At 33.1% G+C, this 72,089-nt stretch overlaps 1 protein-coding gene and 1 long non-coding RNA gene across 2 annotated transcripts in view; one reads left to right on the top strand and one right to left on the bottom strand.

Annotated features, from left to right (window-relative positions):
* LOC107847864 (REF/SRPP-like protein At1g67360) overlaps window positions 1-150 on the top strand; it is a 3,556-nt gene extending 3,406 nt beyond the window's left edge. Inside the window, exon 3 of the mRNA XM_016692422.2 lies at window positions 1-150. This exon is cut by the window's left edge and continues 529 nt beyond it. The gene's annotated coding sequence lies outside the window, so the exon portion shown is untranslated.
* A 32,594-nt stretch (window positions 151-32,744) lies between these two features.
* On the bottom strand, window positions 32,745-40,253 carry LOC107848618. The gene is made up of 2 exons (XR_001668121.2): window positions 39,678-40,253; window positions 32,745-33,069 (listed from the first exon to the last, which is right to left on the bottom strand). It is a non-coding gene; the product is annotated as an uncharacterized LOC107848618 (long non-coding RNA).
* Window positions 40,254-72,089: the final 31,836 nt, after the last annotated feature.

Raw genomic sequence — 72,089 nt, forward strand, 5'->3', positions numbered from 1 at the left:
TGGAAGTTTGGGGGTACCCGTTGTACAAAGTTAGAGAATACCCTTCTGTAGCATCTCATGTGTGAACGATTATGTGCTTTATGTTTTTGTTTCGTTGATGCTGTAATGGTACGTGTCTATGCAATATCCCTCCATGCATAATGGACGAAACACCCTGGCCCTGTATTGAATTGTTGTGAGTTTCTACGAGGTTCCCAGTTCCATTGCGAAGTCACTATATTAGTGACTGCTTGCGGAAACGCTCTCCCATGATTTTGATAGTTGATGCATTGCTAACCGCATGTATGACAATGGAATTACGTTTGTGGGTCTATTCAAAATTTTGCCTATGGACTGATCTTTTGGATTTCAGTGTCTCGTTACATTCAATATAAGGGACACAATTTAAATCACGCCAGACGCTGGATATGACATGAAACCCGGAGAACAGTTAGTTAATTGATTGAAAAGTTGATAGGTTGGTAATGAATGTTGATTGCACATACTTGCAATAGGAAATTATTTAGAGGGAATGTATTGGTGATTAAGATTACTTTTGGAATTGCTATCAAATAACTGCTTATTTCAGAAATTCTTTTATTAAATAGTTTTTAAAGAAAGTGTTTCTTTAAAAAAATAATTTAAATGTATTTGAAAATATGTTTGATAAACAAATTGTGTTGTATATTCATTTGAATAGTGTTTGTGTATAATAGATTGTGTATGAATAGTTCTCTTAAGAAATGATTTTGAGAGCTAAATGATGAAAAAGAACATATATCAATAAACTTTTATTATTAAATCATTTTATAGAAAAAAATTATTTTAAATATTTATTATAATATTTTTAATTAAAATTTTAATTTTTATTTAATTAAAATGTACGTATTATAAATTTTTTAATCAATATATATAGAAAGAGACATTAAAAAATATTAAATACTGATATAACATTCGATTTTGCAACAATATTTTTAATTAAAATTTTTATTTTTATTTAATTAAAATAAACGTATTATAAATTTTTTTAATCAATATATATATATGGTTGTAGTTCGGTCGGTTATGTTATATGGAGTGGAGTGTTGGTCGGTTAAAAATTTTCATATCTAAAAGTTGAAGGTGACGGAAATGGGGATATTGCGCTAGATGTGTGGTTTTACAAGGGCTGACAGGGTTAGGAATGAGAGTATTCAAGAGAAGGTGAGAGTGGTGTCGGTGGAGGATAAATTACGGGAAGTTAGATTGAGATGGTTTAGCAATGCGATCAGGAGAGACACAGATGCCCTGATTCGTAGGTGTGAGAGCTTGGTCTTGGATGGTTTCAAGCAGGGTAGGGTAGATCAAAGAAATACTGAAGGGAAGTGATTAAACGTGACATAGAGCAGTTACAACTGACTGAGGGCATAACCCAAGATATGAAGGTATGGAGGAAAAACATTAGGATAGAGGGTTAAGGGGTGTGGTTGAGTCGTAGGCAATAGGTAGGAGGGCTTTGGTGTCTTTGTTTGACAGTGTTCAATTTTTTAGTGGATGTCATACCTATGTTATTTTATCATGTTCTATGCATTTTTTTTTGCTATATATACTGTCCATTATTTTGAGCTGGAGGTTTATCGGAAAGATAGGAATATTTTTTAATTAAAAAAAATAATTTTCTGCTTCTACTTCTCTGTTTTTTTTTAAGCATAAATTTATTGCTTCTTCCCATATAGAAATTGTTTCTACTTTTTTTTTTTAAAAAAAAACGTTTTGGTAAGTTTATCAAATAACCATTTTTTTTTTAAAAAAAGTGTTTTTTTTTCAAAAAAAAATATTTTTTTACAAAAAAAATTATTTTTTTAAAAAAAGAAATCTCAAACAAGCTCTATGACACTACCTGAACCAGGACCTAGTCATGTCGGGCATCTCAAGTCCGATCAGGATCGGAGACCGCCCATAATACCCAATTATAACTGCCTTATACCTTAGGTCGGATGAATTTCAAACATATAACAAGATAAAGCAATAGTAATTTAATAAAGTCCATAACAATAATTAATCAAATATCCGACCAAATGTCCAATCAGTGTCAACCCTAATGCAAATATCAATACCAAGGCTGACACCAATATCAGCACCGTCCATGCTCATAGTTATCTAATAAAGCCTCTATTCAGAATCAGTAACATCCGATCGGGTCATGCCCCGACCATAGCTAAAATCAAACTAAAGAAATAACACAAAAAAATTCATAGCATAAAATGAAGCCTTCATGTGTATGGAAGCTCACCACTTCAGTCTGACTCAAAGTTGTCTCTCAATTCAAGTCATTGAACAGGAGGAATGATAGTATGGCCGGTTACTGCATCCGTGGAATTACAACATCCGAAGACGGTTAACAGAGTGAACACTAGCATGTACTCAGGGATAAGATAAAATAATGTCAGTAATTCAAAATCAAAGTAAATAACCATATGCTATCATATACATACATATTTATCGTGCCGGGAAAGAGAATCGATTTTAGAGTGCATTTAAAATCTTTACCTGGGTTGTGTAGCTTTGCCTTTATAATCCACTCACGGGCTATATGGGTCCAGTGTTACCCCCATGAACGGCCCCCAGTATGTGTAGCCGCACGAACTGGAGATATTATAGGGGCCGGGGATTCCTATGTACCCTTCGCCCTCCATGATACACACATACAAGTATAAACTTGGGGAATTTTCATGTACCCCACAAGCATATGATCACAAGACCAACCCTCATATCGGCAAACATGAGTTTTCAGTATTCGTGCATCGGACTCACACCTTCACAGTTAACTATCACAACCCGTCATTATTGCCTAATTAAAACATTTAGCACATAACCAAATCACCAATTCAAGGAGTTCATTATGAAGGCATTATGAAATGGTATCGTTATACCGACTATAACTTGCAAGCAATGTCACTAGCCAACACTTAAAGGATTCACATGTACCCCACAATATTTTCAATTAAATCAAAACCATGACCATCAAAGCCTTTCCAAGCCATTTAAAATCAACCATACCAATTTAGGTTTCATTACCATTTATGTAATGCAAAGGTGCCAACATTAGTCAAACTATGTGACAAAATCATTTTCATTGGCATTTTAACAAACATATTGAGGGCATAAAGTTTTCAAAAACAAAACCAAGTATGAATTGACCATTTCCATGCAACCACATGTTTAAATCATAAGTATAACAAGAAAAAACATAAGTAAAGCATAGGAAAACATTATCCAACCATGAACAACCAAAACCCCCAACACCCATTTCAAAACCAAAATAAATCCACATTAATACCATGAAAATCATACATTAAAATATAATTTTAGTTGAACTAACAATGGGGGCGGAGTAACATGTCTTAGACACCAAGAAAGACAGAGAGATTAACTCTTGAAAGTCCCTAATTGATTGCCTTGTAGAAACCCTAGCCTTTTCTTGAACCAAGAGCTTGAGAGACATTTTAAGAGTGTTTGATTGAGAATAATATGTTAATGAAGCCCCAAAAGGTGTTTTATGTCGTGGGATAAAAATGAGTTACGAGGAAAAATATCCAGAATAGCCTAACTTAAAACTGTAGAAAACTGGAAGGTAGGTACGAGTGGACCCTTCATATCATCACCATAGTATACGAGTGGTACCCTCAAGTCGTCACTAGGTCAGAAAGTTGGACACCACATTCTGTGCAACATATGACTCTCTTGCCCAACCCGTCACCATACCATACGACTAGTACCCCCAAGTCGTATCCTAAGCAGAACATCAAGGGCTAGACACTGGTCAACTATGATTGGACTTAACCCTCTCGTTACATCAACATACGACTCATATAGAGTCTATCATTCCAAGGACAGAACTTGGTCAGCAACACACTGACCAACACACGACTAGGGTCCCTAGACCCGTACCCATACCATACGACTCGTATGGTGAGTCGTTACAAGGACAGTGATCTCAAAGCTCGGGAATTTTCCAAGGTCCAAAACCCAGGGTGTTTTAATTCTCCCCCACCCAGGGTGTTTTAATTCTCCCCTACTTAGATCATTCATCCCCGAATGATGGAACAAGGCAGTACAAGCACGATTAAACCCCCAAACACCCCTACGCTTACCTTTAAGACAAAAAACAGATTATCAAGGTATTCACAATCCACTCTTTCCTTTTACTGAGTTAGAAAACAAGGATACCAAGGAAATCAATCTTTCCTTTAACAAAGTAAGAAAACAAAGATGGTAAGATCAATACATACCTTATGCATGAAAATAGGAACGGATACTTAGACTTCATGTCCTCTTCCACTTCCCAAGTAGCCTCTTTGACCTTGTGGTTCCTCTATCAAACCTTTACCAAAGCTACGTCCTTGATCTGTAACCGACAAACCTGTCAATTCAAGATCTCAACTGGGACCTCCTCATAAGATAGGGAATTCGAAATATCAATATCCTTGATAGGTACAATCTGAGATGAATCATCCACATACCTCCTCAACATGGAAACATAGAATATCGGGTGAATGGAGCTCAAATTAGAAAGAAACTCCAACTCACACGCAACATTACTAACTCTCCTTAAAATCAAGTACGGACCAACATACCGGGGACTAAGCTTCCACTTCTTCCCAAACTGTGTTACTCCCTTTATGGGAAATACCTTCAAGAACACCCTATCCCTAACCTCAAACTCTAACTTTCTATGCCTTGCTTCTACATAGGACTTTTGACGACTTTGGAGCCTATTCCGAATTACGTTTGCCTTCTCCATAGCTTGGTAAACCAAATTCGGGCCAAACATATCCGCCTCGCCAACCTCGAACCACCCAATTGGAGACCTATACCTCCTACCATACAAAACTTCAAACGGAGCCATCCCAATGCTAGAGTGGTAGCTATTATTGTACGCAAACTCTAAAATAGGGAAGTGTTTAACCCCACTACCACCATAGTCAATCACACAAGCACGAAGCGTATCTTCCAATGTCTGAATAGTCCTTTGCGCTTGCCCATACGACTACGAGTGGAAAGCAGTACTAAGACTCATTTTGGTCCCCAAAACTTTCTGAAATGATTACCAAAAATGCAATGAAAATACGCATCATGATCCAAGATGATAGAAACAGGTACCCCATGCAACTTCACGATCTCTTGGAGGTACAACCTCGCATAGTCATCAGCCGAGAAGTTAGTCTTCAATGGAAAAAAGTGAGCAGACTTAGTCATCCTATCCACTATGACCCAAATTGAATCTAACTGATTCCGAGATCGAGAAAGACCAGTAACGAAATTCATGTTGATTAATTCCCATTTCCAAACAAACAACTCAATCTCTTGATACAATCCTCCGGACCTCATGTGCTCAATCTTCACTTGTTGTCACATCATACACTTAGCCAAAAACTAGCCACATCCCGCTTTATATTGTTCCACCAATACATCTCCTTAAGGTCATGATACATTTTCGTCGAACCAAGTTGAATAGCATAGCGCGACTCATGGGCCTCATCCAAGACCCTCTCTCGCAAACCATCTATATCGGGAACACATAACCTCTCTTGGTACCATAAGGTACCATCACCACTAATCTTGAAGGTCATCACCTTCTGCCCACCTACATCACCTTTGATCCTCATCAAGACAGGATCTAACACTTGCTTCTCCTTTACTTCAGCACCAAGAGATGACTGTGACACCTCCTGCACAACCACATCACCATCCTCAGAGTCCAAGAGACGAACTCCAAGGTTAGCCAAACGGTGAATATCTTTCACCAAATCCCACTTCCCTTTATCCATATGAGCTAGACTTCCTATGGATAACCTGCTAAGAGGATTATCAACCACATTAGCTTTAACTGGATGGTAGTGAATACTCATGTCATAATCCTTGAGCAGCTCAAGTCATCTCTTTTCCCTAAGGTTAAGCTTTTTCTGAGTAAACATATATTATAGGTTCTTATGATTCAAAAAGATATCCACATGCATGCCATATAGATAATGACGCCAAATTTTTAATGCAATTACCACAGTCAATAGCTCCAAGTCATGGGTCGGATAATTCTTCTCATGCACCTTCAACTGTCTAGAGGCATAAGCTATCACCTTGCCATGCTGCATCAAGACACAACTAACTCCCACACGGGACGCATCACAATAGACTACAAAATCCTCAGTGCCTTCAGGAAAGGTCAATGCTAGAGCCAAAGTTAGCTTTTCAAAACTACCCTCACAAGTATCCGACCATAAGAACTTCACCTTCTTCTGAGCCAACTTAGTCAACAAGGCAGCTATAGAAGAAAAACTCTTTACAAACCTCCTGTGATAACCATCTAAACCCAAGAAGCTCCGAATATCAGTTAGAGTCATAGGTCTAGGCCATGTCTCAACTACTACAACTTTCTGCGGATCCACCATGATCCCTTCACTAGAAATGACATGACCCAAAAAAGTGGCAGCGTTCAACTAAAACTCATATTTTGAGAATTTGGCATACAACTGTTGCTTTTTCAAAGTCTGCAACACTATATAGATGTGATTAGCATAATCCACCTCACTCTTCAAGTACACCAAGATATCGTCGATGAACACAATGACAAACATATCCAGATACTGATGGAAGACCCTATTCATCGAATCCATGAATGTTGTCGGGGCATTGGTCAACTCAAAAGATATAACCAGAAATTCAAAATGCTCATACCAGGTCTGAAAAGTAGTATTAGGAATATACACCTCTCTAATCTTTAATTGCTGATACCCGAACCAAAGATCAATCTTAGAGAAAAACTTAGCATTTGAAAACTGATTAAACAAATCAGCTATCCTTGGAAATGGGTACTTATTCTTTATCGTCACCTTATTCAGTTGTCGGGAATCAATACACATTCGAAGGAAACCATCCTTCTTATGCATAAATAACACTGGTGCACCCAACGGGGACATGCTAGAACAGATGAAACCATTGTCTAAGAGCTCCTTTAATTGCTCCTTAAACTCCTTCAACTCAACTGGAGCCATTCTATATGGAGGAATAGAGATAGGACGAGTGTCCAAAATAAGATCTATCCCAAAATCAATTTCCCTATCAGGAAGGACACTAGGAAGGTCATCAGGAAAGACCTCAGAAAATTCATTAACCACCGACAATGAATTCCAAGAAGGACCCTCTAAGTTAGAATCTTTAACCCAAACCAGATGATAGAGACACCCCTTAGAGATCAATCTTCGAACTCTAAGATACGATATGAACTTACCCTTAGGAGCTAGGGAACCACTCTCTCATTCAATAGTCATCTCATTAGGGAATTTAAAAACAACCTTACGGGTTCAACAGTCTAAGAAAACATAGCATGAGTATAACCAATCCATCCCTAATATGACATTAAAATCAACCATATCTATTTCAAACAAATCCACTAAGGTTTTTCGACCACTCACAGACACCATACAACACCTATAGACTCTTCTAGCTACCATAGAGTAACTTACTGGGGTAGAAATAGAAAAAGGGTCTGAAACACATTCGGGACTAAAACCAAAATGCACAGCCGAAAATAAAGTCACATAAGAAAGAGTGGACCCTAGAATAAGTAAACAATACACATCAAGGGAAAAGAGTTCCAATATACCAATCACAATATCAGGCGATACCTCCCACTTCTGATGGTTAGTGAGATCATAGAGTCGGTTCTGACCAGTATTGAAACTAGATGGTGCATCCTTTGGTGCCGAAGCTGATGAATAGGCAACTAGAATCTTGTTTTCCCCAAAGGCAACCTTACCAATAGGATAGTTTTAAAGCATATGCCCTACCTGACTACAGTTGAAGCACCTGTCCTTTTCCTCATCACAGAAATCCCGATGCAAACGACCACAAAATTGACAAGGAGGATATAATAGAGCTGATTAGGCCCCACTAGCCTGAGATTAGGCACCCTGTTCCTTATAATTATCGCCACTCTGAAAATGTCGCTCACCCAACGGCTTTAGGTAGGGAGCACTAGGCATTGAGTAAGAACCAGAATTACCCCACTTCTTCTTGGGCTACTTTATACCATCCCTACCATCCTGTTGTTGGCCACCACCCTGATCAGAAAATGTCAACTTCTTATTCTGCCTCTCTCCAACTTTAGCCTGCTTCTTATTCTCTACCTTCTGCATGTACACAACTAAATTGGAAATATATATCTCCTTGTTCAATGAGAAAGCCTTACTCTCCAATATCAAGTCTCAAGATAACACAAAAGCGAACTTCTTTATTCTAACTCACATGCTAGAAACCAACTCTAGAGCATACCGAGATAATAGGTGAAACTTTAAAACATACTCCTTGAATGATATCTTGCCTTGCTTTAATTTAAAAAATCTTCCGCCATCGCTTTCCTCAACTCTCAAGAAAAGAAACGGTCTAGAAAAGCACTAGAGGAATCATCCCATAGGGCTAATTCAACATCATCATCCTTAGTCTACTCTCATTCCTAATACCATTGGTATGCTATATATTTTAGTTGGTAGGCAGCAAATTCCACACCCTCCACATTAGTATCATGCATAACACGAAAGATCTTTTCCATCTCATCCATGAAAACTTGAAGATCCTCCTCCACCTTAACACCAGTGAACATAGGAGGGTTCAACCTCATAAACTTTCTAACTCTTAAGGCCTTAGAAGATGGAGTAACAGAAGCACCACACTCGGCCTAAGAAGCTACCGATTGCGCCAACATATGAATAGACTATTGAAACTAAACATTCGTTACATCAGCCTGAGGAGTTCAGGAATGTCTGGATGGAACTGGTGAAATTCCAGAAAGATAATCAGGAACTAGACCTCTAGATTAGGTCTGGACCCCATAGGTAAAACAGGTTCCATCAATATTGTCCTCAGGTAGGATAGGGGATTTCCCGAGAGCTTCAGATCATCGAGGAAGAATGATTTGAAAAGCAAACAAATAGGGATTAGAGGAGATTTCAAGACCTTAGACTCTATAGTTTTAAAACAAAACATAAGAAAAAAAAAATGTAATACCCCATATTTATCTAGCTTAAATTAACTCTCAGTCCAAGAGTTATCCTATATAAAATTTTTAAAATACTCAGTATTTTTCAGTTTAGAGCTTGCCAATACGTAGTAAATTTAGTTATATTTCCAACGGTATAAAATTTGCCCAACTTCGTTACCCGAGCGAAGTTAGAGCCATTTTTGTAAAGCAGAGTGCCAACTGGCACTTCAGCACGTTGTGGAGACCAGCCAAATGGAAATAGTTATTTTCCATTAACCCAACGCGATACCACCATATTGCGTCACCATCCAAATTTCTATTGTTATTTTCCAGTATTTCATTGCGATCATGGCGTGTCGTGCCATGGGTGAAATTCGCATACAAAGGGGTAACGCGATTTCACCGCATCGCATTGATGACCCAATTCATAATTATCAGTTTTCAGTGACACGGTGTAATAGCACCGCATCGAGCCAAGGTCCTAGATCGGGTTTTTCAGTTATGAATTTTTTTAGTCATACCAGGGGTATTTGGATCTTTTTCCATAGTCCTAATCAGTCCTAAATATGAGATTAATGCCCTAAATAGCCTACTACATCATTATTCACTCAATTTCTCCTAAATCAAATCATTCTCTCTTAAGAAAGGCAAAACCCTAGCTCCAACAAACAAGAGCAAACTCAAGAATTTCTCCAAAAACCTTCAGGAATTACATTCCAAGGTATGTTAGGTGTTCATCTATGGGTTTTTTTCACCCCTAGAGTCCAAGAATCCAATTTTAAAATCACGAGATTGTTGATTTATGAATTACATGCTTGAAATTGGATTGTATTTATTTCATAACATTAATTGAGTTTTAATCCATGACTAATTGTGGTTTCCATGAAATTGAAATAACATGTATATTGAATTGTGTAATTTCCATTTATAATCCTTGAATTTGCAAGTTTGGCCATTGTAGTTGCAATGTTTATATGATATCCATGATTATGTGCATTAAGTTGTACTCCCTAAGTGTTTGATAGAATATCTATGTGAATTAAATAGTGAAATAGTGACATGCAATCATGACATGCTAGTATATGTACAAGCTTATGCTCTACATGCGTGTGATAAAATGTCTCTATGAATGAATTACAGACAAATGTACATTGTTATGTTTCTCAAGATCATGCTATGCTCTAATTTTCATGCTATCGAGTCCTGGGGTATTTAATACCCAAAAAATCTAGTTGTTTACCTAGAGCTACAGTAGTTATAGAATAGTATCAGTCATGTCACGATCAGCAGAACTCAATTAGTTACAGAACTCAGTAGTACTCAGTCATCAACAGAACTCAATAAAAACTCAGTATCAATCTGGTCTAGTTCAGTATAATCATTTCGGGATCTATTCAGTTGGGAAGTAAGATTCAGCACCGAGTGAACCTGCCAGTAGAGGGTGTCATCCTTAGAAGTAATCCTTGCATTCCAGAACTATGTAGCCAGCATAGGTTGAGACATCAACCAGCCAGTTAAGGGTTGATGAGGTGTTTTAACCTGCCAGTTGAGGGTTCCACCGTTCTCATTGGAGTACCTTCTAGATGAGGGTATCTCTTCAATGTCTTTACCCGTGGCATGGTATTAACACGCTTCCAGCTGAGGTTACAGGTTGGACCCCAAATCTATTTAGAAAAGAGGCATATCGGTTAGATGATTACTTCCCACAGTCTCAGTTTCAGTCTCAGTATAAAACTCAGTTTAATTTTATAGAATTAGGACTATCAGCTATAGTCAATCAGTTTTAGTAACTCAGTTATCAGTAATCTCAGATATCTATTACTCAGTGATTAGAACTAATAACTCAGCTTCAGTAAAACCTCAGTTACAACATACATATATATGCACAGTATTGCATACTCAATATTTACATCAGTTTTAGTTTTCCATGTACTCTCATATTCAGTTACTCTATATCATTCAGTCAGTTATTGTTCATGCATATGAACCCTTGCATCCAGCCTTACCTCATCTAGCATACCAGTACATTCCATGTACTGACGCATACTTTTTATTTGTGCTATGATGTCTTGTATCATAGGTTCGGACGCTCAGGTTCCTGACCATGCATAGACAGATCCAGTTATCAATAGCAGTTTCAGTAGTGAGTCCTCATCTATCGAGGACATGCTTTTATTTTAGTATTTTAGTTTATCAGTAGTTTAGTAGTCATAGTTAGTTGAGGACATGTCCCATTAACTCTACATTCAAATAGTTCAGTTAGACCCTTTTTAGACTAGACTTTCAGATAATATTTAATTTTATAAATTATTATTATAGTAAATATTCTTATTCAGTATTTTAGATTTGAAACTTTATGGTATTTTAGCCTATTTTCCATATTTATTACATTATTATTATTTAGTGCTCACAGCAAATATCAGTCATGGGTTAGCTTGTGGTCCTTCAGGGTCGTAAGCATCATATAGTATTCCGGGTACAGACTCAGGGCGTTACAAACTTGGTATCAAAGCCTAAGGTTCAATAGAGTCCTAGAAAGTCTAAAAGCCACATCAAATAGAGTCTTGTGCATGGGTATATAGCGTGCTATACTTATGGACAAGAGGCTATAAGATGTTTTAGGAAAAGTTTTCCTTTTTTTAGTATTCATGTCGTGCGAGTGAGCCTGAGCTCAAGTTAAAATCTTAGTCTAATTTATTTATTCTTTCTATTTACAGAACATGCCTCCCATAAAGACTAATGAAAGAAGGACCAGAAATCAGTCAGCACCTCATCCCATTCAGGCAGATCCCATGGACAAGCATGTCTCCCATGCAGAATTCAGAGCTGCATTCACTACTCTAGCCAATTCCGTAACAGCTCAGAATAAATGGCCAGCTGTTGTTCAGGACAACCCAGTGGCCAATATTGCTATACCCAGGATTCGAGACTTTACCCGAATGAATCCACCCCTATTCTCAGGATCTAAGTCAGAAAAGGATCCATAGGAGTTCCTCAATCAGGTTCAGAAAGTCACAGACATTATAGGAGTAACTTCCAGTGAGAGTGCTGAGTTAGCTACCTATCAGCTACAAGATATAGCTCATATATGGTTTAAGCAGTGAAAGGTAGACAGGGGCACAAAGAGTCCAAAGAGTGGGAAGAGTTCATAAATGCTTTCCTAGATAAATTCTTTCCCTTAGAGCTGAGAGAATCTAAGGTGTTAGAGTTCATCAATCTCAAGTAGGGAAGTATGAAAGTTTACTCAGTTAGCCAGGTATGCTCCCCATGTAGTAGCAGATAGTAGGTCCAGAATGAGAAAGTTCGTATTTGGGGTGTCAGATAGAATGGTTAAGAAGTGCGGAACTGTGATATTAATAAAGGAGATGGACATATCCAGGCTTATGGTCCATGCTCAGTAGATAGAAGAGGCTATGAATAGAGAGAGAAAGAGGCAGAACAAGAAAGCTAGAATAGATAGCTTCAATTTTAACCAGCCTAAGTCAGAGAGCGGTAATCGTTCCCAATTTTATCCAAAGTCTTCAGTCCCAGCTCCGTCCGTAGCTAGTGCTTGAGTACCTAAGTTCAGAAATGGTAACAAAGATAGGGCGCCAAGCTCTAAGTCTCAAGGTTGTGTCAGCAGTGCTCGAACAAATCCTCTTTGTCAGATATGTGGCAGAAACCATCAGAGTATCTGCAGAGCTGGTAGTGATGTTTGTTTTGGGTGTGGAAAGCTAGGCCATAGAGTCAGATATTGTCCTCATTCAGGTTCTCAGGGTCAGTATAATCGTCCTTTAGTTCAGTTAGGTTTCCCGAATCAGCAGGGTGTCGCTTTCAGTGCCACCAGTGGGCAACACCCAAATAAGCTCTATGCACTTCAGTCCAAAAAAGATCAGGAAAATTCACATGATGTGGCCACTGGTACGTTACAAATCTTCCATTTACATATTTATGCCTTGTTAGATCCAGGAGATTCTTTATCTTTCGTAACTCCTTATATAGATGTTAACTTCGAAGTCAGTCCAAAGATCCTAGCAGAGCCTTTCTTAATTTCTACCCAGTGGGTAAATCTATCATAGCCTGACTGGTATACAGGAACTGTTCGGTTATGATCTCTCATAAAGTTACTTTAGCTGACCATGTAGAGCTAGAGATGGTGAATTTTGAGGTTATTCTCGGCATAGATTGGTTCCATTCATGCTATGCCTCAGATGATTGTAGAAATAGAATTGTTCATTTTTAGTTTCCAAATGAACTAGTCCTTGAATGGAGAGGTAGTACTACAATGCTTAAGGTTCAGTTGATTTCATACCTTAAAGCGAGAAAAATGATATCCAAGGGATATGTCTATCATTTTGTGTGAGTCAAAGACTCTAGTTTAGAGACTCCTAATCTTGAGTCAGTTCTAGTAGTAAATGAATTCTCAGATGTGTTTTTCGAAGATCTTCCTATAGTTTCTCTTGTCAGGGAAATAGACTTTGGAATAGACCTTCTTCCAGACACTCAGCCTATATTTATTTTTCCGTACAATATGGCACCAATAGAACTCAAAGAGTTAAAGAGTAGTTAAAAGATCTCCTAGATAAGGAATTCATTAGACCCAGTATTTCCTCATGGGACGCACCCGTTCTACTCATGCCTAAGAAAGATAGTTCTCTCAAAATATTTGTAGACTACCGTCAGTTGAACAAAGTCACAGTCAAGAATAAATATTCACTTCCCAGAATTGATGACTTGTTTGATCAACTTTAGGGTGCTAGTTACTTTTCTAAGGTAGAACTCAGATCAGGCTATCATGAGCTCAGAGTTAAGGAATGTGATATTTTAAAAACAGCTTTCAGAACCCGGTATGGTCACTTTGAGTTTCTAGTCATGTCCTTTGATCTTACAAATGCCCCAACAACTTTCATAGACTTAATGAATCGCGTGTTTAAGCAGTACTTGAACATGTTCTTTATAGTATTCATTGATGACATTCTTGTCTATTCCCATAGCAAAAATGATCACACATATCACCTTAGGATCATACTTCAGACTCTCAGAAATCATCAGTTGTTCGCCAAATTCAGTAAGTGCAAATTTTGGCTAAGGTCAGTAGCATTCCTTGGTCATATTATTTTAGGTAATGGCATTAGAGTTGATCCTCAAAAGACCGAGGCAGTGAAAAACTAGGCTAGACCTATTTTTCCATCAGATATCTGCAGTTTCTTAGGTTTAGCTGGCTACTACTATTGGTTTGTTGAAGGTTTTTTATCTATTGCATCCCCCGTGTCTAGATTAACTCAGAAGAGAGTCAAGTTTCAGTGGTCAGATTCTTGCGAGAAGAGTTTTCAGGAGTTAAAGACTCGACTCACCTCAGCCCCTGTCTTGACACTACTAGATGGTTCAAATGGATTTGTTGTGTACTGTGATGCATCCAGAATAGGTTTGGGTTGTGTCCTCATCTAGAGAGGTAAGGTATAGCCTATGCCTCCAGACAGCTTAAGCCCCATGAGAATAATTACCCGACTCATGATCTTGAGTTAGCAGCTGTAGTGTTTGCCTTAAAGATTTGAAGGAACTATTTGTATGGGGTACATGTTGATGTGTTCAAGATCACAAAAGCTTGTAGTATGTCTTTTCTCAGAAATATTTAAATTTGCGTCAGAGAAGGTGGTTATAGTTGTTGAAAGATTATGATATGAGTGCTCTATATTATCTAGGCAAGGCCAATGTAGTGGCTGATGCTCAGTATATTATCTATGGGCGGTGTTACTCATGTTGAGAATAATAATAAGAAGTTAGTTCACGAAGTTCATCAGTTTGCCCGACTAGTTGTCCGCTTAGTCGATTCAGCTGAGGGCAGTGTTTGGGTGCAAAATAGTTTAAAATCATCTTTAGTTTCCAAAGTGAAGGAAAAGCAAGATTGAGATCCCAGTCTAGTGAAGTTGAAAGAGTCAGTCAGAGATCAGAAAGTAGAGGTTTTCTCCCAAGGGGGAGATAGTGTGTTGCATTTCCAGGGTTGGCTATACATTCTAGGAGGAGATGACTTGAGGTAATGAATTCTTGTAGAAGCATATAATACGCGATACTCTATTCATCCAGGGGCCACTAAGATGTACCATAATTTGCGGGAGTTCTATTGGTGGAGTGGGATGAAGAGGGATATTGCAGAGTTCATAGCTAAGTGCTTTACATGTCAACGGGTTAAGATTGAGCACCAAAAGACTAATAGGTCCATGCAGGAGTTCGGTATTCCCACATGGAAATGGGAATAAATGAACATGGACTTTGTGATGGCTTTACCTTGTACTCGTCATTAGCATGATTCCATTTGGGTTATCATAGATAGGATGACCAAATCAACTTATTTCTTGCCAGTTCATATTTCCTATTCAGCCAAGGACTATGCCAAACTCTATATCAGAGAGTTGGTCAAGTTACACAGAGTCCCAGTGTCCATCATCTCAGATAGAGGTACCCAGTTTACCTCTTATTTTTGGAAAGCATTCCAAAAGGGTCTTAGTACCCAAGTTCACCTCAGTACAACCTTCTACCCTCAGACAGATAGTTAAGTAGAAAGGACCATTCAGACTCTAGAAGATATGTTAAGAGCCTGCGTTGTTGATTTTAAAGGTAATTGGGATGACCACTTGCCTTTGATCGAATTCGCATATAATAATAGTTACCATTCTAGTATTCAGATGGCTCCGTTTGAGGATCTTCATGGTAGGAGATATAGATATCCAATTGGTTGGTTTGAGGTAGGTTAGGCCACAGTAGTAGGGCCTGATTTAGTGTTTGATGCCTTAGAGAAGGTTCAGTTGATCAGAGAAAGGCTTAGGGCTACCCAGAGCTGATAGAAATCATATGCAGATGTGAGGAGAAAAGATCTCGAGTATGAGATCGGTGATTTTGTGTTCTTGAAAATCTTTCCCATGAAGGAGGTTAAGAGGTTCGGCAAGAAAGGAAAGCTCAGTCCATGATATGTCGGTCCTTACAGAATTCTCATTCATTTTGGAAAGGTATCTTATGAGATTGATTTACCTTCAGATCTAACTTAAGTACACCTAGTATTCTACGTCTCCTTGATAAAGAAATGCATTGGTGACCCAACAGTCATAGTTCCTTTAGAGGGCGTAGATATTTAGAACGATCTCTCTTTCGAAGAGGTTCTAGTCCAGATCCTCGATCATCAGATTCACAGACTGAGGAACAAAGAAGTTCTTTTGTTCAAAGTTATTTGGCGGAATCAGTCCATTGAGGAAGCTACTTGGGAAGCAGAAGCAGATATGCGGAACAAGTATCCTCACCTCTTCTTCGCAAACTCAGATTCAGTTTAAGGTAACAGTCTTTCTTAGCTCTACTCAGTTCCATATTCAGTTACAGCTATAAACTTGGTATTCTTTACCGCTGCATATCCAATCATGCATTCATGAATCAGTTCAGTCATGTACCCATGCATCAGATATACATGTTCAGTATGAAAACCCAGCTTGTCAGTAGCTTTAGTCATATGCCCATGCATCAGATATGCATGTTCAGTGAGTAAGCTCAGTCTATCAGTATTCCTCAGCTTAATAAGTCTCATTCAAGGATGAATCCAAGGGGGAGATATTATAATACCCCATATTTCCCTAGCTTAAATTAACTCTCAGTCCATGATTTATACTATATAAAATTTTTGAAATACTTAGTATTTTTTAGTTTAGAGTCTACCAATACGTAGGAAATTTAGTTACCTTTCCAACGATATAAAATTTACCCAAATACGATACCCGGGTGAAGAGTTAGAGCCATTTTTGTAAAGCAGTGTGCCAACTGGCACTTCAATGAATCGCGAAGACCAGCCAAATGGCAATGGTCATTTTCCAGTAAGCCAATGCGATACCACCGCATTGCGTATCATGCTAAGGGTGAAATTTGCATACAAAGGTGTAACGCGATTCCACCGCATCACGTTGATGACCCAGTTCGCAATTGTTAGTTTCCACTGACACGACGCGATAGCACCACATCGCGGCAAGGGCACAGATCGGGTTTTTTAGTTATGAATTTTTAAGTCATTCCAGGGGTATTTGGGTTTTTTTCCACGGCCCTAATCAGTCCTAAACACGAGATTAATGCCCTCAATAGCCTACTACATTATTATTCACTCAATTTCTCCTAAATCAAATCATTCTCTCTCAAGAAGGACAAAACCCTAGCTTCATGAAATTAGAGCAAACTCAAGAATTTCTCCAATAACCTTCAGGAATTAACATTCCAAGGTATCTTAGGTGTTCATCTATGGGTTCCTCTCACCCATAAAGTCTAAGAATCTATTTTTAAAACCACGAGATTGTTGATTTATGAATTACATGCTTGAAATTGGATTATATTTATTTTTATGACATTAATTGAGTTTCAATCCATGAATAATTGTAGTTTTCATGAAATTGAAATAGCATGTATATTGAATTGTGTAATTTCCATGTTATAATCCTTGAATTCGTAAGTTTGGGCATTGTAGTTGCAATGTTTATGTGATATCCATGATTATGTGCATTAAGTTGTGCTCCCCAAGTGTTTGATAGAATGTCCATGTGAATTAAATGGTGAAATCATGACATGCTAGTGTATGTACAAGCTTATGCTCTACATATGTTTGATAAAATATCTCTATGAACGAATTGCAGATAAATGTACATTGTTATGTTTCTCAAGATCATGCTATGCTTCATACTATTGAGTCCAGGGAGTATTTAATACCCAAAAAATCTAGTTGTTTACCTAGAGCTACAATATTTATAAAATAGTATCAGTCATGTCACGATCAGTAGAACTCAGTCAATTATAAAACTCAGTAGTACTCAGTCAGCGATAGAACTCAGTAAAAACTTAGTATCACGCCAGTCTGGTTCAGTAAAATTAGTTCAGGATCTATTCAGTTGGGAGTAAGATTCAGCACCGAGTGAACCCTAGGATGGGGGCTCCTCTGCCAGTAGAGGATATGATCCTTAGAAGCAATCCTTGTTTTCTAGAACTATGTAGCCAGTGTAGGTTGAGACATCAACCTGCCAGTTGAGGGTTCCACCGTTCTCATTGGAGTACCTGCCAGATGATGGTAAATCTTCAGTGTTTTTACCCGTGATATGGTACTGATACCCTTCCAGATGAGTTTATAGGTTGGACCCCAAATCTATTTAGAAAAGAGGCATGTCGGTTAGATGATTTCTTACCACAGTATCAGTTTTAGTCTCTGCATAGAATTCAGTTCAGTTCTACAGAATTAGGACTGTCAAATATAGTCAATCACTTTTAGTAACTCAGTTATCAGTAATCTTAGATAACTGTTACTCAGTTATCAGAATGCAGAACTCAGCTCTAGTATAAGCTCAGTTACAGTATACACATATATGCACAGTATTGCATACTCAGTATTTACATCAGTTTTAGTTTTCCATGTACTCTCATGTTCAGTTACTCTATATCATTCAGTCAGTTATTCTTTACGCATATGAACCCTTGCATCCAGCCTTACCTCATCTAGCATACTAGTACATTCCACGTACTGACGCATAATATTTCTTTACGCTATGATGACTCATATCATAGGTTCGAATGCTCAGGTTCCTGACCGCACATAGACAGATCCAATTATCAACAACAGTTTCAGTAGTGAGTCTTCATCTATCGAGGGCATACTTTTATTTTAGTATTTTAGTTTATCAGTAGTTAAGTAGTCAGAGTTAGTTGGTGGCTTGTTCCATCAATTCCACATTTAGATAGTTCAGTTAGAGGCTTTTCAGACTAGACTTTTAGACAGTATTCAGTTTTACAGATTATTATTACAGTCAATATTCTTATTCAGTATTTTAGATTTTGAACCTTATGGCATTTCTGCCTATTTGCCGCATTTATTACATTATTATTCAGTGCTCACAGAAGATATCAGTCATCGATTATCTTTTGATCCTTCGGGGTCGTATGCACCGCATAGCGTCCGGGGTATAGACTCAGGGCGTTATAAAGAAATATTCCTAAATATCTCATTGTCTCACCCTTATAAATGTGGTGCACTACAAACCCTTAAAAGAGACTTGGACACCTAATTTACCATGAACCAAGGGCTCTGATACCAATCTGACAGGACCCAAACTAGAGCCTAGTCATGTCGGTCATCTTAAGTCCGACCGAGATTGGAGACCGCCCCTAATACCCAATTGTAACTGCCCTGTACCCTATGTCAGATGAATTTTGAACATATAATAAGATAAAGCAACAGTAATTGAAAGACATTTAATAAAGTCCATAATCATAACCAACCAAATATCCGATCAAATATCCAATCAGTGTCATCCCCAATGCCAACACCAATACCAAGGCTAACACCAATACCGACACCATTCATGCCTATAGTTGTCTGACAAAGCCTCTATCCAGAATTAGTAACATCCGATCGAGACATGCCCCTAACTATACCCAAATTCAAACCAAAGAAATAACAAAAACAAAAGAAGTTCATAGCATGAAGTGGAGACTTTCGGAGTATGAAATCTCACCACTTCAGTTTGACTCAAAGTTGTTCCCGAATCTAAGTCACTGAGTGGGAGGAATAGTAGTATGGTCGGTTCCTACATCGGTGGGCATACATCACCCAAAGATAGTTAGCAGAGTGAACGCTAACATGTACTCAGGGATGAGATAAAATATTGTCAATAATTCAAAACCAAAGTAAATAACCATATGAAATCACATACATACATAAATATCATGTTGGGAAAGGGAATCGAGTTTAACATGCAGTTATAAACTTTACCTAGGTTGTGTAGCTTTGTCATCATAATCCACCCACAGGCTATATGGGTCCAGTGATACCCCCTAAATGGGACCCAAAGCATGTAGCCACACGAATCAAAGATATCATAGGGGCTAGGGATTCTATGTACCCTTCGCCCTCCATGATATATATATAGAAGTATAAATTTGGGGGATTACCGTAAACCCCTGTAACACCCCGAGACTACCCCCTGGACGTCACACTGTGATTAGGACCACAAGTGATCTCAAGCTAACCCTACTGTATGATGCTTGAGCTACAGATTTAAAATACATAAAACTTGAAGTAATAAGCGAAAAAATACCTTTAGCTAAATATGTTTAATATGAAACTATTTAAAATATTTACACTTTGGTTATACAAAAAAAAACTAAAAGTAAATACATCTACTCTGAATGACCGTCTATGAAACCTCTACTAATACTGATTATAGGTAGCCAGGACATGACCCCCAGCCATCCAAATCAATACGACTAAATAAAAATATAATGTTGAAACTAGAATGGACTCTAGTTCTCGAATCAAAAGAACTCATCACCTATTGAGTAGAAGCTGTGTACTGTCTGATTATGATGTGTGGGATACAACTGATACCTACATTATAAAACAATGTATCCACACAGACGTATATGTGGGTCAGTACTTCTGGAAAGTACTAAGTATGTAGGGGTGAATGCATAAGTAAAACAATAATTGAATGTTCATATAAACTTTCAATGATACATGCTAAGTGTAAATGACTCACCGTGAACTTGAATAAAACAAGAGACTGAAAGATCATAAATATGAGTAATGAAGCATAAGAATAAACTTTGTGAACCATAACACTTAGTTTCTAAAAGATTTACTTTTTGTTCTTTCTTTTGGGAGGTTCTTCTAACTGATATAAACCATGTGTGCTATCATGGAGTCCAAAGTCTTACCTATATTGGGGAGAGTTGTTCTACCCTTGCCATCAGAATAGAACCTTAATCTTAGTGATCACTATACATAACTTCATCTATATTGGGCTAGCTTAACCTACGTTTGGTCGTAGTTTTTAGAAATTAAGGATACGCCCATCCGCATTCCCTTCTCGGTGCTAAATACTAATCTCATATTACTTATATGTTCATACTTTAGGAAATCCACCTTAAAATAACATAAGGGTTAGTATACTAGAAACCAATTATTTTTTTCTTTGCTTTAAATCATAAGAATGGTAAATAATTGTGGATTACGAGCCTTATCATTTAATCAAAATATCAAACTTTTCTTGTAAACTTAATGCTTAATCTTAAGCCTTAAATCTTATACTTTCTTTCATATAACTTGTAATATAATAGCATGCCTAAAACTCAATTGAAAATCTTTAATCAATGTTTCAAATCAAACTCATGGTATTCAAATCATAATAGAAAATCTTTAAGTTAAGACATAATTAGATGATAACAAGTACGCACTTTAATACTTCAATCACATAATAATTTCATAAACTCAAAACAAGATAACTTGGGTATTGAACCCTAATTATAAATCATATAACTTAAACTTTTAAACAAGTTTTGGGCACAAGGATGGAAGAATGTCCTTGTTCATAAACCCTACATACCTCAATTGGACAAATTCTTGAAGAAAGCTTGAAATTGGAACTTAACTTCTTAAGTTTTTGAGATTAGAGTTCACACGTAGGAATGATGATTTAATTTATAGCTCAAAAATATGGGGTGTTACATTATCTCCCCCTTGGAATCATTTGTTCTCGAATGATGGATAGAAACTTGTTAAAGTCTTATAAGTATGGAATGGTGTACCCATGACATATCTGGTATTGAAGGATATAGCTGAGCTGAAACATTATAAATTTATCATGAAACTAATTTTTGAGCTGACTCGTACAAGGGGTATTACAATGTCTGATGTGGAATACTTGGAAAACTGAGATCATACACTAAACACTAATGAACTGAGTCATGACTAAATAGCATAATTTGAAGCATCATGCATAGACTGAACTAGATTCTCAACTTATATGTATGCGAACATATTACCTCATGGAATAGGCATATTCATGAAACTTCACATAGTAAAACTAGATGTAAAGATGAAAAACTATAGGATCTTACCTATCCGAGTACTAAACTGAATTGCTGGCTATACGCACTGAATCATACTGAGAGTTTACAATCAAGTAGAGTATTTCTTCAACACTCTTTCTAAGAAGTTCTAATAACATTAGGGAGCAAAGAGTTTTGAATAAGATATCCGAGTAAGGAATCACAATATGGCTACAACTCTATAACATGGAATATAGGCCTATGAAACATAAGCTATTATAGAATTACTATGCCTTAGGCAAGGCAACTCCTAACTTTCAAGCTTAGCCGTACTTCAAAAATACCCCCTCAACTATATTTTCCCCCTTAAATACTATGCTCATTTGATTCAACGTATAATTCTCACATGTGCACATATAACCATTTCAACCAAAATCTGAGTTGAACTACCTGATCTCACTATATTCAAGCCTAACATGAAATTACAAAGTATAACAAATAACACCATAGTACTAGTATAAACCATAAATTCAATACCCCATGAGTGTTTCACAGCTCTCATTTCAAGAATAATTCTTCTTACCACTTAAACTACTAAATTCAACCTCTTACTAAGAATTCACTAACACATAATGCATTTATCCACTTATATACCAACATGACATTCAAGCCTATCATTATAACCACACATGAACTTCTAGGCAAATAATCTACCAAAGCATCTTTCCCATATTCCCTAATACTTCTATTAATAACAACTTCCATACACTATCCCTAAGAAGACACACACAAAACTTTTTCAACTGACCATGACATATACGAAAAGCTTGGCCTCAATCTTACTTTACACTTATAGCCTTAGATAAAAAAAAGCATACAACAATCTTTCTCCAACAAGAAATATTTACTCTCTCCCATCTAATCAATTATTCATAAAAAAAAAAATTTATCACCACTATTTTAACATTAAGGAAAGGTCACCAAAAGGTTAGAACATGAGGACCTGAAGAATGAAAGAATACTATAGATAACTTTGAAACTTAATTGAGGACATACATGACATAATATGAATTTCGCTGGTCATTAAGAGTGCACCATGAGTTATGGGAACTAAGCATACTGTAAAGCATGAGTACATGAGTCATGAGCTGTATGACCTGAGTTTGGAGTTCATAAATTCATGGAATATGATTCGTACTATTGAGCTAACTAAACTCCTCATACCAGGAACTGAAAGCGTACATGATTCTATGGAAGTGCATAAATCTGAGCTATGATAATAGAGATGACTTGTAAGGCTTGAGTAGATGATGTGATGACTGAAGTACAAAAATTCATACCGAGATAAAAATGGGTCAGGCATCTTCCCCCTACTAATGTTCTACAATACACTGGCGTCACTACTAGAATCTGAAAGCCTAACTTGGTTCCTTGTTCTATCATCTCCCCCTTAGCTTTAATCCATCATTCTAAGTCTGTGGAACCCTTTAATAAAATCTAAACTAAACTGCAACCACTCTACTCTAGAGTCCAAGATATAACAATACATGTGAATAATAAACTCACCCTGAAAGACTACACCTGAAAATGTAAAACCCGCTGCTAGTACTACCTTCTGAGATATAACTCTTAACTTTCTATAGCCCCAATAGTCATCATACAATAACTTAAACACTGACTAACTTAAAATTTTCAGGAGTATCACCATACCCTGAGTTCACACCATCTAGAATTTCAACTCTTATTTTTATTAGCTCAATCGTCCAAGATTTAAACTTAGATTCTAACACTTAATATGGATATTCCCACACTTTTAATGAACTATACTAAATTCATTCTTGAAAACTCCCTTAAAATATGCTATCCTTAACTTCTTTATCTTCAACAATCATCATCACATACTTACACCCTTCTTGACAACATACTTGCCTCGCTATACATATAATCTTCCTCTTTTCCTTCATAGCCTACTAATATCACATCTCTAAACTTATATTTTCCCTAAACCATGAGAATTACAATAACACCAAAATACCCATCATCAAAAACCTATAACCCATAACTTAATCTTGAAAGAGCATCATATACTACACTACTAGCCTCATTCGTACTTAGCAACTTAAGGGTACTATCTTAGCATACACACTTTAAAAAACTTAGAAATAATACAATTCCATATCACCTTAGGCACACCTCTAAATCACACCTACACCATCATACTTAATTTTAAATCAGTAAACTTAAATTCTTGCATACACTGTTTCAAGCCTACTAGCTCATCTTTCATACAACTAGCCCCATGGATACATAATCTACTAAATTCAGCTAACATTATCCCCACTCTACTATTGCTTAAATTCTGGATCCATGTTTTTAACTTTAGGTCACAGGCTATCATAGCATTCTGATAAGGGATCAGAGAGCACATATGACTTCGGCTCAATGCATGATTTTCTATGATCATGAATGAATTCTTTCATACTTTGGAACATAAAGGCAATGATGGGATACTTTCAAGCCCACAGCTGTCTGTGGGGACTATTTGAGAAAACTCTATCGGTAGGAATTTAAGCCTGACTATTTCTATTGCCTCAAAAATAAGGCAGAGTTGACATGAATGGAGCATGATGAGAATCTGTATAAGTTTTTTAAAGAACCTTTCTATAGCACGATCTGAGACATGAATGAAGGAAAACATTTCTTAAATGCCCTGTAGCCTCTTAAAGAAAAGTACAGACATCTCTGTACCGTTCCGCAAGACTCTACTAGAAATGTCTTCATAAACACCCTAGGACACTTGAACTATGTGCTCTGATACCAAGTTTTGTAACGCCCCGAGACTATCCCCTGGACATCACACAATGCTTAGGACCACAAGTGATCCCAAGCTAACCCATGTACTAGCATGATGCTTGAGCTACTGATTTAAAATACATAAAACTTACAATAATAAGCAAAAGAAATATCTTTAGCTGAATATGTTCAATACAAAACTGTTTAAAATATTTACACTTTGGTTATACAAAAAAAACTGAAAGTAAATACATCCACTCTGAATGACCGTCTACGAAGCCTCTATTAATACTGATTATAGGTAGCCGCGACATGACCCCCAGCCATCACAAATCAATGCTATTGAATAAAAATATAATGTTGAAACTAGAATAGACTCGAGTCCTCGAATTAAAAGAACTCTTCATCTGTTGACTGAAAGTTATGTATTGTCTGATATGATGTGTGGGCTACAACTGTACCTACATTGTGAAATAACGTATCCACATAGACGTATATGTGGGCCAGTACTTCTGGAATATACTGAGTATGCGGTGGTGAATACATAAGTAAAACAATAACTGAATATTCATATAAACTTTCAATGATGCATGCTAAGTGTAAGACCCACCATGAACTTTAATAAAACAAGAGGTTGCAGGATTATAAACATGAGTAATAAAGCATAAGAATAAAATTTTGAACCATAACACTTAGTTTCTAAAAGATTTACTTTTTATTCTTTCTTTTTGGAGGTTCTTCTAACCGATATAAACCATGTGAGCTATCATGGAGTCCAACGTCTTACCTATGTTGGGGAGAGATGGTCTACCCTTTCCATTGAAATAGAACCTTAATCTTAGTGATCACTATACTTAACTTCATCCATATTGGGAAAGCTTAACCTACGTTCGCTCGTAGTTTCAAGGAATTAAGAATACACTCATCCGCATTCCCTTCTCGATGCTAAATACTACTCCCATATTTTTTATATACTCATACTTTAGGAAATCGACCTTAAGATAACATAAGTGTTAGTATACTAGAAGCCAATTATGCTTTTCTTTGCTTTAAATCATAAGAAAGGTAAATAATTTGGATTTTAAGCCTTATCAATGAATCAAAAGATCAAACTTTTCTTGTAAACTCAGTGCTTAAACTTAGCCTTAAATCTTATACTTTCTTTCATATAACTTATAACATAATATCATGCTTAAAACTCAATTAGAAATCTTTAATCAATGTTTCAAATCAAACTCATGGTATTCAAATCATAATAGAAAATCTTTAAGTCAAGACATAATTAGATGAGAACAAGTACGCACTTTAATACTTCAATCACATAATAATTTCATAAACTTAAAACAAGATAACTTGGGTATTGAAACCTAATTTCAAATCATATAACTTAAACTTTTAAATAAGTTTTGGGCACAAGGATGGAAGAATGTCCTTGTTCATAAACCCCACATACCTCGATTGGACAAATTCTTAAAGAAAGCTTGAAATTCAAACTTAACTTCTTAAGTTCTTGAGGGAAGAAACTTCAATATTTTTTCTTAGAAAAAGGGAGGGTTTCTACATGAATAATTTTGAGGGAAGGGGCAAATAATGCCCCTATGAATGTCCCAAATCGTATTTTGGATGACTTGGATTGAGAAAAAAAGACCCAATTGCCCCTTGACCCTTTAAGAAGCTGGAATAGTGAGGGAATAGCCCTTGTGGCGTGATCTCTATTCCCAGGAAACAACCCTCGCGATGCGACCCCCCATTCTTGGGGAATAGCCCTCGCGATGCGGCCCTATCGTGGAGGCTTACTGTTTCTCACAAAAATGATCATAACTTTTTGCCCGGGTATCAGATTTTTGAAAAAATAATTCAATTATCTATAATTTTATTAGTTATATACGTTCAAAGTTGACCCTTGTAGAATCGAATACCAAAATTTGGCTGAATCAAAGGCTCTTAGCTCAACTTTGCTCTAAGTGATTCCTATGAACATTTTTCACCTCGATAGAACTCCACATACTAGGATAATAATCATGACACATAAATTCACATACAAATCATGGGATTAGAGTTTACACACGTAGGAAAGACAGTTAGATTTCTAGCTAAAAAGATATAGGGTGTCACAACCTCACAAGTATATGGTCACCCAAACAACCCTCATATCGACAAACATGAGTTCCCAGTGTCCGTCCATCGGAATCACACCTTCACAATTAGCTATCACAACCCGCCATTATTTCTCAATTAAAACATTTAGCACATAACCAAACCACCAATTCAAGGAGTCCATTATCAAGGCATTATGAAGTTGTATCGTCATACCGACTATAGCTTGCAATCAATGTCAGTGGCCAATACTTAGGGGATTCCCATATACCTCACAACATTTTTAATTAAACCAAAACCATGGCCATCAAGGCCTTTCCAAGCCATTTAAAATCAACCATACCAATTTAAGTTCCATTACCATTTATGTAATGCAAATGTGTCAAGATTAGTCAAATTATATGACAAAATCATTCTCATTGGCATTTTAACAAACATGATGAAAGCATATAGTTTCCAAAAGAAAAACCAAGTATCAATTGACCATTCTCATGCAATCACATATTCAAGTCATAATTATAACATGAAAAACCATAAGTAAAGCATGGAAAAACATTATCCAACCATGAACAATCTAAACCCCCAACATCCATTTCAAAATCAAAATAAATCCACGTTAATACCATAAAAACCATACAGTAAAACATACTTTTAGTTGAACTAACAATGAAAGAAGAGTAACATGCCTTGGACACCAAGAAAGACGAAGAGATTCACTCTTGAAAGCCTCTAATTGATTGCCTTGTAGAAACCCTAGCCTTTTCTTGAACCAAGAGCTTGAGAAAGATTATAAGAGTGTTTAATTGGGAATAATAGGTTAATGAAGCCCCAAAAGGTGTTTTGTGTCATAGGGTAAAAAGAAGTTAAGAGGATAAATGTTCAGAATACCCCGAACTTAAAACTGTAGAAAACTAGCTGGTGGGTATGAGTGGACCTTCCAACTCGTCACCACAACATGCGAGTGGTACCCTCAATTCGTCACTAGGTCAGAAAGTTGGACACCACATTCTATCCAACATACTATTTCCTTGCCCAACCTGTCACCACACCTTACGACTAGTACCCCAAGTCGTATCCTAAGCAGAACATCAAGGGCTAGACACTGATCAACTTACGATTGGACTCAACCCTCTTATTACATCAACATATAACTCGTATGGAGTTTACTGTACTAAGGACAAAACTTGGTTAGCAACACACTGACCTATATACGACTAGGGTCCCTAGACCCGTACCCACACAATACGACTCGTATGGTGAGTTGTTACAAGGACAGTGAGCTCAAAGCTCAGAAATTTTCCAAGGGCCAAAACTCAGGGTGTTTCTTTTTAAATATAGTACTTTCTTCATTTTATTTGACTTGACCTCTTTTAATTTGACACATCCATTAAAAATATTAATTAAAAGTGTAGTTTATAGTACTCATTAAAAAGAATACTAATTAATAGTGTATTTTACAAAATTAACCGTACTAATGATGTGTTGAAATTCTAAATTTAACTATCACTATTTTCTTTAGTTATTTAATAGTGAGGATAATATAAAAAAAAGTAATAAAACACTCTTGATTTATAAAAATAAATAATTAATTTGAAATAACATAATTAAAATAAAGACTAAGTAAAATGTAACAAAGGGAGTATGACATATACTAATAGAAGTTGGCAATTAAATATAGGAAAAAGTCAGCATTTTCACCTTAAACTATACTCAAAAAGTCTTCGACACACTTAAACTATTAGAGTGACCTAATACAAACCTATACTATTTAAGAGTGAATTTATTTACCCCTTAAAATGTCATAATCAGATTTTGTCTTAAATGTCTATACACGCACTGACACGTGTCAAATATATATTTTTTTACCTTTTTTTTTCTTTTCCCTAAATTAATCTCCAGCACCCTACCCCCTTTCACCTCCTCCCCCGTCATCCATAAATATTATCATCTCCTTCGATCCCTTTTTAGTTAAATCTGGGAAAAGTCCATTAATTGATAAACAAATGAATTTGATCGGATCAAAGCAATCCGAAACCAACAAACAAAATCACTTCAATCCTTTCACTGGTTCACAATCTTCCATCTTTTTTGTGAAATCAAGAAACTCACAACCCAATTCAATAAAATTCAAACAAGTAATCCAATCCGTAAAATGCAAACATAGAACTCAATTCTTGAAATTCAAGAAACCCACAACCCAGTTCAATAAAATTCAAGTAATTCACAATTCAATTCATAAATGCAAGAAACCCATAGTTCAACTTTATAAAATTTGATAAATTCAGAATTTAATTTGCAAAATTTGAGTAACCCACAACACAATTCAGTAAAATGAAAGAAATACAGAATCCAACTAGTGAAATTCAAGATATCCACAATCTAATTTTGTAAAATTCGAACAAACCACAATTCAATTCAAATTAAAACTGAGTAAATTCCATCTAATTAATACCCAACTTCACAGAGAAATATCAATTATAAGTTGGATAGAACACATCAATATCAAATTATACTCGTACTGATTTTTTTCTAACAAAATCAAAAGGAGATAGTAATAATGACAAAGTTCTTCCTGCTTGTAATAATGAAGGGAAAAAAAGAATTAAAAAGGTAAGTGTATTTGTGAACTCATCAGTGAACTAACGTAGGTTGAGAGGAGCTAAGAAAATAGAGATGGAGTTAAGGAAAAAGGAGAAAATATGAAAGAAGACAAAGATGAAGAGGAAAAAAGAAGAAAAGGAAAAACAAATTAAAAAGCAAAGAAAAAAAAATAAAAACCATATAAATATAAATAAAAAAACCAATTAAATATAATTAGTTGATAAAGTCCAGTTGAATGATGACATGTGTACGTTTCAATAAGCTTTTAATTTTCTTTTTTGCTTTTCACGCGCGTGTAGAAATGTGATATCACGTTCTTTGCCAGATCAGTTTGAGGGATAAATAAATTCACTTAAATAGTATATGTGTGCATTAGGTCACTCCAATAATTTAGGTGTGTCTTCGACTTTTCCAATATAATTTAAGGTGAAAATGATGATTTTTCCCTTAAATATATATGTGGTCCACAAGCGTAGTAGCAAGTGATGTCTATTACTCACTTCGTTATTAATTAGTCGTCTCCTTACTAAAAATAGATATTCCTTAATACTTGTCATTTCATAAATAGAAAAAATAGGTATATCTTCGAACTATGATAAATGGTACGTATACACCCTCCGTCATACTTTGGTACACATATGTTCTACCGTTAATGAATGATACATACATGCCCCTCACACTAACGGCAGGGGCATATGTTTACCCAAAGTATAACGAAGGGTATATACGTACCATTTATCATAGCTCGGGGGTATATTTGTTCTATTTTTATTTTTATTTTTTAATTTTAAATAATTAACACAAACCTACTACCCGATTCGATCCCAATTAAAATTCAAGAGACTTCTATCTAATAGATGCATTTTTTTCACCCCTAAATCGGTATATACACACGATACAGTAACATTCACTACTATCAATTTTTTTTTAAAAAAAAAACATTAACTCATAACATCCAAAAACAACACCAAATAAATTGACTCCCTCACGTTTTAATTTCTAGCAAAATTTCGTTAGAAAAATACTACCCACCACCGATCACGCAACATAGCCACCATCTTTTTTGAACCAAAAATATCCCATCGATGAATTATCACCCCACCGCTAGCTTCGGCCACCTCTGACCAAATCCCCACTCCCTCAAACCAGCAAACAACAACTTAACAACGACGATCAATCACTCCAATTTGATTAGATTCACATTTAATAAAAAAATAGAGGAAGTATCAAATTTAGTATAAAAAAATCGAAAAAGGGTCTAATATACCCTTCAACTATTGAAAATGGTACACAAATACCCTCCTTCTACCTTTAGGCTAAAAAATACCCTTTCATCCATCTATTTGGCTCAAAAATACCCTTAATGTATTAAAAATGGCTCAAAAATGTCCTTCTTCCTCTATTGGTTCAAAAATACCCCTCCATCAACCTATTTGGATCAAAAATGCCCTTAACATTAAATTTAAGTCCAAAAATGTCTCCTCTTTTATATTATATTATTTTTTTTTTGTTTCACGTAGGGGTAATTTTTTTTTGTAATTACAATTTTTTAATTATGATATTATATATTTTTTGGTGGAATAGATATGCATTAATTAGTATATTATTTTTTTGGTTTCACGTAGTGGTGAGCTTTTTTTTAGTTACAATTTATTTTATTATTATATTATTTTAGAATTTTTTTAATTACAACTTTTTATTATTATATTATTTCTGGGGGTTTTTAATTATAATTTTTTATTATTATATATTTTTTGTGGGTTTTACGTCGGGGGGAGGGGGGTTCTTTTAATTATTATTTTTTTAGTTTTAGGTTGGTACCAAGTTATCAAGTAATTTATGGTACATCATAATAGCAATATTTATGGTAATTTTTATTTTTTCAAGAAATATATTTTTTCTATTTTAGGACTCTTAATTTCCTTCCATATATTTTAGGATTCTTAATTTTCCTATATATTTCGGGTTTCATATTTATATATTTTAGTACTCTTAATTCCATTCTATATATTTATTTAATAAAATAAAAATTAAAAGAAAAAGATTAAATGATTTTATCTATTGTAAAGTCTTCTAAGGGAGAATGTTTTTTTAAAAAGAAATTATTTTTTTTTTTGGTTTCACGTAGGGTTGTTTTTTTTAATTACATTTTAATATATATAAGGAAAAAGATTAAATGATTTTATCTATTGTAAAGTCTTCTAAGGGAGAATGTTTTTAAAAAAAAAAAATTTTTTTTTTTTTGGTTTCACGTAGGGGTGTTTTTTTAATTACCTTTTAATATATATATATATATATATATATATATATCATTACTATTTTTCTTTGTATTATTACTATTTTTATGGTTTCATGTTGGAGAAGGATAGAAGTGTAAAATATTATGCATTCTTACCTAAATTAAATTAACTTAAATTACTTTCAAGTTTTTTTTTTTAATATAAAAAGTTCAAAACCTAAAAAGAACTAAAAGTCTTCAAAATTTTACCTAAACTATGTTTTCTAATATTTGAGCACACATAGATAATCATTAACTATGAGGGTATTTGCCCTTTGCTAATTATCCTATTTAAGGAATTCTTTTCTAATTTTGCACTTAAACATTAATTAATGCTTTTAAAATTTTTATATATAACTAAAAAAATTAGTGAAAAGAGGACCATTAAATTGTGAATGAATTTGAGTCTAATTACATGTGGACCAATAAAAATAATGTCATGTATTTAATTTAAATAAAATTATATTTCACATCAGAATTTGTTAAAAGGAGGAGACATTTTTGGACTTAAATTTAATGTTAAGGGCATTTTTAATCCAAATAGGTGGATGGAGGAGTATTTTTGAACCAATAGAGGAAGAAGGGCATTTTTGAGCCATTTCTAATACATTAAGGGTATTTTTGAGCCAAATCGATGGATGGAAGGGTAGTTTTGAGCCTAAAGGTGGAAGGAGGGTATTTGTGTACCATTTTCAACAGTTGAAGGGTATATTAGACCCTTTTTCCGTAAAAAAATAGAGATCAGGTCGAGTTGGTTTGAAATCGAATTCGATGGATTTATTGGGTCGGATGGTAGGTTTGAGTTAATTATTTTGAAAAAAAAAAAAGGGAACAAATATACCCCCAAACTATGATAAATTATACATATATACCCTTCGTCAAACTTTGGATATACATATCCCCTGCCGTTAGTGTGAAAGCTACATACGTACCATTTCATTAATGATAGGGACGTATGTGTACTCAAAGCATGACGAAAGATATATACACTCCATTGATTATAGGTTGAGGATATATTTGTCCCTTTTTCGTTTCACAAAATTAATGCTGAGTAATAAATGTGAAAAGATAATAGGATAATTTAATCAAATTACCTTTTAATTAATCATTTTCTTAAGAGGTGTACAATTTAAAAAGCTGGCAAGTAAATAAAGACAGGGGGAGTATAATAATTTCCGATAAATGATATAATGACAGGTATTTTGAGCAATTTCTACATCACGCAACCTGTCCTCTTTACATCATTGGCTTTCTACGTCGCTGTCTTAGACATACAGCATAGAGAGACATCCGGTTCTTCAAATTTGGGAGTTCAAAACCATAAACTCAACAGCAGGTTTCGTTTCATCAGCGTAGATGAAGTACCAATATTCATACAAATTATTCGATCTCCTAGCCAGCTATGATATTCATGTTCAGAAACTAGATATTACATCAGCCATTGGTGTAGAAAAACTTCCATCTTCTTCAGCAACCTCTTCAGCCTACACTGCACGTGAAACAACATATGAACTCATTTCATAAGAGAAGCGCAGCAAAATCTACTGCAGCGACAAATTACATGTTCTATGTCATGACAATGTCACCATAAAAATTTAATGAGCAGAAAAGCAATAAACTGTCCCTAATATTATCGAGGTAGACTCAAACTCCTAAAGTTTGTTCCAAGGTCAATGAAGAAGATCAGGCGGTTGCTGTCTATACAGTAAATTTTTGGTTTGCAGAGTTACTGAATACCTGTACTAGTGGGAGGATACATGTACCATGTAAAATAGTTGAGGTGAGCTCAAATAGGCACAAAAACTGATATTATCGGAGAAAGGATTGAGTTAGACTCGGCCTTTTTGTCATACATTTTCTGGCCATACTGATTCTCGCGTCCTTGACTAAACTGTATATAACAAAGCAATTGATGGAGTTCCTGTTCTATTCCCGCATACTGGTGTTCTGAATATTTATAGTGAGAATGATGCAAACCGGAAAGTTGAGAGATACGGCTATAAAACAATCATATATAGAGATATCTTCAGTTGATATAGAAATTTGAGTACAAACAGGACACTACAAGTTGACACAAGCGAGTATGTGGCTACAACAAACTAGAGTATCCCATTGATAAAGAAATTGAAGTATGATGCATAAATAGAAAAAGTTGACTAGGCACACTAGCAAACTCCTAGAGCTCCCTTTTCTTAATAACCCCAGAGTTCCCCTTTTCTGTAGGGCAGCATCCTCCAGCCTTAATGGAGGTAAATGAAAAGACTTTTCATGGAAGATGTTTTGTTTTTGCCAAATGCACCAGTCTAATCCATTTTGGTCTTGAATTAACTTTTTTTTCGGATCGGCTTGTCTGACCAAATTTCCATCCACATTTAATGGAAATGTAGAGTGCAAGTCACACTTTTCTCTCATGACTCTTCACAATTGAAGGAAAACAAACCACTAAAGTGATCATCCTCCTTAAAATGAAGAAGGCTTATGCTAACCTGAAATTCTGTCTTGGATGTGTCCTTAGGTTCATTGACAGACTGTCTCACTGACTTTTCACTTTTATTTTTATTACTAGATACGTATGCCCGTGCTTAGCACGAGCCCAATAGGAAGGATTTTGAAATAATTTTTATTTGCTATGAGTATTTTGAGGTGTAAATCTGAAACGAATAAAATTATTTACTTGATAGTTTTTCTAACATCAATAAACAATTCTCTTAATTCAAAATCAAAATAAGAAGCATTAGACCAAAAAAACTTTGTACAATAGATTTGAAGTATAAAGTACGTTTGCCTATGAACATAAAGCTTATGGAAACTCAAATTTGTCGGTATAGTATATCAATAAAAATTATTATAAAAAGAAATTCTGTCTCTTTCCTGTTTGAGACAAAAGAACGTATAGCAATATGATGAATTAGTTGGTAATTTGAGAAACTCAAGCAATCTACTCAATTGATAAAACTTTGATTTGGTTAATTTAAATGTTAAAGAATTACATTGTCAGTGATGTAAATTGAATCCAAATATACTTCTTCTCTATCAAATTTTAATTAGGTTAAGTTTGGAAAAAAATCGAATTTATTTTTGTTTACATATATAAATTAAATTTTAATGTTTAAATGAAACGAATTTCAAATTAAATATAATTTCTATTTAAAATTATTCCCCTTATTCCAATTCAAGTATATATTTTTTTTTTTTTAAAAAAAGAATGATTATTTTTTATTTTTGTATATCTTTTTTTCAAATTCTGCATGACATGTTTAACACCATAAAATATATGCCCAACCTCAACTTCTAATAAAGTGTTTCAATTGACACTTTTGATTCAAATTTTTAAAAAACTTTGGTTTACACATATTTTTATTCATCTATTAGATAGTTAAGTTAATCATATAAAATTTTTCATCTCCTTAATTATATGTATCAACCTCAAATTGAAATGTTATAAATTTTAAAACTTATTAAGGCGAATGCATATAATTAAAGATGATGATATCAATCATGAAATTATTTTATATCATCTTCCATATGATATAAAATAGCCTACGAATTAAAATTATGACTTTGAAATAATTTAGTTTACGTACTAAACGATCCTTTAATCTACTTTAAATGAAAGTAGCAAAATAAAATTAAAAAAAAATGAAATTGAATGTTAATGGTGGGTACTTTAATAAATGGAGTAGCAAGGAGGAGGGCTCAGATCTTGAGAATTGCCAAAGGATTTTGATCATAATGTGATTGACATGTGAGTGGTAAACTGGTATGGCACATTAGTAATTACATCAAAGTTAGTTGGGTTTTTCGTCATTTGACTGTTCTCAAAGCATAATGTACACCTGCTTTAAGCTAAATTTTTTATTTTTGTACGAAAATGCCTTTGGCCGTCCTCTTGGTGGCTTTTCTATATAGTAGAAAAATAACAAATAAATAATAATAATGGGAGTATTGTTTATCCTAATTATTTTTCATCATTACAAAAATATATAGATCTATAATACCATAACATAACATAAATAATCAATTTTAGAGAAAACTTGAATAGTAAATGAAACGGTGCAATGGTTAATTGATAACGCAAGAAACATGGCTTTTTATGTCTTCCACAATAAACTTGTCACTTAATATAAAGAATATTAACTTTTTCCCTTTATTTGCTACTAAACTACAAATATACCCTTGGTCGTCCTTAAACTCACTTTCTATATAAAAAAAAGTAATAAACTAAAATTCAAAAAAAATTATTTGAATAAAATTAAATTAAATTTCACCACTTATAGAAGAGAATAGATATGAGTATTGTGTATTAGAATCAACAAAAATGTTTATAGAAAGTTGTGAAGGAAACTGTGGGATCCACGTGAGATATTATACAATTTTGGGATAAAATTGTCATTTAAAAAAAGAGGTTTGATTTTTTTTTTTCTCATTAAAAAGTAATGCACAAACTTTAAGGCTTACAAAATAAGAAAACAATGCACTTTTCTTTTTTGAAATGACAAGAATACCCTTGCTTGTCCCATCTACTCAATCTTCTCTCTCTCTCTCTCTCTCTCTATATATATATATGCTAGTTTCACGAGGCCTGTGCTAAGCCCGGGCCTAAACTCGAAGTATAAAAATAATAATTTTAATTTAAAACTATAATTTGTATTATATATATATTTTCACTTTATAATCTGTATAATCAAATGATATGTTAAATAAGTCATGTTGATAAGTTTTTATAATTATTAAAGCTATTAATGACATAATTGCATAATTTTAAATAAAATATTATTTGTGAGGAAAAGTATTACCAGAGAATTAAAATATATCAAAAGGTTACAAGTCACTCGATATTTATATAATGACATGATTTAAAATCTTTAATAATTACGCTCGATGAAGATCATAAATAAAAAAAATATTGATACTTTTATAAATTTGCTAGTATGTAATTTCTTAGTTATAGCTAAAAATAAATTTATTTTGATTTTTGTCGAGCTTTAACTTCGCACATAATTTTAGAGGCAATAATTTTGCAAAATAATTTTTTTCATCGATATAATCATCTAAAACAAAATCAATGATTTCAAGTTTATACTATAATAATTATAACCTTAATTTAGTGATTTTATATAAATTAACTAAAAAATGATCTATAAGAATATTAAATGATAATTAAACTACTACTTATCATGTCTATTTTTTGTCCCATTTTAATTATATATTTTGAGAACTGAATAATATCAAAAGAACTATGTATGAGGTTGTTGTTGAAAATCATTGCAAATTTTTATTTTGGATTAAAAGTTGGCTTGAATATTTTTTGAGTTAAAGTAATTGTTGATTTAAAATAAAGGGAGGTTTAACTAATTATCTAACAAGTGATGAAGGGAGGTTTAACAAGTAATTTTTTGAGTTAAAGTGATTGTTGATTTAAAATAATCATCCAACAAGTGGCAAAAAAAAGCCAATTATAAAAATCAAGTGGAATAGTTTTAACAAAAAGAATAAGGGTGAAAATGAAAATATGTAATAAAAAGATACTATTAATAGCCATGTGTAATAATTTTCTTTTACAAAAAAAATTAAAATATCAAAAAAGTCCTTGTGAGGACTACCAAAATCAAGATCCTCTCTTATATATAATAGTAATATATTTGACTAGTTACGTCACAGAGCATGCACAATTAGCTAATGTATTGATGACTTGTCTGATTTATCCTATAGGACGAATTAGTTTCAATAATTTTTCTTGTAAAACAAATATACAAAGTTAAGTTTTAAAATATAACATGTCTGCTATTTATGTAATCATGCATGTCTAAATAAATCACTTGTCAAATCAGAACTGCCTATTGGAAAGCACGAACTTGCAAAATTCGCATGTTCTTGAAATCATACCTCTTATGTCTATAACAACTAGGAGTACCGAACGGAGAGTGAAGACAGTGATACTATGCAAGTAAAAATAACTACACTCAACAGTGCTTTGAAAGATTTATTCAGGGAGGAATTTACGGTTGAATCACAGAAAATTCGTAGTTGAGTATTGATGTAGTGCCTCCTTGCTTAACACTGGCTTACGTATATTAACTGGAGATAGAAATAGGTTGAAAAGATTTGGACTTTGAGATTAGACTACCGTCATTTATACATGGGATAGAGCCTAGAGGAAAGTAAAGGAATAGACAGATATAATCTTGAGTTGAAAAGATCCACTCTCCCTTCTTGTCCACATTTTGATTTGATTTTATTCAAATGGAGGCTCGCTTCCGGAATCTTGTGTAAGTGATAAAAAGGTACCTCCCAAATTCAAAAGCAAGTTCTACAGAATGGTGGTTAGACTGGCTTCGTTGTATGGGGCGGAGTGTTGGCTTGTCAAGAAGTCTCAAATCCAAAAGATGATGATGGCGGAGATGAGAATACTACGGTGGATGTGTGGGTGTACTAATAAAGATGGGATTAGAAATGAAGTTATTTGAGATACGTTGGGAGTGTGGCTTCGGTGGAAGCCAAATGAGGGAAACGAAGTTGAGATGGTTCGGACATGTAATGAGGAGGGGTACAAATGCCCCAGTGTGGAGGTGTGAGAGGTTGGCTGGGAATGGATTCGATCGAGGTAGAGGTAGACCGAAGAAATATTAAAGAGAGGTGATTAGACATGACATGAAGCAACTTCAGCTCACCGAGCATATGACCCTAGATAGAAAGGTGTGGAGGAAGCAGATTAGGATAGAAGAATAGTAGAAACGAGTGCGCTAGTTCTAGTAGGTAGGAGGACTTTGTTATCCGTGTTAGTAGTTATAGTACTAGTATTATTTCAAAATGGTGTATTGCTTGTTGTATCACTTGGTGAGTCTTGTTTGTGGTATTACTGGATGTGGTAATTTCCATTGTATCTTATCCTTTTACTATTCCTTTTCTAGATGTTTTATCTAGTTCTATCGGAAACAACTTCTCTATCTCACCTCTGAGGTAGTGGTATGGACTGCATACACTTACCCTCTCCAAACCCCACTTGGTGGGAATATACCTGGTATGTTATTGTCACTAGTTATTTCAATATCATCGGAGGACCAAGCTATGACCAGAATGGTTGTCAACACATACATCTAAAGGAATGCCAATGAATAAATCATGAGTGACTAACTCAAAGAACCTTTTCAAGACTGGCTGATCTTATAAATTCCCCGTGTTCCAAAGAATTGTGAGGGTGACTGCATCAAGATTTCGCTTGGTAAGTTTGCAGGAGAAAAATATGATAAATATTTGTAAGATGCAAGAAGATATTAGTGGAAAATGGGGAAAAAAGATGAAATGAGGAAACACATCTTGCCTGACTTGGTAAGTTGCAGAAAAGGATACTTTTATTTTTATCGAATATCTCACAAATCGCTCAAACGGGCTTGAGATAAAAAATAAATAGGGGTCAGCTTAGCTTACTTGAGACTTGAGAGTTCGATCTGGTCAAGAGGACAAGTCCTAGAACCAGAGGTAATGTGGTTCAAAGAGGCTAAACCGAACTGTGTCACTTTCTTTATTATCTCAAGCAACAACAACATACCTGGTGTAATTCATAATATCTCATGCAACAACAATATACCTAGTGTAATTCGTAAGTGGGTTCTGGGGGTAGAGTGACTTTTCTATCTCAGGCTCGTTAATATTTATGATGTTAATTTTTTAAGAATATTTAATACTAACATAAAATTTTCTGCAACTCACCAACTAATGCAAACTCTATTCGTTATTGCATTGGCTTCCGTTCTCAGGGCAAACCTTTGATCCTATTTCCTTCTAAAATTTTACTGCATATCTCGATCATAATTTTCCTCCAAAACTCAGATGAACATCTTGCTCTCCGTTTCTCTTTACATATTAAAGTGAGAAATTTATAACTTTTTTCAAATATAATGTATATATTTATTTAACATTTTAAAACTTCACGAAGAGTGTTGTAAGTTACAAGCAAGTGGGTTACTATATCAGATTAGCATCACCTATGCTAAACCAGAATCAGCAAGCAATCACACAGACCGTCAAAAAATCAATCACAAAGTTGTGAATTTCTATAACAAAAAGGTGTAGGAAGGTATAAAATCAAATTCTTACCAAAGCTTAGGAGGAGGAACTATCATTAAGGAGGTCTTCATCGGGATCTCGACGGCCGGGAACTTGGCTGATTTGAGGGTCCCAAAATAACTAAGCATTATGCCTATCAAATGTCCAGAAATCATAGGGACGAATTGGATAGCTCCACATCTCCAATGTTTTCTTGGTCCTTTCCGTTGCATAAACATGCTCCCTAAACTTCCTATTCCTCTCCTTCGGATCCTCCATTAATTTCAATATCAAGTTCTCCGCAAATTTCATTATGAATCCCATCCTTTTTCTTTTTTCGTGATTTGAATTACAAATCTCAAATCAAACACTAACCATATGTATATAAGTTAAAATATAAATAGGTATAATACCTAATAAATCACAATTTATACAACAAAAGCTCAACAATTTTTGGATTAAGACGTGTTAATTGATCGATTAATCAGATTTAGTATTAGCTCTAAATTCACTATGTAAATCTATGGAGAAGATGAAAGAGCAGAGGGGTTCTTTTTGCTGGTCGTTGATTCAGATAATCCACGAGGCTGAGATGTGGATAAAACTATCGTGGACATATTTTGGTTTAAATCAAAAAAATTAAAAAATTAAATTAAAATTAATTTTGGTTTTGATTTTTTAATTTTTTGAATCGAATTTGGGTTGTAATTTTAAAATTTTGATTTTTGGTTTAAAAAAAAAATTCAGTTTAAACTGAAAAACCGAAATTTTATAAATAAATAAATAATATATATATTATATATATATATATATATATAATATATAATATTATATAATATTATATATATATAACATAATATTATGTTATATATATATAATATTTAGTAATTCACATTCACAATTAACATTTAACAGCAAATTTGCATACGCCGCAGACTGTTTATGGATTGTTTCAGTGACTCAAATATTTTATGGACTATTTTGGTGACTTTGGACTGTTTTATGGACTATTTTTACGAGTTTTGTGTAGTTTTGTAGACTATTTATGCAAGGTTATATTATATGTAATGATTAAATGACGTTATGTATAATGTTAAGCTTATGATTATTTCAATTCGTTTCATCCATGTTGAGTTATTTATAATTATTTATATTTGGGAATAAAAACAGCTTTGAAAAAAATAATTTTTCTAAAAAAATTCATCAATTTTAAATGCTCAGTTATGAAAAAGAGAGGCTAACTACTTTAATATTTTAAACCGAAATAACCGAACCGAATTTGTAAAATCCGAACCAAACCGAATTTATTTCGGTTTGGTTATGGATGTCATTTTTGTCAATCCGAAAACCAATAAACCGAATCGATACTAAACAATTAGACCGAACCGACCGAACGCCCACCCCTAGATAAAACTCTAGAGACAAAATAGAGATGTCGCCGATAATCGGAGCAGCTTACTGACTGGTTTTTTAAGAACGCCCAGTCTTGGCAATTGCTTACTGGGCTGACATTTAGGTTAACGCCAACAAATTTTACTTGTATTGTATACCGAGCGCGAATTGTTAAATCTGTAATCTAAATGGATAATTTCATAACTAGCAACTCTATAATCTTAATTATAACTTTTATAGCAATAATTTTAAAATTACAAAAAATAACAATTTGTATTCTGTATTTAAGTAAAATATTGATATATAAATACATATACAAATATGATAACAGTTCCTAATTTAACTTTAGAGTTAAATAAAGGAAGAAACTGTCCCTTAATTCATGGTACATTTAATTATACAAATTTCTTTTCCTTATATGACTCTATTTTAATCACAACCATTATTTTACAGCAACATAATTCAAAATTCAAAAACGTTTTCCATAATCAGCAACTTAAAACAATTTTGAAAAACAGAATGCTTCCAGTATTATTGATGATCGTCTAAAATTTTAAAGAAAAATTTGAAAAGACAACGCTACAAATACAGGTATCGATAAATAAACTTGATTCTGTTTGTGAATTTAATAAAATAAAATTATGAAAATTGCAGAAAAAACTGTAACAATAATGCGTAATAGTCGTAGAATTCAAAAGGTGAGATCGTATATGAATTTGATCAGTTCTCAAATACAATGGTTTGAGCGGATTTTTTTTCCAATTCAAAGTTTTCCTTCTCGTTATGTAATTTAAAAATTGAGATACAATTATTATACGTTAAATTTGAATTTTAGTCGAGGATAAGTAGTATTCGAATAAAAAATTCATTTTTGTTGGAATTCGTTTTGCAGTTTTGTATATACGAATGAGTTATTGTATATAGTATGTATTTGATAATTAATTTTATTTTTACTATTTTGTAGTGTTCTGGAGATTAACGATGGGAAGCATACCTGTTCTTGGTAAGCACTCTGGTAGATGGGCATATGAACAAAAATATGAAGATTACATCAGTGATGCTATATTGTTAAGCATAAATGCTTCGTATAACCAACTCTACACACTACTGTCTTCTCACATTAATGTAGATTTGACCTGCAAATGCATTCAAATTGAATATCAATTAACAGATATTGCAGGACAAATATGTATACATAATAATATGGGATTGAAGGTCTATATTATTCAGAAAAAAGAGATAAAGGATATGTGTAGTTTGCCTTTGTATGTAAGTGTTTTGAAAAGTGATACTTTCAGCACATTTGTAAGTTCATCATTGTGTAATGCTAAAAGTATAAATCTGTCTGTTACTGTGCGTAAAGTGGTAAATATAACTACTGAAAGAGCTTTAATAGTTCCTACTTCAGAAGAATGTTTGAATGTACTTGAAATGGATATAACTGAAGTGATTATCTCGGACCCACATCATAAACATATTGAGCTGAAAAAGATTTATGTCTCGAAAAATATTTTAAAATCGGTGATGAAAGATTATGCAATTTGGGAAAAGTTTCAATCACGATCTGTAAGATCAAGTAAAACCTAGTAGGTGTGTTATGCATTTAATTTCATTTTTTCATGTTGGTTATTTGTATTTGACCATATGTAATTTTTTTATTTGCAGTTATACATTATTGTGCAGATCTCTTAATTGTGATTTTTTATTTCGTGCATTTGGTATTGACAAATCTGGAATGTTTAGTGTTAGAGAATTTTTATCAGAACATACATGTCCGATCAAAGATAAGATTTATCCTAAGTTGTATGCTACAAGTAAGTTGATTGGCGGGATAGTCAAACCAAAGTTAAAACGCCACAAGCAAAACTACAGAGCAACTGAAATCAAAAGTGACATGAAGGAAAACCTGGTTATGAATTTGACATATATTATGTGTTGGCGAGCTAAGGAACAAGCACTAGAAGAGTTAAGAGGGAAATCGTAAGCATCATGGGGGAAACTACCTGCATACATACATGTGTTGAATACTAGTTATCCAGGTTCACATATAAAAATAAAAAAACATGAAGATAATGAGTTTTTATATGTATTCGTAGCTCTTACTTCCTTCATCAAAGGAATCGAACATTGTAGACCTGTCATAGTTGTGGATGCAAGTCATTTTAGAGGGTAGTACACTGATACTTTTGTTGCTGCTTGTACCATGGATGGAGCTGGTAAGATATACTAGAAATTTATTTGACTTTATATATGCTTCCAGCTATATGTATTTATAATATACATATGTAGTATGTTTATGTATTCACTGGCAGTTAAATTTATGTGTATTTTTTTCATATGCAGGCCATATATTTTCTTTGGCATATGATGTACTTGATTCTGAAAATGATTCATCTTTAACTTGATTCTTTGATAATCTGAAGGAAGCTACAGTGAAAGAAAATATATGTATGTAGTTTCTAATTGTAATGCAAGCATCATAAAAACTGTTGGTGATGTGTACAATCATGTACCACATTATGCATGTATGTGGCATCTATGGGGAAATATGAAAAAAAAAAATAGAAAGTCATATGATGCATTATCAGAGATCTTCTATACCATTGCAAAATCATATTCAAAGTCCGAATTTCACAAGTTAATTGACAAAGTAGAAGCAGTTGATGTTAGAGTGAAGACTTGGAATTGGTGGGATACGATAAGTGGGTTAAGTCATATGCATTAGTTCATAGGGAATGGACTTTGACATCAAATATTGCTGAGTCAATTAATACTGCACTGGTATCGGCTAAAGAACTACCAATATACAATTTTCTAGAGGAAGTTAGATTGATGTTTGATAGATGGACTGCGAAAACAGACAGGAGGCATTGTATACTTTTTCATTGAGAATTATGTGATTCTAAATTTTGAAACAAATGTTTGATGTTATTGAACTTGTTATAGTTAAATTGTTGCAATTATTTTACCGAACTTGCTTAGTTTAATTCATTATGAATATATTGTACAAGACATATAACATCATTGATTTATACCTAAGACACTGAAAACTACACATGCAAAATTTATAATCTGAAATAATACATATAAGAATTAATAAGTACCTATGCCCATCTACAAAAACTAAGAATAACTTAACATACATTTATGTAGTAAGTAAAAAATTAAAAAATACATATAAAGACATATCAATTATTTAATCAAAACTGTAAATACATATATTTAAAAAAAAAAAAAAACTTATGCGTTAATCATACATACATATGCATTATTCATAGATATATACGCATAATTGAGAAAAAATATGTGGATAACTCATAAATACATATGCATATCTGATAAAATACATATGCATATCTGGTAAAATAAATGTGTATTTAACTGGACAGATATATATACATATGCATAATAGAAAAATACATATTCAGACTTGTAAAATACATATGCATTTTTCATATATACATATGCATTATGCATAAATACATATGCATTATGCATAAATACATATGCGTTAATCATATATACGTATGCATTATGCATAAATACATACGCATAACATTAAAAGGGAGCTATACACATTTTCTAGAAAAATGTACATTCAGATGTGTAAAATATATATCTGTTAATCATATATACATATTCATTATGCATAAATACATATGCACCATACGCATTTTTGAAAAAATACATATTCATTAGACTTAAATACATATGTAAACTGGAATGAACATATGCAAATCTGGAAAAATACATATGTATACATATGTATTAGCTGGACAAATACATATGCATAACTGGTAACATACATTTATTTAATGAATAAAAAATTAAAAAATACATATAAAGACATATCAATTACGTAATCAGAACTGTAAATACATATGCTTTTTTAAAAAAACTTATGCATTAATTATACATACATATGCATTATTCATAGATATGTACGCATAATTGGAAAGACATGGATAACTCATAAATACATATGCATATCTGGTAAAATACATATTCATATCTCGTAAAATACATATATATTTAATTAGACAAATATATATACATATGCATAGCAGAAAAATACATATTCAGACTTGTAAAATACATATGCGTTTGTCATATATACATATGCATTATGCATAAATACATACGCATTATGCATAAATACATACACATAACATTAGAAGGGAACCATACGCGTTTTTGAAAAAATGCACATTCAGATGTGTAAAATACATATGCGTTAATCATATATACATATTCATTGTGCATAAATATATATGCACCATACACATTTCTAAATAAATACATATGCATTAGACATAAATACATATGTAAACTGGAATGGACATATGCAAATCTGGAAAAATACATACATAAATTTGTAAAAATACAAATGTATATAAATGTATTAGTTGGACAAATACATATGCATAACTGGTAGAATACATATGCAAATCTGGAAAAACACCTATTCATAACAACTTATGGCAAACAGTTACATAAACTAACCACGAAAAAAATTCTATTTTAGAAGATTAAACATCAAAAATCTAAATATTACAACAAAGAAATATTAACATATCAACTTTCAACATTAAAGTAACATATGAAACCTAATAAATAATCAACTGAATCTTTGTCCACCTAAAGTCAACTGTTGTCAAATATAACAAACTCAAAATACACATCAAATATCATGTACTTCAATATCTTTTGTTATCCAAATTTCACTAGGAGGCCTCATTGGTGTTTCATCATCACTTTGTGTCTTCTCTTCTTCTTTTCTCGAACCATAATGCCACAAAAGTGAAGCATATCTCATGTAAAGAAGATCTGGGTCAAAGTTAACATATGAAACAACTTCACCAAAAGTAAGACACTCAACATATGTCACCATATATAAACCACAATCCTTGCAAATACATTTATCAATAAGTAAGTATCTGTTATAATATATATATATATATATATATATATATATATATATATATATATATATATACAAGTAATATGTATATTCAGTACTTACAAGGTGCCACTTAGTTGTTGAGGCAAATCATCCACAAAAGCAACATCAAATAGACCCAACTTATCATTGAATTTATAATTTGGATGTTTGTCAATATCAATACCCTCCTTCTCATAAAATTTATATGCCACGAGACGTAAAGGTATAACCTCAGCTAACTTTTCAATTTCAGCAAGCTCCACAGCATCATGAACAGCAGATGACAATGAATCATATATGTATATACATCTATTATTGAAATATAAAACAACAAAAACCCAATGATGTTTGGCCTTTACGTTGACAGGAATGAAAATATGATTAACCGTATGCCATGGCACTGTAAGATGTATGCAAAATCCATTTATATACTCATTCAAATGGTATACCTTTCCACTAGCATTAAGTGTTGAATCATCCAACGCATACACAGCTAACACACTGTTGACAATGTTCATAAAGTTGCAGTCTACTGTGTTGTACTTATATGAGCTATTGGGATCATACTTGAATTTCTTTCACAAATAGTAAAAACAAATATTAATTTACTGCATTATAAAAATAATATTAGTAAAAGTACCTAAAATTAGATCATTATAAGTATTTACAAATATAAATATATAACACTGCAATAAGTTTTATTTCAATATACATATTATCAATAGAATAGTACATCACTTACCTCGTCTGACCATGACTGGCCAGGAGTACCCATAATGTAGAATCAATTCTTGTCTTCAACTGATAGAACTCCAAAATTCATAACTGGTATGTTGGACTTGTTCTTCTTATAATATTCCTCTTTTTGGTTTCTGTTTATTCATTAAACATAATGCTTTATATTGAACAGAAAAAATAAATGAATAATCTAATTAAGTTTTAACCTATATATCTCTTCGCATGATATTTAAGAAGGTTCACTGAAAGTCATGTCAAGAACTTAGTGGTGACCTTAGTGTCTTCTATAGCATTAATTGGATGAGATACGAATGGATGCTTCTGATTGAATGTTTTTTGTTGCGCTTCTGTGTTCCCTTTATTATTACAAATACAGAAATTACATTTATAAGATATAAAGTAAACAAAGTTGGTAAATATATAAAATATGTTAAAGTACTAATCATCTGCTGAACCAAATTTCATTGTGTATGGTGACTCCTTAAATCTAGATAGTCGTCTAATCCTTGAAACATACATAGGCGTTTGTTCTACTTTATCTATCGATGAATGTACAATTATGCTTCTTCCAGAATTCACATACGCATTAAGACTGGGTAGAAACTCGTCAAGAGTTGTGAGTTGGGAATCAGGTAAATCTTGTTCAGCTTTGCTTTCTTCAAAGACTGTTTCATGACTGTGTACTTGAGTCTTATTTTGTTCATCCAAGTTTTGTTTCTCCACGTTATTTGCTGATGTATTTACAATCATTTCTGCAACACCTTCTGTGTTCTGTATAAAATGTACAAAGACCTTATAAAATTACAATATTAGAAAAAAATACAAACTATGCACGTATTCAACATACCTTTGACTCATCTTGAACTCCCAAATTGGGTTGTATGAAATCAAGATTAATGCTTCTAAGCACCTCACTTGAAAATGTGAATTGAGAATCTGAGATTTGTGCTTCACTAATACTTCCATCAACCTGTTTTGTGTTCTATACAACGTGTTGAAGAAAATTAAATAGCTGCAACATGTGTCAAGAACTAAAAATACAACATATATATAATCAGCATACCGGTGAATCAAATACATTTTTTTGCTTCATGCACACCAACATAAATTTTGTCCTTTCATAAAATAAGCTATCAAACATTAAAAATAATAATATTCAACTATATAAATATACATCACAAAAAAAAAAATTCAACAAATTACCAGAACAACATCATTTTCCTTATTATACACCTCCATCAAACTGGGACTAGAATTTTCTTTGATCTCTTCAATAACTTATTTTTAAATATAAACAGTGACCACCTGTATAATTATTATATGAAGTGATAAATTTTAAATGTATTAAAAAATGCATATGAATGTACATAATTTACTTACCAATGTGCCTTTAAAATTCTTATCAAAATCATGCACAAATGTTGGAGTGAATTGATGGGGTGATGTATTCTTATTAGCTTCATCCATTTGTGGCTTGTCAGATTCTTTGTCTTTATCTTGTTTCTTCGTGTTAAAATAATATAAATACATATCAAGATCAATAGTAAACTAACAAGTAAGATTGGCACTGCATATGTATATATGATTATACATATTAACATTTAAAAAATACATATTTACACTATATAAAGGCACTGCATACTACATATGTATTTATTCAAATACAAATACATATGTTGTATATGTATTTAACACAACAAATGTATTTAATAATTATTCCTTTAAATGAGAATTGTTGTACCTTATTATCATTTATTGCATTCATTATCTGATCACACCTTGTTGCTACTAGGTCACGAATGACATTCAACTCTTGCCGAACCTGATTTCAAATAAAAACAATCAGAAATGAAAAAAAATATACCCAAGTCTTAAACACAAATTACCTCATCACGAAACTTTTCAAATACTTTTTTAGAAATAATAAAATCTTCATCTTCAGAACTGAAAGAAGGCGGAGCAGGTGACTGAACCGAAATAGATTTTTTACTTGCTGACCGGTTTATGTCTTTCCTGTTTGAAGCTAATGTAGATTTTGGTTGAATCGACTTGAAAATTGGTGTCTTCACATAAGGCATCATAGCAGCACGAGGTGGAGGAGTCCTTTTTGGTGTATGCCCATCTACACCTTTAAGTTGTTCCTTCAACTTTTTCTTGACAGGTGAATTTGGTGAATTACCCTAATTTTTTTGGTGATTGAGTGCTTTTGTGAAAGTGGGGGATCCTGAAAATCATCCAAATCAACAACATCTTCTTTATAACTTTCACCTCCAGGTACAACCTTTTTGGGTATTTGAAAGGATGAAATCTCCTTTCGTGTTGACTCAGTATTCTTAAAAAGAATTAGCAATTCATAAGATTTATATTACACAATACTTTTAGATGCAAAAAATAGTGTGATATTATGAACATATATAACTGACATTGTAAACCAATTAACCTTTACAAAAATGCATAAGCAGTGACAAATTGTATTTTGTATATAAACATATATGAAAATAGTAAATGTATTTGCAAAATAATTAACATCACAAAAAAATAATTTTAAAGAAAACTGACCTTGTCATTTGCATCATTAAACATACTTTTCATAAGAGATTCATATCGTGGACGGAGAGCACTTGTCTTCCAATTCAAAAGACGTGGAAGTTGAGTGTCCACCTTGGAAGCAACATTATGAGGAACATTATAGCAACACTCATACAACCCAACTTGAATAGCAAGTGGCATTCCATGGAGCATATAAAACTTTTCTTTCGCTTTTAACTTTTTATTCAAGCTTTTAGCTAATTTCTCAAATGCAACAGATCCCAAAGTATAATCTTTGTATCGACCACTCTCAACCAAATTGAAATGGAGGCATGGAATAACTACAGTATCAACAGACGATAATAAAAATGCGTGAATAAAATATAGATTCGCAAGCTTCACAGCATCTTCATCATTTTCCTTCCTCATATTTTGCCCGAAATAACTGCAAATAATTTTTCTTTCTGAATACAACTGGCACCATCAAAATATTGCTCAATAATTCTATTTGAAAGCTCCTCATCAAACACAAAATCATCCTTGTTTAAAACATAATTCAAACCAGTAACCACAACAAACTCTCTCAGACTGAAATGAAGATTTGTGCCATTTGCACAAACGACTATGGCACTTGTAGAACTATCCTTGGTCTCAAGTGACATAATACATCTCCCTAATTGTGCTTGAACCACACAATTTTTCTTCTTCATGTAAACACCGAATATACTATTATTACAAAACATCTTGTATTGATTCTTCCTTAACATTGACTTAATAAGATCTTCAATGTCGTTGATTATATGACATCCTATATGTGGTACAAATTTGACCAATACTCTTTCCATATATATTGGATCACTCAACACCTATAGACAACAAAAATACAATTATAGGTCTAAACAGTGCCATATATGTATTTAAAAAATACATCTTAAAGTTACATTATAACATATATGCATAAATCTAGCATATGTATGTTATGAATACATCACTGTCCAAACTTTAGTTATCATACATCAAAATACATATCATGTTCATCATCTCATGAATAACAAATACAACTTAACATAAAATACCAATCTTATCATTAACAAATACAAAATACATATATAATCGGTAACAAATACGTTTCATATAATTCTAAAATACAAAATACATATCTTAAAAGTAACAAATACATATCTTCACATTATCAACTACAATTCCATATCTTAACAGTAATGCTCACATAAGCATATAATTTATCTAATGTATATATAAAATACATACATGTACATACAGTCCAAAAACAATAAAAATACAAATACATACAGAATTACCTCCTCCACTTTCTCTTCTTCAGATTCATAATCAGATGAAACAGGACTTGAAATTTTATTAGATTCTCCTTTTTTCGACTGACTTTCTCTTTTTCATTGATTTTTAAACTTTTGTGGGTTTTGGAGATGATGATTTTGTCAAGGCTTTCCTTTGCATGATTTCCACAATCTTATCTGGATCATTACGCTGCTTCGATCTCACCTCTTCTATGCTAACATCTCTCTTCGACTGAAGATTAGTAGAAATCAAGTTAATGTCTTCATCTTGAGTTAAACCAAGACTGAAAGAGGGTAGTTCATCAAAAATAAAATTCATCGATGGAATACCTCTAATTGAACTACTACCTTGTGCATGTTTTGCCATTATATCTTAAATTCAGAAATTTCAACATAAAAAAAAAAACAAAAGCCAAAAACCCAGAAGAAATTTGAATAAAAAAGATGAAAAAACTTGAATGTATGAATAATATGGAAAATATAACTTGCAATAACTGTAAAATCAACTTACCTTAATTGATGAGGAACTTTGTTTATTATGATTATGAGAGAAAAATACGGAATTTGAAAGAAAAAGCTAGAAGATACTTTATATTGGAGGGAATTGAAATAGAAGTAGCATGAAAATAGGAAAAGTAAAAAAAATTGGGTGAAACAGACGCGCTTTTCAATAAAGGAGTTAAAATATTGCTACTTTTGCTATATCTTGTAATTGTGAGAAAGTATTGTTATACATTGTAATTAAGGTCTCAAGGATGCTAGTTTCTATAATTTTTCCAATCTATATCCATATCTATAATCTATATCTATATCTATATCTATATCTATATCTATATCTATATCTATATCTATATAATCTATATCTGTCTATAATGTATATATATAGTTTATAATCTATCTATAATATATAATATATATAATATATAATAATAATAATAATATATTAAAAATGTGAAGGGCCTTAAAAATATCGTTTGAACTTTTTGCCCTTCATTGAAAGTCTCTGTTTTAGACAAAAATTATCTTTTCACTATTTTTTTAATATTTAAGAGTTAAAAATTAATTAAATATATTTATGATAAACCTTTCCTTATTAGAAGTCATCAGAATTAGTGACAACTAATACTTTTTTCATCAGTTTAAGAATTCTAAATTAACTAAATTTAACTTTAAAAAGATTTAAAAAATTAATTAAATATCTTATGGTAAAACCTTTCCTTATTAGAAGTTATCAGAATTAATGACAATTAATATTTTTTTCATTAGTTTAAGAATTCTAAATTAACTAAATTTGATTTTAAGAAGATTTGAAAAATATAGAAATAAATATAAAAACGTTAGAATAAGAAAAATTTAAGAAGTGTCAAATTTTAAAAGTTTTAAGTGCGTAATAAGAATGTAATTAATGATTTTGTAAAGATTTGACTTTAAAAACAAGGAAAGATTTTAGCTATAGAAAAAAAAACCGACATTGATTTTTAAAAGAAGGAAAAATTTTAAATATAAAAAAATAACCATAAAACAAATATGGTTCAAATTCATGCGTCTCTTTAGCCTTTCACAGTAAGGGAAAGAGGTACTGAATGACAAACATAATAGTATACACCAACCACTTAAAACTTCTGGTGGTAAAATATATATGTGCTTATACTAAAATATATGTTTATGTTTATATTATTATATTAAAGTGTGAAAAATCATTAAAAAGTGATTTAAACTTTTACACTTTATTAAAAATCTCTGTTTTAGATAAAATTTAATTTTAAATGATCAAACGTTACACGTGCGAGACACGTGCAGTTAATTTAGTAGTCATAGAAAAGGCATAATTTTAATTTTTTGTCTCTACAGATTTTAATTTTGTGTCTCTACAGATTTTAATTTTTTTATTCATAATTAAGAAATGACTTAAGTCATCGATCGGACCCTAACCTTGTTTTGAAATTTCACTTAAATCACTTAATTAAAATTGGTACCTATTAAACACCTTAATTAGGTAAAAAGTTATTCCTATTAGGGACTCTTTGGCAATCACCAAAAATTAAAAAATGGGTGTAAGTCACTTGCGGTGATATGTCAAAATTGCCTCGTTAAAAAATGACACGTGGCATTAAAGGACCAAAATAATTAGTATTAAAAAAAATTATAACCCTACTGGCCCCCCCTCCCCACAACCTCCTCTTCTTCATCTTGTTCCCATTTTAATTGTTGTTCACATTCTTCACTCTATCCTCTTCACCAAATTTTAATTAGTACCTTTAAGTTAAAAAAAAATGACTCCCACCCCCTCCCTCCATCTTCATTTGCGCCGCACACCGCCATAGGACTCAAAAAACTCCTGTGTAACTCTATTTTTTCCGACAAAATTCTTCTTCTTCTACAATGAAAAATGAGATGGAGAAGATAACTCAAAAAGGATTGAAGAAGATGAAATAACTTGTTGGTTTATTAAAAATAACATTTTGATTTTTGTTTTCAATCAAATCTACAATTCTATTGACTTGTGGAAAAAAATAGATTTACATTTTGCCCAAAAACTCTCATTTTTTCCAGCAAAGTCTCATTTGTTTTGATATTTACACCTAATTTTTTTGATAAACTTGTTGGACTTAAATTTTAATTAGAGTGATGATGTTTGTTTGGAGGTGGCTGAAAAATGGAGGTGAAAGAATGACGGCCAAACTTTAAAACCTCAATTCCCAAAAATCTGCTTTCTTCTTGTAGATTTAATATTAAAAATGGAGTGAAGATGGGCGGAAATATCAGATCAAATTTAATTTGTTGCTTTGTGCTTTGTTCTTCCTTTCTTCCACCCAAATCAGATTCAATATTGAAAATGGCATGAAAACAAGGTGAAAAAGAGTGAAGAAGAGAATGGTTTGGAGGAGGGGTGGAGGAGTGCAGAAGACGACAGCATGGGGTGGGGTTGCTTCTCTTTTATTTTTTTATTAATAAATTATTATTTATTTAGTAAATTTTTTAGAAAAAATAAAAATAAAATATTATTTGGATTTCATTCACACGCCCACAGTGAGTGAATACCACGCGACGTGCCATGTGGGCAAAAAAGGCCTAAGTAGATCAAATTTTGGATGTGTTCGGGGTTTGATAGGTATAAGTCTGAGTTAAAGGGTTTAAGTGAAATTTCAAAATAAGTTTAGGATCCTAACGATGACTTAAGTCATAAAAACTGTGATTCAATGTTTATCCTATATGATTGGTGTATAGTTAGTATATAATATATGTATAAATATTATATAATGACAAAAAGATAATTATACATTAATTATATAATGATTAGACATTGAATATTTAATAATTATACATTAGCTATTGATCTAAATATTATATAATGAGAAAATATAATTATACAATGATTATATAGCCAAACCTCTCTATAATGTCAGTGTTTGTTAAAAAATTTTATGACTGCTATAGTGTAATACCCCGTACTTCTACCTAGATTGAAATCGTTCCAAGTATGTTAGAAACTTACTTTGAAAGATGAATCCACTTTTATATACGTGGAATTTTTAAGATTTTCATATTTTGTCATGTGAGAAATTGAATTAGCTTTCCAACGATACCAATTTCGTCCAACTTTGGTATCGGGGTAGAAAGTTATGGATGGAATATAGAAATCAGTCAAAACTGCCCAGGTGTGATGGTGAGAGTTGACGAACCATCGCCCAAGACATCGCAGCGAAGACAGTGAGACCACATTCTGTCTAAGGGAGACGGCTCAGGCCGACGTACCGTTGAGCTAACGACGGACCATCGCCCAAGCCATCGCAGCAGAGGCAGTGAACCCCTATTCTGCCCAGGTGCGATGGTCAGGACCGACGGACTATCGACCCAGCGACGGACCATCACACCCACCGCTGCATAGTTTTAATTGTTTTAACCCCTAATAATATCAGATCAAGGCTCATAAGTCCATTATCCATCAACAACATCAAATTAGGGTTTTCTCTCAAAGATAATCCCCAAGAACAAGAACCAAATCATTCTTTAAGAAACTAAGAGATTCAAGTTCTTCAAGTCCAAGAGCTTCAAGAAACTCACAACCCAGGTATGTCATGTGTTGATTCATGGGTCCCTTTCACCCATGAAGCTCAAGAACCTCTTTTCAGAATCCAAGATTTGTGTATTTATGATTGTTCATGATTTAAATTGAATTGAAATTCATGTTCATAATATTGTGGGGCTTTGATTCATGTTTTAAATTACATACTCCAATTATTGACCCTAGTATATTAAGATTTGCATAATAATCATGATAAACCCCCTCTTCAATTTACAAGTTGATTGATGTATCCATGATTATTAGATGTGTTGATGATTGTATAACCAAAGCATGCTTTCCATGTATTTGATTAAATGCCTATGTGAAGGAAAAGTGTCATAGTAGTATAATAATATGAAATCCCCTTTCACGTACAAGTTTATGCATGTCAAGTGTTTGATGAAATGACTTAGTCAATGAATTATGGATATATGTGTGGTCATTGTGGTGCTTTAGAACTTCTACTTCATGAAATCTCTATATTATTGTATTATGGACTGTGATATTGGTCATGTATTCAAGAAAGTCATGCTTTGCCAGTTTCATGCTATCGAGTCCTGGGGGTACTTGTACCCGACAATTAGTTGTGTGCCTAGAGCCATTGTCATATTTTTAAGATACTCTCAGTCGAGCCATATTCATAGAAATTCAGTCAGTCATGTGACTCAGGAAAACTCAATAATCTCAGAAATTCAATAATCTCAGTAGTATTCTGTCAGTCAACGAAACTCAGTTAACTCAGTCCAGTTCAGTTCAGTTAATCATGTTCAGTGCCTATTCAGATTGGAGTAGGATTTAGCACCGAGTGAACCCAAGGATGGGTACACACACTGTCAGATGAGGGTTTGATTCTTAGAAGTCATCTTTTCATTCCAGAACTATGTAGACAACATAGGTTAAGACATCAATACTATCAGATGAGGGTTGATGAGGTGGATAAACACTATCAGGTGAAGGTCCCACCATTCTCTTTTAGGGACACTGTCAGATGAGGGTAACCCACATCTTGTCATTACCGGTGGTGCAATATGACACCCTTCTAATTGGGGTTACAAATTGGACCCCAACTCAGCTATAATAGATTATTTGGGGCATGTCGCTTAGATGACTACTTTTCATAGTTTTAGTTATAGATCAGGACTGTCAGATACAGTCATTTAGTCTCAGTAATAGAACTCAGATAGTTCTACAAGATTCAAGACTGTCAGATATAGTCAACTCAGAACAGTAAAGAACTCAGCTACTTCTATCAGAACCTAGACTGTCAGATACAGTCGCTCAATATCAGTTATTTTAGTTACACAGTTATCAATATCTCATGTTATCTGTACTTAGACTCAGTATTCATGTTATCATAATCTCAGTTACAGTGGTTATATAATCATGCATGTATTCTCACATTTATGCTATTCATTCAGTTAGTATAGTTCATGCATGTGAACCCTTTGTATTCAACCTACCTCACATGCATACCAGTACATTTAAAATACTGATGCATTTGCGCTATGGTGTTTTATACTATAGGTTCAGAAGCACGAGCTCCAGAGCATCAGTAGCATTCCAGTCTCAGCAGTTAGAGTTAGCAGTGAGTCCTCATCCTTCGAGGACATGACCATTACTTTATTATCTCATTAATTAATTTATTAGTTGGAGTTATTTGGAGACATATCCCATCAACTCCTTATTCAGACAGTTTAGTCAGTTAGAGGCTTTTCAGGCTACAATATGTTCAGATAGTTTGTTTAAGTTGTTTTGGGTATTTCATACCCCATCTAGATGTTATGTTTTATCAGCTATCATGTCTCAGTTTTGAACCTTATGGCCTTTTAACCTTTATTTCCGCATTTCTACAGTATTTTATGTAGTGTTCAGGTACAGATATCAGTCATGGGTTAGCTTGTGGGCCTTCGGGGTCATGAGCACCGTGTGACGTTCCGGTTATCAAATTGGGGTGTTACATATAGAGAGGTGTTGTTATATATGTCTATTGAAATTTAATATTCAGATCTTATTTAGTTGTTATAAACAAAAGTGTGTAAAATTAGAAAGAGCATAAATATAAAAAAGACAAGTATTTGTATCCTTTTTCTCGTAAAGTTATAGAATAACTGATGTGCACCATTTAAATATAATTTTTTCTTTAAATTAGATATTATTTATTATGTACATGACAATAACGATGATTACAACAAATATTTGGTACTTTCGGCACATGGATTAAGAAGTAGTAAATGCTAGGAGTAATTTTATCATATTACCATTTGAGTATAATAAATTTAATGCTTTAGAGAATGCATTATATAATGAATCATATTTAATATTAAGGGGTAATATGGGAAGAAATAGGTAAATTATCTATTGATCTTATAAATTGAACAAGTATTATTGGACATCTCAAAATAGAAAAGTGGACAAGTAAAGATAGACAGAGGGAGTTTTATTTTGTACATAGTATATTTCTTACAAAATATTATACATAATATTTGAGTACGTTGTTATAGAAAGGTAATTCTACAAAGAAATGTACCACTATCATAAATAATTTTGTTGTTATAGGTAGAATGTCATTATAGAGAAGTAAAATATATATGAAAAATCAATTTCAGAGAGAATTAGGCTGCTATAGTGAAATATCGTTATAACAAGGTGACATTATATAGAGGTTATTGTGTAATTAGTACTTTCACATATTTATTTTAGAAATCTTTATATATAATAAATTAGAGTAGTCTAGCATGAGGTTATGTCAAGTGGCATCTTGAAAACTACCATTTTACAATAAAAACATATTTTGTTGATTATTAATTAATTCATATTTATTTCATATCTATTTCACACAAAAACACACACACACACACACACACACACACACATATATATATAAAATATTAAAAGTGTGAAGACCCTTAGAAAAGTGACTTGAAATTTTTGGCCTTCATTAAAAGACTCTTCTTTAGATATAACTGTCTTTTCATTATTTTTTAATTGATTATTTAATTATTTTTTATTATATTAACTAGACTTACTAAAATATATGGGACTCCTAAAATATATGGTAGGAGAATTAATTAATATTTTTCTTTCAACTAGACTTCCTAAAATATATGAGACTCTTAAAATATATGGTAGGAGAATTAATTAATGTTTTTCTTTCTACTGTTCAATTATAAAAATACTCCTAAAATAGGACTCTATTAAATAAACACTTCTATAAATATTGAGATGTACGTTAAATTAGAGAACAAACTGGTTTGCCTATTGGGAGAGTATGATTGATGCTCATCTAACTTGATTTGATTGCATGTCTAGATTGGTGGATGCTTGATTTTCTAACCCTCAACTTCTTCAATATTTTTGTCAGCATAATAGAATTTAATATGTGTTTATATATATATCTTCTTTGTTTTCATTCAAAATCATTCTTTAGGATCAAAACTTTTACTCAGAAAAGAAGTAGTTAGATCAAAATCAAAGCATTGTGATCACTATTATATTTTTTATAGTTTATAGGTCGTAGATGAATGTCGGTTGGCTTTGAAAAATTTCTTATGTAAAGGTTAGGTTTAATTGTATTATTTTGATATCCTTATTATCTTATTATTTTATTTTAATTTACAGATGCTAGATGAATTTGGGTCGGTTTTGAAATTTTTCTTAGGTAAAGGTTAGATTTAATTGTATTATCGTAATATCTCTATTAGTTTGTTATTTTGTGGTAGTTTATAGTTCGTAGATGAATCTCGATCGGCTTTGAGAAATTTTTGTGTGTAAAATTTAAGCTTAATTGTATTATTTTGATATTATTTTTATCATATTATTTTGTTGCAGTTTACAGGTGATAGATACATATTGATCGGCTTTGAAGATTTTTGTATGTAAAGGTTAGGTTTAGTTATATTATTTTGATATCTCTATTGTCGTATTATTTTGTTATTGTTTACAGGTGCAAGATGTGAGTCAGACGATTTTGAGAAAATTTATGTGTGTAAAGATTTCATTTAATTGTATTATTTTGATGTCTCTGTCATTGTATTATTTTGTTACAATTTACAGATAGTAGATGAATGTCAATCGACGTTTAAAAATATTTTTGGTAAAGATTAGGTTTAATAAATAAATTTTCCATCTTTACATACTCAAAAGATATTAAATTTAATTATTATATTCATCTTTATTATTTAAATAAATATCCTATTTAATGTAATGTTTGAACTCATTAAAGTGAGGTACACGCGCAAGGCGCATACACCTAAACTAGTATATATAATAATAAAGGAGAGTAGTTTAACATGAGGTTATGCCACGTGCATCTTTATAACTAGCATTTTACTACAAAAATATATTGTGTTAATTATTAATTAATTACTATTTATTTATATCTTCTATATATATAATAAGGGAGAGTAGTTTAGCATGAGGTTATGCCAAGTGGAATCTTGAAAACTACTAGCATTTTACAATAAAAACATATTTTGCTGATTATTAATTAATTCATATTTATTTTATATTTTGATAAAAAAATAACTAACCAAAGCATCATTTTAGAATAAAAAATACTATGAAAAAATGTCATCTCTTAAAATATATAACAATTAATTTAAATAATATAAATATTAATATTATAAAAATAAATATTTATGATTCACCATAATTAAATTTAAAAAAAAATTGGAAATTTATTTAAAAGATGTCATCCCTAAAATAAATAATAATATTAAATAAAAAATATTATTATTTCATTACAATTGAGAAAATCAAGGAAGTATTACAAGAAAACCAATCAAGAGCATAGTCAATTATAATCAAGAAACTATATAGGAAAGATTATTATGACCAAAGAGTCATTTCGAAAAAAAAAAGTTATGAAAAAGATGTTATTTTTGGAAATATGTAAATATTTAATTTAATAATAATAATAATAATAATACTAAAAATAAATATTTATTATTTCATTACAATTGAGTAAATAAAAAAGTGTTACAACATAAATCAATGAAAAAAATCAATTAGTAAAATAATCAATCAAACAACTTATGTGAAAAATGTTATTTATCCAAAGAATCATTTCAAAAGTAAAAATATTATGAAAAAAATGTCATCCCAAAATATGTACACAGTTAATTTAAATACTATAAGTAATAGTACTTAAAAAAATATTTATATTTCGCTATTATTAAGAAAATCAAGAAAGTATTTTACATGTATAAAATTCAAAAGTTTAAGCTATATTTTAAGAAAAATATTCCTATTTATTATGTTGTGTTGAAAATCAACTAAAATTGATTCCACTTTCACAAAATCATTTATATATGCTTCCTAAAGTTATGCCACTTGATTGCCATGAAAATTAATTAATATTTACACTTATTTTTCAATAACCTATATTTAAAAAAAAACAATTGTATTTATTGAGAGGATTTATAAGAACTAAGAGTAAATATGCTATTTGAATTTGAAGAGTAAAATATGCAACTCTTTATGGTCTTTTTAGATTTTTTTGAGATGAGCATTGTCACGCAAGGAAAGACGGGAAAAATATTATTGCATACAACTAAGTGAAGTAATTGTGAAGGGTATAAAATAAAATATTACTTTGGAGGAGATTTGAAATTTTTTTACCAAATAAAAAGTTCCGAGAATGTAATATATTTGGAAAATAATTAATCAATTAGTAATTACACCATATATATATGAAAAAAGAATATTATAATTAAGAGTTTCTATAATAAAATAATCCTATAAAATATACTATATATTTGAAATATAACATTACAATGCAGTGTCAGAGTAGACAAAGAAGTGATTCCTCCTCGTGAATTGCAGGTTAGAATTGACAAAGAAATAAATTTTGTTCAGATCTTCCTCTATTTGTATGATCAATTGAATTTGACTTATTATTGAAATATTTTTTTTTGGATGTGTAAAATAAATTATTTATGCATGTTTTTACATTTTTTCTATAGATACTTATAGAATGATTTTATAGTAATACATATATGTTACGAGGAGAAAAGAAAATAGAGAGAATTTATTTTTTTTCTTTAGCAAACAAATGTATACATTGACGTTTTTTTTCAAAGTAAATACATAATATCTCATTTTTTTATTTTTTGGTCCAGGATTATGGGTCTCATTTGTGGTTTGAGATCTATTTGTTGCCTCATCCAATGATTATGTAATAAATTTATTTGTTATGACATTCAAGATTCAAATTAAAAATTTATTATAAAAAAATTCATGTGTTTAATTCTAAAGTATACCATTCATTAGTTCTTTATTTTTCTAACTACATTTAGGAGTAAGTTACTTAACTGCTAATAACTATGTCAAATATGCTTTTTCTTTTGTAATGATATATATATTTGTTTATTTTACATATTAAGATCAATACAGATCACACTATTATTTAATGTGCTCAAATAATTATATTATAATATAATATTATTGACATGCGGATACTAACTTTCATAAAGAAATATTTAAGTTTTATGTTTTTAATAATATTAAGTTCAATATATTAATAGTTAATTTTAGTATTGCATAAATTTATTAATTTCAACTATATCAATGATGTAGAATAAATTTTTTATTATATCAAACAAGTAAGATAATAATTTTTAACGATTAATTTCTTGTTTCATGTTTCATGTTTTGTTACGACTTTATTTACTGTCTTTTTGTCTTGAGCTGGGGATCTATCGAAAACAACCTCTCTACTACTTCGGAGGTAGTGGTATGGACTGCGTATATTTTACCCTCTCCAGACCCCACTTGATGGGAATTCACTAGGTATGTTGTTGTTGTTGTTGATTAATTTCATTTAATATTGACCGCGCATCGCAAAGGTACTAATACTAGTTAAGATAACACCAAACAATAAAGTGTGCGTCATATTGTATCCGATTGTAAGACCGTCGTTACTTCTCTGCCATTTACTTCTACTTCCTCAATCGGTGAACCGAATAAGGCTGAAGAGGCAGGGGCATTATTATCTCAAAATGACATGACCCGGACAGGGTCTAGTTATGTCGGGTGCCTCAAGCCTAATCGAGACCAGAGACCATCCCAATTCCCAACCATAACTACCCTACACCCAATGTGGGATAAATTCTAAAAATATATATATATATATATATATATATATATATATATATATCATAACAAAATGGAACAATCATAAATCAAATACAATCAACAGGTGTCAACCCAATACCAATACCAATACCAATACCAATGCCAAGGTTGACACCAATACTGACACCGCCTATACCAACCCAAAGTAGTCCCACAAATCCTCTATCCAAAAGTAAATCAATACCCGATTGGGAAATGCCCTCGACCATAGCCAAAACTAAAGTCTATGACATGACAAAAGAATGTAGAGAAATCCATAACATAAAATGGAGCCTTCCAGAGAATGGAAGCTCACCACTTTAATCCAACACAAACTGTTCCCGAATCCAATTACTGAGCAGGAGGAGGAGTATGGACGGTTCCTGTATTGCATGGGGATACAACGCCTAAAGAAAAGTTAGCTAGTGAACGCTAGCAAGCACTCAGGATAAGGATAAAATAATACCAGAATTTGAGACCAAGTAAATAACCATATGCAAGCACATCCATGCATATACATATATAATCCATGCCGGGAAAGGAAACCACATTTAGCATGCATTTAAAACCTTTAACCTGGGTATGGGTAGCTTAACCGTCTTTGAACCACCCACGAGATATATAGATCCAGTGTTACCCCCTGAATAGGCCCCATTACGTGCAGTCGCACGAATCGGAGATATCATAGGGATAGGAGATTCTCGTGTACCCTTCACCCTCTACGATACATATATACAAGTATAACTTAGAAGATTCTCATGTACCCCACAAGTATATGGTTACTTTGACCAATACTCATGTCGGTAAATATGAGTTTCCAGTGTCTGTCCATTGGACTCGCACCTTCACGGTTAGCTATCATAACCCACCATTATTGCCCAGTTAAAACCATTAGCATACAACCAAACCACCAATTCCATATATTATTAACCAAAGCTATGAGAATTGGTATTGTTATACCGACTATAGCTTGCAAGAAATGTCCTTAGACAATCACTTAGGTGATTCCCATGTACCTCGTAGGTTCCATTATTAAGTTTACTTGGGGGATTCCCGCGTACTTCACGAGGTTTTTAATCAAAGCTAGGGCCACCAATGCCTCGCCATTTAGCCATTAAAATCATTTAACCAATTTAGGTTTCATTACCAAATTATACAATGCAATAGTTTAACAAAAGTCATACCATGTGACAAAACCATTCTCATAGGAATTTTAACAAACATATAGAGGGCATATAGTTTCCAAAACCAAGACCAAATACCAATTGACCATTCCCATGCAACCACATGTTCAAACCATAATTATAATATGAAAAACCATAAGTAAAGCATGGGAAAACAATGTCCAACCATTTACAACCGAAAACCCAACATATATTTCAAAACCAAACTATATCCATAATGAAACCATGAAAACCATTCATTAAAACATGAATTTAGTTGAACTAATAATGAGGGATGAGTAACATTCCTTATATAACAAAGAATATGGAGAGATTTACTCTTGAAAGCCCCTAATTAAATCACCTTGAGGAAACCCTAGCCCTTTCTTGAACCAAAAGCTTAAGAGAGTTTTGAGAGAGTTTAAGATGTGTTTTGATCTTTCCAAGTGAAGAATAAGGGACCAATTAATGTTATTGAACGTAGGTATTAAGGGTTTTGGGGTGGGAAATGACTAAAGTGTCCTCACCTTAAAAGCTAAAAAGTAAGCGCAGGAGGGTATGACTCCCCCCTTCCCCAAAACTTGTGCACACATCTTACAAGTGGTACACACCACTAGTACCTTGGACAGAATATTGGACTTCAACATTGTCCAACATATGATATCCAAGGACCAATTCATACCAAATCATACTACAAGTACCCATAACTCGTACCCTAGGAAGAATCCTCTAGGTTAGTCACATTAAACAACATACGAGTGGCTCACCTAACTAGTACCATCTCCATACAAGTCTTATGATCCTCTTGTACCTTGGACAAAATATAACCAAACCATACTGATTATCCTATGAGTTAAGGACCCTAAACTATACCACATCAAGTGACAAGTACCCATAAGTCGTATGTTGTCCAGAAGCTCAAACTCAATAAATTTTCTAAGAATTAGAACCTAGGGTGTTTCAATTCTCTCCCACTTGGATCATTCATCCTCGAATGATGGAACATGGCAGTATAAGCACAATTTACACCCCAACACCTCGACTCTAACCTTTAACTAAGTTAGAAAACAAAGATACAATGAAGTCAATCTTTCCTTGGAGAAAGTTTGAAAACAAAAGTATAATGAAGAACACATACCTTCTACATGAATTTTTGAAGCAGAAAAGAAGATTGAATACATGGACTTAATGTCCTCTTCCACTTCCCAAGTAGCGTCTTCAACCTTATGGTTCCTCTATAGAACCTTGACTGGAGCTACATCCTTGATCCACAACCGACTAACCTACCGATTTAAGATTTCAACCAGAACCTCCTCATAAGATAAAAAATCTAAAATACCAATATCCTTAATAGGCATGATTTGAGAGGGATATCTTATACACTTCCTTAATATAGAAATATGGAACATTGAAAGAATGGAGTTCAAACTAGAAGGCAACTCCAACTCATACGCAACATTACCAACCTTTTGCAAAACTAATTAAGGACCAATATACTGGGGACTAAGCTTCCCCTTTTTACCAAACTGTATCACTCCCTTCATGGGAGTCGCATTTAAGAACATCCTATCCTCAACCTCAAGTACTAACTCTCTTTGCCTCACATCCACATAAGACTTTTGGCAACCTTGGGAAGCCTTAAGCCTATCCCGAATCACCTTTATATTTTCCATGGATTGGTGGACCAAATTCGGGCCAAATATCTTTTCCTCATCAACCTCGAACTACCTTATAGGGGACCTATACCTCCTACCATACAAGGCCTCAAATAGAACCATTCTAATTCTAGAGTAGTAGTTATTATTGTAAGCAAACTCTACAAAAGGTAGATGCTCAACCCAACTACCACGATAGTCTATCACACAAGCACAAAGCATGTCCTCTAACGTTTGAATAGTCCTTTCAACTTGCCCATCCGACTGCAAATGAAAAGCGGTACTAAAACTCACCTTGGTCCCCAAACCCTTATGAAATAACCGTCAAAAGTAAGATGTAAACCGTGTACCATGATCTGAGATGATAGAAACTGGTACCCCATGTAGCTTTACAATCTCATAAAGATACAACCTCGCATAATCCTCAACTGAGAAGTTAGTCCTCACTGGTAAGAAGTAAGCAGACTTTGTCATCCTATCCACAATGACTGATGTGTGAGCAGATGCTAACACATTTGAGGTTTTTAACTAAGAATAATTGCAAAGTCTTTAGAAAATTTTGTCATTTTTAAATGTTTTCTGTTTGATATTTCAGTGAAAGTCAAGATGCAAGAGAACCAATAATAATGGAAGTAAAAGAGTTAATTTCTGAGCAAGTAGAAAGGAAAGTATAACTGACAACTTGTCGGATAAGTCATCATCCTTGTGATAAACTATCATAGTTGTCAGTAGCCTTAGACAGAGAATGAGCTTCAGTTAGAATTCATGACGACATGTGTGATAGGTCGTCAGAAGTGTGATAAGCCATCAGGCTCGTCGTTAGGCTTACGCAGGAAATGGGATTTGAAGTGAAGAAAAGACAATAATTTTGATAAGTTGTCACATGTATAATAAGCTATTATGTCTCATCGTCAACCTAAGGCAGAGATTGTCAAAAGTGAAGAGGAGTTGACGACATTCTTGATAAGTCATCACACTCCTGATAAGCTGTCACACACATCGTCGCTTGTTCGAGAAAATACTGTGATCTATGATTTTGTTTTCATAATTAGGCTGAAGTAGTTAAAGCATATGTTAGAGTTTTCTAATAAAAAAAGGCGCGGAACATCTTGAACTTATTGAAAAGAAAAGAAAAGAAAAGGAGTTCACCTCTCTTTGGGAGCTCAAAACTTAGAATTTAATTTTCAGCTCTTTGATTTGGTTGTGGGATTTTTCTCTTAAACTTAGAAGAGAATCAACTTTAGACTTCATCTTTTGTAAGTTTAATTACTTTGAATGATGAATAAAATTGTTGCTATCTCTTTTTTTTCATGTGGCGCTAAAACCCACAATTAGGGTTGTGGGATCTATGACTATTCCTCCATAGATTTAATAGTTGATTAGGGTTTGAGTGATTGTGGAGACATATTGATAATTCCTTTGTTATGATTGTTATTTATTGGTTTCAAACAATAGATCCCACCTTATATTGATTTGCTCGAACAGAGAAATAAACTAAAGGTAGCGAATTATCAATGAAGATTTGGGAAGGTTAAGTTTTAGTCTAATGATTAATGTTGTAACAAGATTAATCAACTCGAGATAAAATCAGTATGAATAGAATGCTTTCCTAAGTTCAAGCTAATTAGGGAGTTTAGCATCTAGGTAGGTTGAGAAACACATAGATGGACTGTCAAAGCTGATAATTTGGTGTTTTTCATAAGTCACGAGAATCCATTACTAAAACTATTATTCAATGGATGATTACTAATCATAGTGATCACAACTCTAGTTTCTCTATATCATTGATTTGAAATATTGCTGTTTAAGCTTTGAGTTCTGAACCAAGTCAAAACTTTAATTATTCTTTGATCATTGAAAACCCTCATTTTATCTTTTCGTATCATTTGTTTGAATTCAACTTATAGCTTTAGTTTTAAATTAGTTTAATCGCCACTCATATTATTCCCTGTGGATTTGACCCCAACTCCAAAGTTGGGTAAATATATTAACGATAACTGCCTTGCACTAAATTGACGTGTAAGTTGAGTGTTATAAAAAATAGCGCCGTTGCCGGGGAACAATTTAGCGTATTGAGCTGGTTTGGAATTATAGCCTACTTGCTTAAATTCAAACTTGAAAATGTTTGTTTTTAGTTTTCTCTTATTTCTTATGTTAGGTAGATTTTTATTTTAGTTTACTTATTACTATGGCATCGTGCAATGAACATGAGCTTGGTGGTTGGAAATCTTATCTTGATGATCCATGTCCATATTGTGATAGACCTCAATTTTGGCAAGTTTGTAGATATGCTCCCAGGAGAGAGATGTGTGCACCATCTCCATCTTACCGGGATATGATTGTTCTTTATGTGGTGGTCAAGATGGACATTGGAGTAATTGCCTAAATGCTCCTCCCCCTATTGCGCTAACCTAAATTCTAGGTCTTCTTATGAGTTTGATAGGTCTTATGGTCAAGAAAAGGAAGAACGAAGCATTGGGAAGAGTGGCATTGAAGCTATGTTTCAATGACTGATGGATCTCCAAAAACAAATGTATAATATCGTATATGATATGTTTCAAGACATGAATCCAATCATTCACGAGGAGATGGATATAGAGGTCAATTATTTAAAACATTCTTCTATATTATGTTTAGATGATATCTTGTCTGTGGAATCATTTAAAATAATGAAAGAGTGTGAAGATGAGGAGGAAGAACCCTATATTAATGTTGAGCTTGATGTTCAGCAACCCTCAGTGATTTCCCAACCAACCAAACCATCCATGAGAGATGATGCCAAAATTGAGGACATGGTGCTAGAGGCAAAAGAAGAAACAAAGAAAATCTCTAATAAAGACTATCCTAATTCGAAGTGAAGATGTCGAGAAGGTGAATAAAAGTAAGTGTGTAGTAGATAGTGTAATTTTGAAGTAGGATTGATTGGGCCTCATTCAAAGCACTTTTCTACAATATGTTTAGATGATATCTTGTCTGTGAAATCATTTAAAATAGTAGAAGAGTGTGAAGATGAGGACCAAGAATCCTATATTCTAAATTTTACATTAGACAAGCAACATAAAAGCACACCTCACTTTAAGGCTGAGTGGTTAGCTACGCTCAATCCATTACTCGACTTCTTAAGTATTGTACCACCCCCTATGAGCGTGGCAAGAAAATGGATACTAAGTTTGAGGTGAAATTCATATCCTCAAGGTAGAGAAAAAAGCTGAGTTGGGTCATGCCGCGACACTACATCAGGCGCTTCTTGGGAGGCAACCCAAGGTATTTTATTTTTTGTATTCGTATTATGTTATTGATATCAGATCTTTGCACCCATGGTACCACAGGTATATTTCTAACTCTCTTGTTTTGGTTTAACGCATTGGGGACATTACATGATTTTAAGTTGAGGGTGAGGCTACTTGTCAGTGTTAATGTCCTCTTGGGGTTTTTATTTCCATGCCTCTTTTCCCCCGAATTCTTATTCCTAGTAGAGCCGGCATATTTAGGCATATTATGATTTGTTGTAAAATGTTATAGTTGACTAGGAGAAATACAAGTACCTTAGGCAGTTAACATATTTTTGTTGATTTTTGAACACCTCTCCAATGGTCTATTTATAACTGTGTGATATACATTTATGTGTGACCACTGTGCATCTTGTTATGGCATTAGTACAAGTGACATGATAACCATTTCTAAATAATTGCATAAACCGAATAGGTAGTAGCTTGTGATGTACCTTTGTGCCTTGTGTATGTGAGGTACTACCTAGTTTCCTTTGTGTGTTAAATCTAGAACTTGCCCAGTTAGTCTTGCCTTGGTTGTAGGATAGCGGTTAGGAGAGGATCATAGGCCGTTGTTGATATTAGTCCACTTTTAGCCTAAATGACTTTCCATGTGTGAATAATATCCCTTGATCCTGATTTTGAGCCTGAATGTCAATTCTTTTTATTATACCTATCACCTTCCCTTTTGTATCACAATGAACCTATCTTGGCCCTGATCTTCCTTGGATATTGTGTACTTTGACTAAGGCAAAAATCTTAAGTTGAGGGTGGATATCATAGGGGTGCGTGATGTAAAGTGAGTATGAAGAAGGGTAAAAAAAGAAAAAAGTGCAAGGCTGGGTGTAGTAGAAAAAGAATAAGAAAAGAAAAGTTCTGAAAAAAAGAAAATAAATGAATAAAAACTGCACCCAGCTTGAATTTGCTGTAATCAAGAAAGGGAGAAATAAGGTAAAGGTTGATAAGTGAGACCCCAAAAATAATGTAGTGCCAAGGGTGCTTAGTTACTTTAAATATCATCAAGTATCATACCAGCCTCTAGCCTACATTACAAGCCAAAGAGAACACCTATAGTGATCCTAGCTGACCTGTCTGAAAATCTTGGTAATAAAAATAAGGGCAAGCCAATGGTATTTGGCATACATTGATTGGAACTTCATTCTGAGAGTGAGTGTCTTTTGATTGTCCACATGGTTACATATGTGATGTCTGATATAAGTGGAGTGGGACTTTTTTGTAGTGAGGGCACACTGGTTACGTTGCTAGTTGCTAACTTGTTTAGATAGTGTAATCATGGTACATGCATGGTTGTTGTTGTTGAATTGATGCCAAATCTTAATTCCTGTGTATCACATTGTTGTTCTTCAATAATATGCACAGTTGTTGTTTTTAAGTTAATTGACCTTGGAGATGGTGAAGATGTTATTAAATAATATGGATGGTTGACTACCGAATGTACTCTGTATCCTCTTAGTTGTGTTTTAGTTGCTTGAGAACAAACAGTTGTTTTAAGTTGAGGGTGTTGATATGTGAGCAGATGCGAACACATTTGAGGCTTTTAACTAAGAATAATTGCAAAGTTTTAAGCAACTTTTATCATTTTTTATTGTCTTCTATTTGATATTGTAATAAAAGTCAAGATGCAAGAGAACCAATAATAATAGAAGTAAAAGAGTTGATTTCTGAGCAAGTAGAGAGGGAAGTATAGCTGATGACTTATCTGATAAGTGATCAGCCTTGTGATAAGCTATCAGAGTTGCTGTCAGCCTTAGACAGAGAATGAGCTTTAACTTGAATTCATAATGACATCTGTGATAGGCCGTCAGAAGTGTGATAAGACGTCAGGCTCATCGTTAGGCTTAGACAGGGAATGGGATTTGAAGTGAAGAAATGACGATAATTTTGATAAGTCATCACATGTCTGATAAGCCATCACATCTCATCGTCAACCTAAGGCACAGATTGTCAAAAGTGAAGAGGAGTTGACGACATTCCTGATAAATCGTCTGACTCCTGATAAGCTGTCACACAAGTCGTCACCTATCTGAGAAAATACTGTGATCTATGATTTTATTTCCATAATTATACTGAAGTATTTAAAGCATATGTCAGGGTTTTTTAATAAAAAAGGGGGGCGGAACATCTTGAACTTATTGAAAAGAAAAGAAAAGGAGTTCACCTCTCTTTGGGGGCTCAAAACTTAGAATTTAATTTTCAACTCTTTGATTTGGTTGTGGGAATTTTCTCTTGAACTTAGAAGAGAATCATCTTCAGACTTCATTTTTTGTAAGCTTAATTACTTTGAATGATGAATAAAATTGTTGCTATTTTTTTCTTTTTAATGTGGCACTAAAACCCACAATTAGGGTTGTGGGATCTATGATTATTCCTCCATGGATTTAATAGTTGATTAGGATTTGAGTGATTGTGGAGACATCTTGATAATTTCTTTGTTATGATTGTTATTTATTGGTTTTAAACAATAGATCCCGCCTTATGTTGATTTCTTGAACTGAGAAATAAACTAAAGGTAGCGAATTATCAATGAGGATTTGGGAAGGTTAAGTTCTCATGTAATGAATAATGCTGTAACAAGATTGATCAACTCGAGATAAAATCAGTATGAATAGAATGCTCTCCTAAGTTTGAGAGAATTAGGGAGTTCAACATCTAGGTAGGTTGAGAAACACTTAGATGGACTATCGAAATTGATAATTTAGTGTTTTTCATAAGTCACGAGAATCCATTACTAAAATTATTATTCAATGGAGGATTACTAATCATAGTGATCACAACTCTGGTTTCTCTATATCATTGATTTGAAATATTGTAGTTTAAGCTTTGAGTTCTGAAGCAAGTAGAAACTTTCGTTATTATTTGATCATTGAAAACCCCCATTTTATATTTTCCTATCATTTGTTTGAATTCAACTTATATCTTTAGTTTCAAATTCATTTTAATCGCCACTCACATTATTCCCTATGGATTCAACCCTGACTCTAAAGTTGGGTAAATATATTGACGATGATCGCCTTGCACTAAATTGACGTGTAACTTGAACGTTATTCAAAATGGCGCTGTTGCCGGAGAACAATTTGACGTATTGAGTTGGTTTAGAATTTTAGCCAACTTGCTTGAATTAAATGTAAATATTTTTTTTTCAATTTTCCTTTATTTCTTTTGTTAGGTAGATTTTTATTTTAGTTTACTTATTACTATGGCATCGTGGAATGAACATGAGCTTGGTGGTTGGAAATCTTATCTTGATGATCCATGTCCATATTATGATGGACCTCACTTTTGGCAAGGTTGTAGATATGCTCCCCGAATAGAGATGTGTGTACCATCTCTATCCTACCGGGAGTATGATTGTTCTTTATGTGATGGTTAAGATGGACATTGAAGTAATTGCCCAAATGCCCCTCCCCCTATTGCGCTAACCTAAATTCTAGTTCTTTTTATGAGTTTGATAGGTCTTATGGTCAAAAAAAGAAAGAATGAAGCATTGGAAAGAGTGGCATTGGAGCTATGTTTCAATGACTGTTGGATCACCAGAAAGAAACATATGGTATCGTATGTGATATGTGTCAAGACATGAATCCAATTATTCATGAGGAGATGGATATAGAGGTCAATCATTTAAAGCATTCTTCTATATTATGTTTAGATGATATCTTATCTGTGGAATCATTTAAAATAATGAAAGAGTGTGAAGATGAGGAGAAGGAACCCTATATTGATGTTGAGCCTGATGTTGAGCAACCCTCAGTAATTTCCCAACCAACCAAACCAACCATGAGAGATGATGCCAAGATTGAGGACATGGTGCTAGAGGTAAAAGAAGAAACAAAGATAATCTCTAATAAGGACTCTAGCCTAATTTGAAGTAAAGATGTCGAGAAGGTGAATAAAAGTGAGTGTGTAGTAGATAGTGTAAATTTTGAAGTAGGACTGATTGGTCCTCATTCAAAGTACTTTTCTACATTATGTTTAGATGATATCTTGTCTGTGGAATCATTTAAAATAGTAGAAGAGTGTAAAGATGAGGAAAGAGAATCCTATATTCTTGATTTTATATTAGACAAGCAATATAAGAACACACCTCACTTTAAGGCCGAGTGGTTTACCATGCGCAATCCATTACTTAACTTCTTTAGTTTTATACCACCCCACTATGAGCGAGGCAAGAAGATAGAATCTAAGTTGGGAGTGAAATTCATGTCCTTAAGATAGAGGAAAAAACTTAGTTGGGTCGTGCCGTGACACTAAATTAGGCACTT

The sequence above is a fragment of the Capsicum annuum genome, chromosome 11, assembly GCF_002878395.1.
Source record: "Capsicum annuum cultivar UCD-10X-F1 chromosome 11, UCD10Xv1.1, whole genome shotgun sequence".
In the NCBI taxonomy this organism is placed as follows: Eukaryota; Viridiplantae; Streptophyta; class Magnoliopsida; order Solanales; family Solanaceae; genus Capsicum; species Capsicum annuum.